Genomic DNA, 51,134 nt, shown 5'->3' on the forward strand with positions numbered 1-51,134 from the left:
GCCTTCGCCATTCCTGCTGTTGTTGCGGGGTCCAACTTCCTAGCTTCGGACGTGCAGGTCGAGAACTTGGTCAGTCTCGACGTTACTACCGGGGGAGGACTTCAATACTTGGAGGGGATGTCAACGGAGGCCGAGTACAAGCTATTCTGTGAGCTTGATGCTCGGACTTCCCTTGTGGCCAAGCATGTGATGATGAGGTCGGCTGTCTTGGCCGAGAGGCTCCAAAGCCGTTTGAAAGATGCTGAGGCGACAGTGAAAGATGCCTTGAGTGCTAATGCCAAGGCCACTGAATCGGCTGAGGAATTGAAGAAAGTCGCCGATGCGTATCGCAGGGAGGCCGATGACTTGAAGCTGACCGTGCAAAAGATGAAGGTCGACGCCGCCGCTGCTGCAAATGAGATCGCTCGGCTTAAGGAGTCGGCTGCGCAGTTCGAGGCCGAGGCCACCGAGCAAATTCTCTCTCAACGTGACGCCGGCTTCCATCATGCTGTTCGGCAGGCTTATCACTTTTGCGACGTCCCGGCTGACTTTCAGTTTGATGTTAGTCGGGACTTCTTGGGTGGCAAGTTTATGAGCTACGCCGAGTTCCCCCAAGGAGCTGAGCCAGATGCCGAGGCCCCGCGCCAGAATGTGTCTAGTCGGGCCCCGGTGCAATCAACTGGGGAAGATGACAAAACAATTGATGTCGTCGGAGACGGGACCCCGGTGGAGCCGGCGGTTGAATAGGATCGGCTTGTATAGCCTGCTAGGTTTAGGGTTTACTTGTAACTTGGCCGGTAGCGCCTTTTGTTAGCTCGGCCTTAGGTGTCGGGGGTGTAGGCTGATTTAATTTTTTGTAAGTAGCCATTTTGATCGGCACTGATTAATAGAAATTTATTTCAAGTTGATGAACTGAATGCGCTTCAACCGAGGGTTTTTTCACAACGCGATGGAAATGAAACCTGTGCGAGCGACCGGCTCAATCTGCCATTATTAATAATGAGAGTGCATTTGAATGCTAAGTTAAAATGAATCGGCCTCGGCTTAACCGAGGGTTTTCCCTTTTTCCCTTTTCCCTTTTTCGAGAGGTCGGCTTAATCGGCCATAATTAATAATGGGGCTTCATTTGGATGGTTAAAATGAATCGGCCTCGGGTTAACCGAGGGTCTTCTTTGTGAGAGGTCGGTTAGGTCGGCCATAAGTGATGCCACCGCCGTGTATGGTGCGTAGCGGGTTCTTGTTCTACTTACGCGAGTAGGAGTTAGCTCGGCCAAATCGTGATGGGCCCGACCCCTTGGGAGTCGGGGCGTTATGTTGGGTTTGAATACTGGTGGTATGCTACTCGGCCTATATGCGTTCTTAAGCGAGGGGGTACTCGGCAGGAAAACCTGTTGGGCTCGGTAGAACGTCGAAGTGGTCGGCCGAGGGATGCTCGGTGTTGGTGCGTGAGTAACGTTTGGCCCAGGTGCATCCTTAGCCGAGGGGGGTACTCGGCAGGGAAACCTGTCGGGCTCGGTAGAACGTCGAAGTGGTCGGCCGAGGGATGCTCGGCGTTGGTGCGTAACGTTTGGCCCAGGTGCATCCTTAGCCGAGGGGGGTACTCGGCAGGGAAACCTGTCGGGCTCGGTAGAACGTCGAAGTGGTTGGCCGAGGGATGCTCGGCGTTGGTGCGTAACGTTTGGCCCAGGTGCATCCTTAGCCGAGGAGGGTACTCGGCAGGGAAACCTGTCGGGCTCGGTAGAACGCCGAAGTGGTCGGCCGAGGGATGCTCGGCGTTGGTGCGTGAGTAACGTTTGGCCCAGGTGCATCCTTAGCCGAGGAGGGTACTCGGCAGGGAAACCTGTCGGGCTCGGTAGAACGCCGAAGTGGTCGGCTGAGGATTGCTCGGCGTTTGTACGTGTCGATCGAGATCGAATTCCGCATCATTGTGGTCTACATATGCATAATATTGGATGAGGAAAGATAATGAAATAAGTTTTATTAATTAAGTGCCTCGTTAAAAATCTTGCCGACCCAAAACCCTCCTTAGGGACAAAAGAGTCGGTCAAGGAAAAGAGTGCACTAGTACATCAACTGTAATACATCTTTAGGTGAGTTGAGTTCCAAGTTCTAGGGATAAGCTTTCCGGACAGGTGCTCCAGCTTGAATGCTCCGTTATTCAGGTTGTGTCGGACTCTGAAGAGCCCATCCCAGTTTGGGGCGAGCTTCCCTTGCTTCGGATCTTTCCTCGCTTCGCCCGTGGCTCTCCAAACGAGATCTCCTTCTCGGAATGCTCGAGGCTTCACCTTACTGTCGAACCTTCTCTTGTATCGTTGTTTGGTGGCCTCGGCCACAACCAGTGCTCGGTCTCGAACCTCCTCTATCGCGTCTAGATTTGTTCGGAGTTCGGCTTCGTTGCTTGCCTCGTCAAAGTGGGTTCGGCGGAATGACGGTTCTCCGATTTCCACTGGGATCATCGCATCGGACCCATAAGCCATGCGAAAAGGGGTCTCCTGCGTAGTCGATTGGGGGGTACATCGGTATGCCCAGAGCACCTCGGGTAGTTGCTCGGCCCATGCTCCCTTTGCCTCCCCTAGCCGTTTCTTCAATTCTGCTAGAATGACCTTGTTAGCCGACTCGGCCTGCCCATTTGTTTGTGGGTGTTCCACCGAGGTAAACTTGTGTTGTACTCCTAGGCCAGCCAGGAACTCGTTGAGTTTTCGATCGGTGAATTGAAGGCCGTTGTCGGTCATTAGCGTGTGAGGGACGCCGAAGCGGGTGATGACGTTTTTCCATAGGAATTTTTGAACCTGGAGGGCGGAGATGCATGCCAGGGGTTCGGTCTCAATCCACTTGGTAAACAAATCCACGGCTACGATGAAGAACTTGCATTGTCCCTTGGCGATCGGAAATGGTCCTAGTATGTCGGCTCCCCAGGTAGCGAATGGCCATGCGGGGGGAATGCAATGTAGTTGCTCGGCCGGCTGGTGGATTAGGTTCCCATGCTTCTCACACGGTAGACACTTCTTGACAAACGCTGCACAGTCGGTGCTCATGGTTGGCCAGTAGTATCCGGCCCGTAAGAGCTTGGAGACAGTTGTCCTTGCTCCTGAGTGCAGGCCGCAGATTCCCTCGTGCACCTCTCTCGTCACATAATCGGCTTCATGGAGGTCGAGACATTTTAGCAGCGGGGTAGAGAAACCACGTTTGTACAGTTGCCCGGCAATGATAGTATATCTACTGGCTTGGGTTCGCAAACGTTTGGCCTCGGCTGGGTCGTCTGGTGTGACCCCGTCAATGATGAAAGCTTTGATTTCGGCTCGCCAATCTGGGGGATCATTAGGTGCGGTGTGGTCGGCATCGACATTTGCTATCAACTCCGTGTCAACACTGGGGTGGTCGATCTCCTGTTGGATGATGGTTCTCAAGTGACCTGGTTTTTTGGTTGTGGCTAGCCTAGCAAACCGGTCGGCTCGAGTGTTGTTCTCTCGTGGGATGTGCTCGACCGACACCTCCTGGAAGTTTGACTTCAGCCCTTGATAAGTGTGGTAGTATTTCATCATCACGTGGTCCTTGACCTGGAAATTACCACCTACTTGTTCGGCCACAACCTTAGAATCGGTCAGACATTTGATTCTTGTCGCGCCCATGTCTTCGGCTAATCTGAGCCCGGCTATCAGGGCTTCGTACTCGGCCTGATTGTTGGAGGCTTTGAATCGAAAACGCAGGGATTGCTCCAAAGTAATGCCCTTCGGCCCCTCTAAGATTACACCTGCTTCGCTCCCCTGGCTGTTTGAGGAGCCGTCCACGTGGAGGGTCCACCATTGTTCTTCGAAGTGGCCGTGGGGGTGTAACTCGTTCACGAAGTCGGCCAGGCATTGCGCTTTGATCGGCCCTCTCGACTTGTATGCAATGTCAAATTGCGAGAGTTCGACAGCCCATGCCATCATCCTCCCAGCGAGTTCGGGTTTTCCTAGGACTTTGGAAACCGGGCAATCGGTGTGCACGACCATTCGGTGGCTCTGAAAGTAGTGTCTCAAACGTCGGGAGGTATGTACCAATCCGAGAGCGACTTTTTCAATAAGTTGGTATCGGGTCTCGGAATCCTGAAGAAGTCGGCTAACGAAATAGACGGGAACCTGAGAGCCTCCCTTTTCTTGTACCAGAACCGAGCTGATTGCTTCGTCTGATACGGCTAAGTATACCAACAGCGGATCCAAACTGTCCGGTCTCGTCAGGGTCGGAGGGGTCGTCAAAGCTGTTTTCAATGCCGCGAAGGCCTCTTCGCATGATTCGTTCCAGGCGAAAGTCGACGCCTTTTTCAAGAGCTTCGTCATCGGACTGATTTTGTCGCCTAGCCGAGGGAGGAATCGGGACAGGGCAACCAGTCTTCCAGAGAGGCGTTGCAATTCCTTCAGGCTGCTCGGGCTCCGCATATCTATTACAGCTTGGCATTTGTCTCGGTTGGCTTCTATGCCTCTCGATGATAGCATAAAGCCGAGAAATTTACCTCCCTTAACCCCGAAAGTGCACTTCTCGGGGTTGAGTCGCATGTTATGTTTACGCAATGCTCCGAATGCTTTGGCGAGGTCGGCCGCGTGATCTTCCATGGAGTTGGATTTCACCACCATATCGTCCACATAAATCTCGATGTTGCGGCCGATTTGATCTCGGAATACCTTGTCCATCAACCTCTGATAGGTTGCCCCAGCGTTCTTCAACCCGAACGGCATTACCTTGTAACAAAAATTGGCGCTTTCGGTGATGAACGTCGTTTTTTTCCTCGTCGGCCGGGTGCATTTTTATTTGGTTATAGCCTGAATATGCATCCAAGAAGCTGAAGATTGCGTGCCCCGACACACCGTCTACGAGCCGATCAATACAAGGGAGCGGGTATGCATCCTTCGGGCAGGCTTTATTGAGGTCGGTGTAGTCGGTACACATTCTCCATTTGCCATTTGACTTCTTGACCAGGACTACATTTGCCAGCCATGTGGTGTAGTTAACTTCTCGGATGAACTTTGCTTGCAATAGTTTTTGCACCTCAACATTTGCAGCCCTTCATTTCTCGTCTCCCATTTTCCTTTTCTTTTGGGCTATCGGTCGGGCGTCTCGGCACACTGCTAATCGGTGACACAAGAAACCAGGGTCTATCCCAGGCATGTCTGACGCCGTCCAAGCAAACAAGTCTTTGTTGTCTCGGACAGTTTGCCTGACTCGGTTTGCATCAGTTTCGCTCAACTGGGATCCTATTTGGGTGATTTGTTCAGGTGATCGGCCGAGCTGAAAAGGGACGAGGTCCTCGGCGGCCTCAATTCGTTCCACTTCCCCTAAACGAGGATCGAGGTTGATGCTCTCGGCTGTCTCCTGTCTAACCACGTTTACCCTTCCTGCTGTCGCGGATGGCTCGGCCAGAGGCTGCACCTTCAGGCTAGAGAGGTAACATTCTCTTGCAGTTTTTTGGTCGGCATGCACGGTGATCACCTCCTGCTTATCCCTCGATGGAAATTTCATGCACAGGTGGGGGGTCGAAACAATGGCCCCCAACGTGTTGATCGAGGGTCAGCCCAGTAGAACATTGTACGACGTGTTGGCGTGTACCACGATGTATCGGATCTTGATCTCTCGGGAAGTCTTTTGGTCGAACCCGAAACGGGTATACAGGTCGATGCACCCTCTCGTCATCACTCTTTCGCCAGAAAAACCGACCAGGGGTTCGTGATATGGCTCTAAGCTCTCCTCGGGAATCCCTAGCTGCACAAAAGTATTCCAGTACAAGATGTCGGCGGAGCTCCCTTGGTCGACCAGGGTTTTCTTCACGATGCAGTTGTGCATCTCGACTGAAATCACCATAGGGTCGTCTTGGATGGGGTCGACACCACGAAAGTCTCGGTCCGAGAATGTTATGGTCGGCATCCTCGGTGCTTTCTGTTGGTTCACGGTATTTACATCTCGGACTGCCCGGAGGTGCCGCTTTCTAGCCGAAGAGGTGGAGCCTCCTCCAGCGAAACCCCCGGCGATCGTGTTTATTATCTTTCTCGGCCGAGTGTTGTCTTCTCTTGAATTTCGTGAATGGTCCTTCCTTTCGGCCGAACGGGACCTGTGACGGCGATCCCTTGGTGGTGACGTTCGCCGACTGTATTCTTCGTCTCTCCCTCTTGGTCGGTGGTCTTGCGGTGAGACAAAGTTCCTCAGGTGACCTTGCTTGATAAGGTCCTCAAGCTTGTCCTTTAACGCCGAGCATTCTTCCGTCGAGTGCCCCCGGTTTCGGTGGAATCGGCATGCTTTCGCCTTGTCCGCCCTTGGGGGCGTGTTCGCTCTTTTCGGAATTATCAAGATTTCCGACGAGAGGGCTTGCTCCAATACCTTAGCCCTGCTAGCGTTGAGGGGAGTGTACGTTGTGTAACGAGGTCCTCTCGGGGGGCGGGAATTTGAGGGGTCGGCATTGATCTTTTTTGTTGGTTCCCGGCTAGGTTCCTTCCGGTTGTAATTCTCCTCGGCCCTAGCTTGATTTCTTGTTTCGGCCAACTCTTCCATTTGCATGTATTTTTCAGCTCGGCGTCGGAGATCATTCATGTCCACAGGTGACTTTTTGCATAAGCTATTGACGAATGGTCCTGGCCTGAGGGCAGTGCTCAACCGGTCCAGCGCCACGGCTGGGTTGAGATCACCGATCTCCATGGCAATCCTGTTGAACCGGTCCATGAAACATCTCAGACTTTCTTTCTTCTCTTGACGCACTCCCGCTAAAGCCAACGAAGTCGTCCTGTACGGCTTGCTCGTCGCAAACTGCAGAGTGAACTGGGATGACAACTCGGCAAACGAGTCGATGGAGGAGTTCGGCAACCTGGTGAACCAGTTTAGAGCTCTTCCTTTCAGTGAGGTAGGAAATATTCGGCACAGGGCCGAGTCGTCTTGGGTGGAGAGAGTTGCCTGCGTCAGGAAAACATTTAGGTGTTCGTCGGGGTCGGAAGTTCCGTCATATTTTTCAATTGGGAGGTTTTTCCAATGATCCATGAGGGTTGTTTCCATTATTCTCCGTGAAAAGGGATGTCTTAGGGAATGGACGGTGGTTTCGGCCCTGTTGGCTATCAATGAGGTGCTCGGCATTCGAGTTACCGGCTCAGTCGGGGCGTGATAGGCAGATTCTTCCACGGCTGTGGGGGTGGACGGCACACAAGTTTGGTTCAGGTTCCGGAGTTCGGCATTCTGCTGCCGTAACTCGGCTAGCTCCCGGGCGTCGGCTTCTCTTTGCCTGCGTATGGTGGCCATTTCTTCCCGCAACGCGCGGAGGTCGTCATGTAAATTTGGTTGGATTTGATCAGTATTCGGCTGGACCTGCTGTATCACGGGTTCTGGTTGAGTTTGGGGCATTCCGTACGGGTAACGCTCTTGGTTAGTCATGGCGGGATTGGCTTCGGTATTAACGTTGTGAGTCGGTTGGGTCGTTGTTGATTGTCCTTTGCGGGTCACTACCATATCTCGGTCTCAGTCGTAGAGTTAAGAAAGGGGCTGAAAACGTCTCTTCGGCCCCACGGTGGGCGCCAAATGTTCCTGTGTTAGGATACACACTCCAGTTATCCTTGTTGTAGTAGGTCGGGTCTTGGGTCTCGGTCTTCTCGTTCAATCCGGACGGTCCGAAGCGAGAGGGGGGGGTGCCTGCAAAGACACTCCAACGCTCAAGTAAGTTCTCGGCGTAATAAATGCGGTAGGTCAAAAGTAGTTGCGTACCTCTCAGGAGTTCTATTTATAGGTGTTCGTGTTGGGCCGTGATTATGGGTTGGGCCCCGGGAAATTAGGGGACTGATCCGAAGTTTATGCTAATTAATTTACTTGTAATTAAGCCTGGTAATGACGTTGACCTTGGCCGACCGCACCGACAAGTTCCGTACGTTCGTGTGGAGTCGGCGGTGTCGGGTACTCGGCGGGTTCGGGTATGCAAAGCGTTCGGATTGCTCGTCCTGTTCGGCACCATACGGTATAAGTAAAATAATTTATTCTTTTTTCAAGAGGAAGACTTGTGAAAAAGATGAAAAAAAGAAACTTGTATGTCAAATGAACTTGAAAATTTTCCCAAGAATCCAAGAATTGAAGAAAATGAGAAACAACTCTCAAAGGTTCCTAGAGTTACATATAATGAATTTGAAAATTCTTTTGAATGTGATCCGGGAAACGACCTCAAATTTGGCAATACCCACCAAATCAAACGAATGAGGTACGAAGGGCTCATTTAAAATGGGTCCATATCAAATGCATTTAGAAAATTATCCTTTGGCTGGAAAAGATGATCATCTAAGGAGATTTCAATACACTTGGTTTAGCATATTTCCTTCATGGTTAGAGTATTCACCTTCAAAAGATGTTGCATATTGCTTGTCTTGCTATCTTTTTAGTAAAAAACCAAACGGACACCTTGGTTCATATGTTTTCATTACTACAGGTGATTGAATTTTAATTCTAATTGCCAATGAGTTAATATTCATCAACAAGTTTTAATTTTATTGATTATTTTTTTTACAGGTTTTAAAAGTTGGAGAAAAGTTAATAATGGAAAGAATTGTGCTTTTCTTAAACACATTGGGAAGGATCTTTGCTCACCACACAATAATGCAATGAGAGCTTGTCAAGACTTGTTGAATCAAAGTTGTCATATTAGGAATGTTTTTCATGTGCAAAGCTTAGATCAAATTACGAAGAATCATTTGTGTCTCAAGACTTCAATTGACACGGTTCGTTATTTATCAATTCAAGCTTGTGTTTTTAGAGGTCATGATGAAACTAGCGAATCAAGGAACCAAGGTAATTTTCTTGAGATGATAAAACTCATAGCATCATACAATGATGAGGTTGCAAAAGTTGTGTTGAAAAATGCTCCATATAATTCCAAATATACTTCCCATAAAATTCAAAAGGAGATATTGAATATTCTTTCTAGTAAAGTGAAAAATCATATTTGTGAGGAAGTTGGGGACTCCAAGTTTTTGCATAATTGTTGATGAGGCTCGTGATGAATCAAAAAAGGAACAAATGGCTCTTATTTTGAGATTTGTTGATAAAAATGATTTTATACAAGAACGGTTTTTTGATATTGTGCATGTTAAAGACACTACGATATTAACTTTGAAGAATGAATTATGTGTTATACTTTCTCGACATAATTTTAATGTTTCTAATATTTGTAGTCTAGGATATGATGGTGCTAGTAATATGAGAGGATAATGGAATGGATTACAGGCATTATTCTTAAATGTTTGTCCTTATGCATATTATGTTCATTGATTTGCTCATCGATTACAACTTGCCTTGGTTGCTGCATCAAGAGAAGTTATTCCAATTCATCAATTCTTTTCAAAATTGACTTTTATTGTGAATATTGTTTACTCTTCTAGTAAGCGTCATGATGAGTTATAAGTTGTCAAGTTAGATGAAATTGCATATTTGTTAGAGATTGATGAGCTTGAAACTGGTAAAGGGGCAAATCAAATTGGTACTTTGAAACGAGTTGGGGATACTCATTGGAGCTCCCATTTCTCTTATATTTGTAGCTTAATAAATATGTATGATGCAACTTGTTATGTTCTAGAAAAAATTATTGTTAATGGATCTACTTATATATTCTCAACGTGGGGATGTTGATGATGCCGATAATGCTTACAAAAGATTGACCTCATTTGAGTTTATATTGATTTTGCATTTGATGAGAGAAATTACGGGGATAACAGATGTTCTTTGTCAAGCTTTACAACAACAATCTCAAGATGTAGTTAATGTTATGCATTTAGTTCGTTCTACAAAAACACTTATTCAAAATTTGAGAGAAGAAGGTTGAGATAAGTTATTAAAAAATGCGACATCTTTTTGTGAAAAACATGATATTGAGGTTCCTCAACTTAGTGCTTATTATGTAGCAAGGCAAGGGCGCTCTTATCACCAAAAAGATCATATCACAGTGGAGCATTATTTGAGAGTTGAAATATTCTTTGTTACAATTGATAAGCAATTACAATTGCTAAATTGTAGATTTAATGACCAAGCAATGGAGTTATTAACTCTAAGTTCGACATTGGTTCCTAAGGATGCTTATAAAGCTTTTAATATTGAAAACATTTGTACTCTTGTAGACAAATATTATCCCATGGATTTCAGTGAGCAAGAGAAGATTAATTTGCATTTCCAACTTCAACATTTCATTGTTGATGCTCGTCAAGATTCAAATTTGAAGAATTTATCAACAATGCAAGAGTTGTGTACATGTTTGGCAATAACAAAAAAGTCAAAAGTTTACTACTTGATTGATAGATTACTTTGTCTTATCATGACTCTTATAATTTCTACAGCTATAACTGAAAGATCTTTTTCTACAATGAAAATAATCAATACCAAGTTGAGAAATAAGATGGAAGTTGACTTTTTAGCAGATAGTATGATTGTCTATATTGAAAGGGATATTGTAACAAGTTTTAGTTCTGACTCAATTATTGAACATTTTAAGTCATTGAAACAACATAGAACAACACTTTAACTAAAGGTAATTTCTACTTATGTTTATATTATTTTAATGATAAACTTTATGTTAGGCTTGTATTTAAAATTTTAGATATATATAATAATGTCAATATTTAATTTATGCAGTCACTCCTGAATTTTGGTCCACCTAAAAATAATTATTGGCTTTTGGGTAGTTCTTTTTGCTTGACTTGCATTGCACAATTTTGGGTATGTCGTGTGTAGTTGATACTATACAATACAAGTAGTTTAGGTTATGTTGGTATATTATTTTGGATCTTATAGGAGAAAAGTGTACAACTTATTTTGGATTTTACTTCAATTACTTTGGCTCGCTTCATTCCAAGCAACCTTTAACATTTAATAATAGTCATTTATGATTATTTTATGAAATAATTAGTGAATGATAATATTTTTCTTGGATTTTATTATTATGCATGTTTATTTTGAGTAGAAAAATGAATAATTATATTATTTTTTTAATTAATAAAAAAAATAATTTATATATAAAAAAATTAATTTGGTACCCTCAAATTTTTTATTCAAGTTCTGCCACTGGTTATTGCATGATATCCATCTCCTTGAAAACCATTATAAAATGTAGTTTGTTCCAAAAAATAAACCCTAAAACTATTTCAATGTTCTTTCTTGTTGGGTGCATAAATGAAATTAGTAAAGGAAAAAAGATATAAGATATTTCTCACTTTATTACAGCATATAAGGAAATATAACTCTTCATTCACCCACCAACATTTATATTTTAAATTCATATAACTCTTCATCCCTATATGTTTCTTCTAAGGCTTTCTCATTATTTGTAAAAAAATATGTTGTAGTAGTTTGGAACAATCGATTTGAATTTTATTGCAAATCATTAAATAGAAGATTGCAAAGATAAAAATAAGAAATAATCACATATTAAAGACACTATATTTCTCAACTCAACTAAACTCCACACATTCCACTCAAACAAAACCCCACATCTCAACAAATAACAATTCATAAATTATAATAAATAAAAATATTATTAGAAAAATTGAAATATTGTCTGCATGTTTCCTATCTTACTTTGAGTAAACACAATATAATAAAAATATATAAACTTGCAATAAAAAATAACCATTATTCTATTTAATTGTTTGTTCCAACACATAAATAATCCCTTGTGCAACATTTCATATGTGTCACCTTTTTATTGTTTGAGGCGACACATAAAGGAAAAAAAATTAAAACATAAGTAAAAAAATTGTTAAAAATAAGCTAAGATAAAAGTTTGTCAAAGAAAAATGGGCTGCTACTTTGTTATAGTCTTATCAAGTTGTTAGGCTCACTTGTGACTATGATAATCAATCAATATACTCACTTTTAATATGGCATCAGAGCGAGATGATCTCATGATCGATACTAAGGTGGTAGACGAGTCAGAGAAAAAAATTCATACCTCTAATAGCTGCAAGTTTGCATCTATTATCACACCAAATTCATCATTTTATCTTGGTCCCTCGAACAATCCAGGAACACCCCTTGTTGTTGTGTTGCTGAATGGGGACAACTATTATACCTAGGCACACTCCATGAGAATGACCTTACGTGTGAAGACAAAGTTGGGCTTCATTGATGGAAGCATCAAGATGCTGACATCACACAAGGCAGATTACTAGAATTGGGAGAAGGCTGACTCGATGGTGATGGCTTGGATCATCAACTCCACCAATCAGAGCCTACATGGGAGTATCTCATATGCTACCACCACAAGAGATGTGTGGCTTGATCTTGAAGAACGTTTCACACAAACCAATGCACCTCGTATTCATTAACTATGGCGTTCATTATGCTTGATGAAATAGGAACTAGATATCAGCGTGACAAAATTTTACACCAAGTTTAAGACTCTTATTGATGAACTAAAGGAACAACAACCATTACCAAAATGTACTTGTGGAGCTTATAAGGAGTTGAATCAGAGGGAAGAGAATCATCGTGTTCACTTATTTATCGGAAGTCTTGACAATGAGTGATTTGCTCATGTTAAAGCCACCATCCTTAACACAGATCATTTACCCTCACTTCGACGTACATTTAATCATATTTTGAGGGAAGAAGCACGATTCACTGTAGAAAAAAAAGGAATAACAAAGTTGAGTCGGGATCAACATTCTATTCATTCAGTACTAACAAGTAGAAAGGGAAAGATGGGTCTAAGCTAAGGTGTGATCATTGCGGCAAGGTTGGGCACATAAAGTCAAAGTGCTTCAAACTAATTGGTTACCCACCCAATTGGAATATTCAGAGGTCGCAGAGAGGTCCTAACATTAGGGGTGAGCAACGGGTGGGTTTGGTCGGGTTCGGGTGAAAAATGTCCAACCCGTTGTAAACCGGCTTTGAAAAAATGTGACCCATATCCGACCGACTAAGCTTTCGATTTGAGGCGGTTCGGGTTGAAACGGATTCGAATTTAAGCGGGTGGGTATAATCGGGTTTGAATTTTTTTGTAGACCAATTTATCTTAACGAAGATGAAGCTTAAAACGATAAAAAATATTTTTAAAATAGTGTATAAAAATAGAATGAAGGTGACAATAGATGGTGTAAATAGATTCGTAGTTGAAACATTTATAAACTAAAGAAGCAAAAATAAAAGATAACAAAATTCATAGTTGTTACATGGAAAAGAAATATAAAGTTAGATTACAAAATCATAAGAAATCACAGTCACGCAAAATGTACTCAAAATGGAGATAAGAAGATGGAAAAGAAAGACAAAGAAAGAAGCAAAAAGATAACTCTAAAAATGGACTAGTGTGTTGAGAAGTTGAATGAGGAAGGAGAAGACAAAATAAATATCTAAGTTATGAGAAAAAGGAAAAAAATAAGTTACAAATTGATGGCTATATTATACTTGAAATAAAGACTTTTAAATTTGGACCATTGTTGTTTAGTTATACAAAAGTAATAAAACTTTAAACTTATCTCATTTTCGGTTGGGTTCGGTTTTTAGCGGGTTTAAAAATTCAAAATCGAACCCGCCCAATATAACCCGTATAAAATTAAAATTTTAACCTGATTTACCCATAAGACCCGCCCGAACCCACCCAAAAGCAATATTTTTTTTTTGTGTTTTTCGGGTTCGGTTCGGGTGTCGGTTTAATGCTCACCCCTACCTAACATGATTGGAGGACAGTCCATTGGAGGACAGCCCACAACACATCTTGCTCATGTGAATAAGAGCCACAAAAGGGCGAACAACACACAAGAAATTACAATAGGACATGCATTATATGGAACTTATGTGAAGAGAAATGCTAAACAACATGAAACCATAGCCGGTAATGACAAAATATTTGGAGATCAGCAATGGGTCTTGGATAGTTATGCCTCAAACCACATGACACCATTGTTTTCACTTCTAAATGGAGTCAAAAATCTTGAAAAAAAAACATTCTATATCACTGTATCCGCAAGGAACACATTGTTGGTTAAAAAAATGGGGTTTATTAATCTCAATAAAGATATCAAGTTGAATAATGTTTTATTTATGCCCAATTTTAGCTATAACTTGATATCCATTCATCAATTGACAAATGATATAGGTTGTACAATGACTTACCATGCTAATTATTGTGTGATACAGGACTGGACGACGAAGAGGACGATTGGATTAGGTGATTTACATGATGGGGTTTATGTACTGAAAAGGGCAACACAAGGAACATCTCTAGCAATAGTTTGAAGGGATACAACTACTCTTTGGCATGTAAGGATAGGACACCCTTCAACTCTAATTCTATAATGCCTTTCTCGTTTACCTAAATGTAATTTTGATTTTAATAAAGTTGATTGTTATGATATTTGTCACAATTCCAAACAATGTAGGCTTCCTTTTAACCAAAGTGATAATAGAGATATGAAATCTTTTACTCTCGTACATTGTGATCTATAGGGGAGGTATTGTACTGCATCACACGTATGTTCACATTATGTTCTCACCATTGTTGATGATTTCATATGTGGGAAATGGGCTTACTTACTAAAAGATAAAACAAAAGTTGTTGGCACCTTAATGAGTTTTTGCAATATGGTGAAAACACAATTTAACACTAAGGTAAAAAGGCTTCGAAGTGATAACAAGACTGAGTTTACTAATGTTATGATCCAACTGTTTTCCTAAGAAGATGGAATTATGCATGAAACATCTTGTGTAGGGACACCACAACAAAATGAACTTTTTGAGAGGAAACATAGACACATTTTCAATGTTGCAAGGGCACTAAGATTTCAGGCCAATCTCCTTGTATCTTTTTGGGAATAGTGTGTGTTGACAGTCACCTACATCATCAATAGAACGCCTACTATGGCTAATGAAGGACTTACTCCCTATGAGTTGTTATTTAAAAGATCACCATCTTATGACCTTTTAAAGGTTTTTGGATGTCTATGTTATGTAAAGTGTTCCTCCAAATAACAAGACAAGTTTGATCCGAGATTTGGTGAGTCATGACCGTGATCTCCTCGGCCTTCAACGCATTCCTGAGACAAAATGAATCGTGGGCGTGACTGGTGAGTCACGACCGTGATTGACACATTTCAAAAATTTTTAGTTTTTGCGCGTGAATCACAGATGTGACTCGCCAGTCACGGTCGTGATTCTCCTTGCTTGTAGTCTTCATGATATCCTTCACTACTTATGATCCTTTACTTGGCTTAAACTCTGTAGAAACAACTAAAACATACCAAAAGTGCATTAAAGTAGAAAAGGAAAAACAATAAGCTATCCTAACCATATTTAAATACTAAAATGCATGGAAATGTTTGCTTTCTAGGGCTAAAATGTAGATAAAATTACAAGCGATCAATAAGATATTTCCCTAAAAATATTTTGAAGAGGACATGTTTGAATAAATATATTGAACATGACTAGGATACTTAGTAAGTCTATACGATATTGTAATTAATGAAGGGTTAACCTTTAGAATCCTTTATCTTTGCCAATGTCAACAACAAAACAACTAGTCCAAATTCATGCTTACCTAAATAAGTTTTCAATCTAGTGGTAAATATTTTCTAAAATGTACATGAAATTATATTGCTCTTACAATGAAGCCATGATTAAAAAAATATTTTAATTTCACAGTGCGAATATTTACAACAATCCAAATTTAGAGTATTTAATGTCATGTCAATTATTTACCCTTGATCTCATGATCAAGACCACTTTCTTTAGGTTATTATCCATTTGCCATTGAACTACACGAAGTAACTCACCAATAACATCTGGTAATAGGAAAATTTTGTCAAAATATATAATTCACTTTAGAAAAGCAATTTCTTGTAATTTTCAATAGCAATATGAGATTATCTATCAATACATTTGCATGCCGATTTCCATTAATAATAACACAAAAGGGTGTGGAATAATACACATATGGAGGAATGTTAACCAAATCGTATTCCTTGACTATGGTTCATTTAACAAAATTCAACTTGTATCCATGTTTTGATGCTCTATAACCTCCACAATTTTTTTCAACTTCAAAATTTTATACTATGTAAGAAGCACCTTCTTTGAGTTGAGCTTTCCATTTTTTAATGTCCAGATGTTTTACAATAACTTGTATTTTGTTCCCTAAATTGAGTAATAAGAAGAGATTAACCATGCAATAAATTATGCATATGTTATATTTTGATTCATAATAAGAGATAATTATATTTCTATCCATGAATAACATCTTAATTGTTGTTGACCTTTGAACTCTTAGAATAGTCCAAATATTTATAATTCTGGCCACTAATTTCCAAGTTCTTTTAGAGTCATTAATGTCCTTGATTAAATTTAATAATAAAAAATAAATGTTACAAATGATATATATATATATATTATAGGAGTAAGTTTACCTAGACTTACTCTGTTCAATAACTCATGTTCTACATCAAATTTCAACGATCCAACTGTTCAATTTAAAATTCTTAATGCATAGATCAAATATGCAAATTTTTAGAAAATTTGAAAATCATTTGATACTTCATTTCATTAATTCAAATTGAGGAATAATCATAAAATCATTTTATTCATTGATTCGAATATTAATGAAATGAAGTATCAAATGATTTTCAAATTTTCTAAAAATTTGCATATTTAATCTATGCATTAAGAACTTTAAATTGAACAGTTGGATCATTGAAATTTGATGTAGAACATGAGTTATTGAATAGAGTAAGTTTATATAGACTCTCCTAAAGTAAAATGATCTATCATCTCTATATATATATTATAAGAAAAAGAAACTTATGCGTGATAATGATGAGAAAATAAAAGATTTATGCAAAAGAAAAGATGAAGAGTAAAGTAATGAAGAGAAATATAAAAAAAGTGAATTCCATTTAAATTGCAAAAAGAGGGTAATTTGGATTTGAAAAATGATCTTCTGTCTATGTAACTTCTTATTCATATAAGGCTATATCCCGTTTATTGCTAATTGTTGGTTGCAAATCTCCATCTGATTTATTTTGGTTGCAAAATTCCCTTTTATTACTAAGGATTGATTTCCCTTCTAATTATCAAGCATTATACATTTTAATTTTGTATATTAAAATAAAATAATACCCTCACTAAAAGAATAGGAGAGATGAGCTTTCAATTTTACTGAAAGCTGTTTTAATTTGAAAAGACGATTTTAATGTTAAAAGCTATTTTCATATTTATTGTTTGTTCTATTTTTCTTTTAAAAAAATAAAAGCATTTTAATATAATAGGTTAAATACCTCTTTTGGTCCCTTATAATGATTTTTTGTTTCAATTTAGTCTCACTTTAATTTTTAGTCTCAATTTGGTCCCCAATAACTTAAATTAGTGCAATTTGGGACTTCCGTCCAAATGATTTAGACGAAGTTAACTGTTGGCCACGTGACATTTACGTGGATGCCACGTGGATACGTGGACGCCAAAATTCTTGAAAAAACCTGGAACCAGAACGGCCCGTTCTGAAACCAGAACGACCCGTTCTGAAACCAACACGGGCCGTTCTGATATTAGAATGGGCCGTTCTGGTTTTAGAATGGGCCGTTCTGCTTTTAGAACGGGTCATTCTGAATTTAGAACGGCCCGTTCAGAACGTCATGCTTTTTATTATTATTTTATTATATCTATATTAATAAATATATAATAAATATAAAATACAATAAATTAATATTCATTTATGAATAAAACTAAAAAAAATCAAATAAGATAAGACCTTCCAAAATATTTCTTTGATTTGAATTTATCCAGCTCAAAATCTTGACTAAAATGCCGCAATGTATTTCAAAAATTGAAAATAAAATTCAGGGTTTAGGGGTACCTCCTCAAGAACAGGTTGTTATTGTTGGAGTACATCGTCAATGACTTTAAGGAAAAACACTATTTCGTTTTATCTTTGACTGTATAATGTCAATTTGGTAGGAAGTGGTTCACTCCAGTTTGACTAACAATGAAATAAAACTTGTTAACATTGTCCTTAGTGATACACTGCATCATCCTTAATGATATACTGTATAGCCAAAATGTTTAGCGATTGAAGTTATTAATCCTCATTAACAATATTACTATAAAAAAAAATGCTTTGTATTTTGGTTTTTTTTGCACGAAATTCTGGACCAGAACGGCCCGTTCTGGGTATACTGTTGATGTGTCAATTTTGGATCTGGAACGGCCCGTTCCAGGTGCAAATTTTGCACACCAAAAATGTAACCAGAACGGGCCGTTCTGGTTTCAGAACTGGCCGTTCTGGTTCCAGGTGTATTTCAATATTTTTGGATCCACCTACGTGGCATCTACGTGGCATCCACTTGACATCCACGTAACCACCAGTTAACTCCGTTTAAATCATTTAGACGGAGGTCCCAAATTGGAACGATTTAAATTATTGGGGACCAAATTGAAATCAAAAATTAAAGTGGGACTAAATTGAAACAAAAAAATATTGTAAGGAACCAAAAGAGGTATTTAACCAATATAATACTTCCATATATTTACATGAAGTTGTTTTCAGTTGCATAAAACTATTTTGATATTATAAAAAATTGTCTTCATATTTTGTATTTTATTTAAAAAAAAATAATATTAAATAAAATAAAAATAATAAAAATTAATATAAATATAAAAATTTAAGTTTAATTCTTTCGTATTTAAAAAAAATAAATGAGATAGATAATATGAGTCCGATGCAGATACACATGAAGGAGACACGTAGACAAGCAGAATAACACAGCGAGTCAGACTCAGACATCTCTAGAAAGAAGGAGGAAAAAAAAATAGAAAAAGAAAAGCACAAATGGCATTGCGTCACTTACGATTCTTCCCTCACACGCTTCCTCTCACTCTCACTCCCAAACCCAACAATAACCGCTTCACTCCCTCACACTCTCTCTCTTCCTCAATCATGGCCAACGCTCACAAGGTCCTCGTTCCGATCGCCGACGGCACCGAGCCTATGGAGGCCGTCATCACCATCGACGTCATCCGTCGTGCTGGCGCCGACGTCACCGTCGCTTCCGCCTCCTCCAACCTCGCCGTCCAAGCCCTCCACGGCGTCAAGATCCTCGCCGATGCCTCCGTCTCCGACGTCGCCGCCACCGCCTTTGACCTCGTCGCTCTCCCTGTACCTCTCTCATCTATGCTTCATGGATTGTGTTTACCTTGTTAATCATCGAATTATAGATGTTTACGATAAATTGATTAGTCATAACTCATTATTGTAATTTAACATCATGAGTTGATTCGGTGTTAGTTTTTCTTTGTTACTGGATTTAACCTCAAATTAGTCCACGGAGTTGTATTTTAAACCCTCGTCGAGTTTATGAATAGTGCCGTGTTTAGAAGAATATATAATATATGCATCGACATTTGTAAGGATTTTTTTACCTAATTATATAAACTATATATATTTTTAATTTAATAATTTAGTTAAAAAATTGTGAAAAACTCATGAAGAGTGCAGTTGAATTCAATTTGTATTTGTTTGGAAATGATTTCTGATTGTCATAAAACCATCACTATTAAACTCTTTTTTAGAAAGTCAGAGACTAAAATACTGACATTTTAAATCGTTGTTATTATTATTATTATTATTATTATTATTATTATTATAATAATAATTATTATTATCTGTGTGTGTAGGGAGGGTTACAGGGTGTTGAGAATCTGAGAGACAGTAAAGTTCTGGAAGGGTTGGTGAAGAAGCATGTCGAGGATGGACGGCTTTATGCTGCGGTGTGTGCTGCTCCTGCGGCAGTGCTTGGGCCTTGGGGTCTGCTCAATGGGTTGAAGGTAATGTTTGCTTGCAATTCACTTTGTGATGTTGTGTTGTTGATGGTGGTGGCTTTGGTGACTCTGTGCGTGTGTGTGACTGTGTGGTTGTTGGACAGGCGACTTGTTATCCTTCATTGATGGAGAAATTGGCCTCTTACGCAGCCTCTACTGTTGAGTCTAGGGTGCAGGTGGATGGCAGAGTTGTGACCAGTCGTGGCCCGGGAACTACCATGGAGTTTGCTGTTGCATTGATTGAGCAGTTGATTGGAAAAGAGAAAGCGGATGAAGTTGCAGGTCCACTGGTGAGGTCTTTATTCGTGCCTTGATATGTAGCATATAAGGTGACTAGTGCGAGGGAAATTGACCTTCATCATCCATGTAAAATTAAATGATCAAAATTAGTTCATCTCTCCTCTCACGCCATGACCTGATAGTCTGATACCCTCTTTATATTCATAACCGTGGTGCCTATTTATAACCATTAATATGCTTAATCTGTCAGTATCCAGAAATAGTATGGGAATTAATATGGTTGGTAATAGGTAATTTGGTTTTTTGTGAGTGGTTGCTAGATTATTTCAATAGACTTCTTTATGACAAACCCTCACTGTCATGTTCTGTGATACCTGGAAATAAAAATGGGCATGCGTTATGCTTTGGGAATTGGGATTTGAACAATTTTGAGGCTTTGTGAGTATCTGGAAGATGAATTTGTTGCTGAAACGAGGCAGAAAAAAGATATTCTCAAAACAGCAGCTGTTTGTGGTTTATGATTAAGGTACTGTTTGGATAAACTTTGTAGCAAGCACTAGGAGAAGAAGCAAATAAGAAGGTGAACTGATTTGAGCTTCTCCCAAAAGTTAAAATCAATTCATGCACTTCAGCTTCTGGAGAAATTAAATGAGAGACCTTTTTTAGAAGTTAAGTGTTTAGCTTATGGGAGAAGATCAATTTATTTTACCTTCTATAAAGTGCTTATGAAGATGTTTATTCAAACTCTGTTAGTTAGAAGCGCTTTTGAGAGCTTCTTTGTCAAAAATAAAAGAGTATTTTTAAGTAGAAAAACTCTAAAAAATACTTATAAGTTTGTATCTAAACAAGCTTTTAATACTATATCTTTTTTGAGTTATTGTGGTATAATTGCAAAAGGACACAACTGTGAGATTGTGTCATTGACTGTTTATACTTGAAAGAAGCTAGATGTGCTTTCTGCTCTACGATGGTCAACATGAAATCATGTATATCCACAGAAATGGGAGAGGGAACTGAGTGATTGACAGCTGAAAATTTCATGTTTCATGCAAGTCATGTTTGTGCTACGAAGTTGAACTCTAACAATTAAGATGTTGTAGAAGAGTTTGCCCGGTGTTTTTAGACCCTTGAGATACCCCCATAAATATATATAAAAAAAACAAATTTAGTTTAATTCACACTTCTTAGGATAAGCTTATTGGTAATGTATGAGTTGGCTGGTGCATGAGTGCATTGAGTATTCTACTGCTGAATTTTCTACATACAATACACGTGCTATTTTTTGTACACTTTATGATATCAAATCCTTGCTATGATGTAAAATACTTTCCTTTTCCTCATCAGATTCTCGTGTAATTCAACGTTCAGGTCATGCGTTCCAATCATGATGATGAACATACTTTTAAGGAGCTTAACCCAGTGCAGTGGACAGTTGACAATCCACCCAAGGTGAGGTTTTGACATTTTTGCAGTAATTTTTCGTGTATTGACAACAATATCTCAGAAAGGAAGCACAACTATTATTATTTGAACATCTTTGGTAGGAATATGTCTACACCCTACAAAGATAAATTTTGTCACTGGATTTGTAACTTTGACATCTATTGTTATGCTTACCTGTTTTTCAGATTCTTGTACCAATTGCTAATGGTTCAGAGGAAATGGAAGCTGTGATTATCATTGATATTCTGCGAAGAGCAAAGGCAAAGGTTGTGGTTGCTTCTGTTGAGGATAAACTAGAGATTGTGGCTTCACGCAAAGTTAAACTAGAGGCAGACATGCTCCTTGATGAAGCAGCCAAACTTTCATATGACCTTATTGTGTTGCCTGTAAGGTGGCTTCTTATTTTCTTCATAGTAATGAATCAGTACATAGTATTTAGTTTGTGTATATATTTCAATTTTCTACAGGGCGGACTTGGTGGTGCCCAAGCTTTTGCCAACTCAGAAACCTTGGTGAGTTTGCTGAAAAAGCAAAGAGAATCAAACAAATATTATGGAGCAATTTGTGCATCCCCGGCTTTAGTCTTGGAGCCCCATGGCTTGCTGAAGGTATCTATTTTCTGGGTCAATCTGTAATCCTTTCAAAGTAAACTTTCAGTAAAACAGCAATAATGTACATTCAATTCTCTTAGTTGTACGGAACACGATCTAAAGCTCATTTGGTTTGGTTTTCTGTAATCAACCCCGTCTCATGGTCACTAATTAGCAGGATTTAGAAAAGCATGCATGGCAAACTGTAAAGTAGTGTTCAAGTTCATTATTATCGAAGACACTTTCTGCTGATGCTAAATCCTCAGTGAAGTCTTCATTCTAATCATTATATGGTATTATAAAATGCTTGCAACTTGCAAGGCCTAAATATTTGTTTGAGCTTGAGTTCCGGTATGTACTTCGTTTTATGGCTTTATTCTTCACCATGTTTGTTAATCTGAGACGTGATTTTATATTTTCTTTAATACAGGGTAAAAAGGCCACTGCCTTTCCTGCAATGTGCAGCAAGTTATCAGATCAGAGCGAAGTAGAAAACAGGGTGATAGTTGATGGTAACCTTGTTACCAGCAGAGGCCCTGGAACCACCTTCGAGTTTGCATTTGCTATTGTGGAAAAGCTGTTTGGACGCGAATTAGCATTAGAACTTGCGAAGACAATGGTGTTCGCACGTTCGTAGGATTTTTGAATGCGAAGCTTTTTGTACGGATGCTTATAGATTTGTGTATGAATAATTTATCTGAATCTTGAGTTGTAAAGAACACGAAGATAAGTGGTTGCTTATAACTTGGGCATCTCATTTGTAGTTTTGCTTCCATTATGCCACGGAGTCTAAATTACTTAAATGGAAGGAGAGTTCCTTTGGAATTATGCTGGGGTTATAATACAGCCTAAGATTTATTATTATTTTTTTCTTTTGCGGTGGAAATATCTGCTTTACACTATGAATTAAAATGGTGAAACTCTCATTTTTCTCTATTTTTTAATTTAATATTTTTTTTCTCTTCTCTCTGATGTATTTCATACGCTATTCTACAACTTCATATACGTGGGTTTTAGCTTTGCCAAAAATAATACAAAGGTGTGCCTTTTCGGATAGATTCATTGGATGCCTTCTAATAAATTTTGCATATGGCTGCGATAGAATTAGGCCTAGAAATTTCATTAGATTTCATTAAATTGTTGGACAACCTTGGCTAATGTATGAAGATCTTTGGGATCTTCTTTCTCAACAATTAAGCATCGATAAAACGCTGTAGAAGGGACATCTCAACCGTGGAGGATCGACCTTTGGGGGAAAGACCAGGAATCAGTCAAGAGCTTTCATCCTCCAGGTTCTCTGAAAAGTTCTGTAGACTATTGCGTTTAGAATAACAATAAATAACATTTCATTGAGGACGAATTTTAAGTGCATAATGGGGCTTTTCTCTCATATGCATGGCTTGATAAAAAAAGGGAGATCAGTATCTATCTGTTATTTCAACAAAAGCAATATGTTCAGCAAAAAGATGCAGAAGCACATTCTAATCTATCATGTGTGATATGGTTCACCACAGTGACCAGACCACCTGGAGCTCAATAAATGAACTCGTTTCTGCAATGAGGAAAAGAAACGGAATAGTCCTTTCTATTTTCCACCATTCTCGTTCTTGACTTAATAATGTATACACTATTTGTCTTGGAATAAAAAGCACTGTAGGTATTACGTGCAAATAGTTGCACATGATGAAGCCGTGAAGGAGATCATGGCAGCATGGAAAATTCAGAAGAATCAGAACAATAGTTGATAGCCTTTTTTTATTGATACAAATAATGATAGATTTTTGCTGCCTGTAAGTATGAACTATGCATTGTCATTGATGAAAAAAATAGATTAAAATCCGCGTAAGGACTGTAACGAGTACCTAAAACTAAAACTGTTGTAAATCTGATCTAGTTTCTGGTCCTGTAACATCGGAACCAAAGAATAAAAAAGCTAAGCACTCTATACCCCACTATGAAGCTCAACATTACAGCCAAATTGGTCCATTTTTGTGAATCTTTCAGACCCTGTTGTCTCAAGAATTCAACTCCATAAAGTATGCATTTTCCATTTCTAACTTCTAAGCATCTTGTTTTCCCTTGCTCTCCCCCGTACTCATTTATCATAAGACACTCAAATGGATACTTGAATAGGCTCAAATAGTGCATAAAAATCCAGTAACATGGTATTTTTTCCTTGGATATGAAATACCCTGAGAATAGAAAGAAAGACCCCATTAGACCTGCAATCACTGAGGTTCCCAGGATGAAATTTGGCACTATAGCACTGAAACAAGCCACAAGAGAATTCGACATGAGTAGGACCAACCAAACCACTAAGGAGAAGTAAAGGAAACCATCAATGCCTTTCCTTAATCCTACCAGCCAATAAACTGGTGTAGAGAACAGAAGACCAACCAATAGAAGGAAAGGAACGAACACAAGGGTGTTTGATAAAACATAGGAAGAAACTCTATAAGCTCCTCTTGAAGTCTCTCTGATAAAAGTTCTTCTCTCCTCCAAGAAAATGGGCAGGCCTTCTGTTGTTGATGATAACAAAAAGGTAAGGCTGAAAGCAAAGAAGCCACTTCTTGTTTGCAATGCTACATGACTTCGTTGATTGCCAACATCAAAAAATATGCTCCCCAGTACAAAACCAGCTACTAAAGCCTGTATGACCCTGGTGACAAAGAGTTGCTTGGTTCTGAATATGTTGCAGCAAAATCTTTGTCCCAGGATTGAAATCTCCTCCATTGGAGAATTCGAGTACTTAAGTGCCCTCTCTTTGACAACCTTAGAGTACTGCGTCATTGTTTTGTGACCTTGGTTCTCTTTGTATTTGAGCAGAAACTGGTTGTCCCCAGATTCTGGAGTATGTATAACCAAGCTTTGCATGACATCAAGAGCAAACTCAAGGACATTGACATGATCCGGAATGTGGTGCCCTGCTAACTTGAGGCCAGTCTTAAGAAGACTCAATGATCCATTATGCATCACAAATCCATCAGACAGCAAAATGAGGCCATCAAAAAGCTCCAAGATTCTGAAACCAGGTTGGTGGATAGTTAAAACAATTGTCTTACCTTGGTTAAATGCCACAAGTCTAAGCAATGAGACAACACTAAGAGCTGACGCTGAATCCAACCCTGAAGTTGGTTCATCAATCAAAATAACTGCAGGGTCATGAACCAAGTCCACACCTATGGAAACTCGTCGCCTTTCGCCACCGGATATGCCGTGATCTGATCCACCTCCAATTCTTGAATCTGCAACGTGGTCCAACCCAAGCTCCTTCATCAACTCTGACACTCTTGCGGCAGCAACTTTTCTCCCCACAGGAAGCCTCAGCATGGCACTATACATGAGTGTCTCTCTAACTGTCAGTGATGGGAACAAAGCATCTTCTTGTGTGACATACCCTGATGTTCTTCTAAACCGGTTCACATCCATAGGCCTATGATTCACAAGCACTTGGCCTGACACTTTACATGGGGGGATCCTCCCAGCAAGGATCTCAAGCAGTGTGGTTTTTCCAGCTCCACTAGGGCCAGCAATAGCAGTTATCTCCCCCGGCCTTGCCTCACAATTCACATCCTTCAAAATGAACTTGCCACCTCTCCCTGGATTGGAACCAAAACAAAGACTTCTATATTCATCAAGCTGGCTGCACAACTTGTATGACAAATTCTTGGTTTCTATTCTGTATGGAGCTTTTTTGGTGCATGAGACGGGCTTGAATGTTGACCCCATTGTGTGGTTTTTCGTGTGCATGCAAAGTGAGAGAAGAAAGGCATGTATTGGCTAAGTTATGTGAAGAATTGGAGATAGAGTGCAAGGTAGGGAGATGAGCTAACACACCAAACTGTACGCTAGTTATCAAGCTAAAGAAGCCAACGTTGATTTTGTAATGCAAATGGACTTTGAGTCTTTGACAAACAAGGGACTTGACTTGATATACTCTTGTATTTTTTACTTTTTTTATATAATTATAATATTGGTAAGAAGTATTCATCGACTTTGTTGATGACTAATCTTTGTGTGAGGAAATCTGATCACTTTGAGTATGGTCTCTCTTCCCAATTATGATATTTAATTTTTAAGATTCAAATTTGAGATCTTGCTTCTAGTACTACTCAAATCAATTACTTGTTTCGTACACTTTTATTTCTATGTGTGTGGGATTTGGAAAGAGTTTGGCAAGTGAAAGTACTTCAAGAAAACCAAAGAAAGAAGAGAAGTTTACTAAGAAAGTTTCTTTTTGGTGAGCTGATAATTGACTGTGCAGTGTTGGTGGTTGGTTGCCCCACCATCTTACCCACATGCTGATGCAACTCGGAGTTTGGTTGGTGTAAGATTAATATTATCAAATTCAGTTTTGCAAGTTAAGTGAAATAATCCTTTTCAACTGTGATTTAGCATTTTCTGTCTGGATTTTATTCAACTGTTGGTAACGTTGCTTATTTCTTAATTTAATGGATTGATAATTCTGCTTGGTTAAGAATGGGTAAACTCCTAATGAAATTTGTTTAATCAATGTGTCTTTTTTGTGCCTGTAATAAACAACGTTTGTTTGTTAGCTCAAACCCTTAATTTTAAAATGGTTCGGTCTGAACAAAGTATATTTTAAGATCTTTCAATCTTAAAACAGAAAGACACTCATTACTAATAAGGGCTTATTATGTAATAGAACTTTTTGATAATTAAGGTTCGATTTAATGAAAATCAGTCTGTTTTACTTTTACTTTTCGTAGTTAAGAAAATCCTTAACTCTAAATCCAAAAACCTAAACTTTTCGATCTCCTAATTTAATATTAGCACTGTACTATCTTGAAAATACAATTTATTATTTATAATATATTAAAAATAAGTTATATTAAATCAATCAAAATCAATGAATTTTTGAAATATAAAAATGAAAGTTATATACTAAAAAATACCTTAAAATGTTTAAGTAAATTATATTATTTGAGGTCTAAACTAATGTCCTTTTATCTTTTGGTTGCTTCTTAAAACCTGAGTACTGTAAAAAGCGCCGCTTGTGAAGGAATAAAGATCTGAAGGAGAGGATCATCTTATTGCAACTTTACTTTTGCAAGAGTTTTTATCTAGTGTTCTAAAATTGAGAAGATAATGGGAGAGAGGTTTTGGGGAATGCCGATGGGGAGTCAACCACTGTCGGAGCCGCCGGACGGGGGCGTTGGAGGCCTCCAGATGGGCCAGTCGATGACATTCAAGGAGAAGGTTCTGGGCGCCCCGGCCGAGCGGCCGGCTGTTCGAGATCTCCTTAAGGAGGGGGCTATGACTTTGGAATTTGAGGGTGGAGATCGGTTGCTACCCAAGTTTAGCATCACAGCACCCACCTTTAAGCAGTTGTGTGAACCATAGGAACAGTGCCTAGTGATCAAACTGCTAGGACGACATGTGGGGTTCTTAACCTTGCGGGACAGGTTGCCTGCCCTGTGGAAGGTTCAAGGAGGTATCGAGTTGCTGGACGTGTCACATGGTTACTTCATGGTGAAGTTTGATTTGGAAGCGGATAGAGAACGGGTCATGCACGGGGGACCTTGGATGCTCTTTGATCACTATCTGATTGTTCGACCATGGTCCCCGGAGTTCGTCGCCTCAGCAACAAAGGTTGACAGTACTCTCGTCTGGATTAGGTTCCCAGGGCTTGGCGTTATGTTCTATGATGAGAGTGTTCTCCTAACAATTGCATCTGCCATAGGGAAGCCAATCAAGGTGGACCTTAATACTCTAAACATGACACGGGGTAGGTTTGCATGGGTCTGTGTGGAGATAAACCTCAATGAACCAGTCGTAGGGAGGTTCTTCCTCAATGGTGTTTGGTATAACGTGGAGTATGAGGGTTTACACTTGCTGTGCTCGTCGTGTGGATGTTATGGACATGTTCTGCGAGATTGTCTCAAGGTAGCTAGGTCTAAGACAATGGCACACGTAGTGGGAGGGAAGGAGGCGGTGGAGTAGCCGTCAGGGGATACACCGTAGAATGAAGATTCTGCTGTCCAACCAAGAGAGCAATTAATTCCGCAGGATCAAGGGGATATCACGCCAGTTACGCATGGAGACTGGTTGATTGTGAAACGCAGAAATCAGAAGCAGATTATGGGGAAATCGTGGAACAAGGGTAAATATTATGGTCATAATGGGCTTGCGGATAGCAAGGAGAAGAATCAGGCTATTCCAATTTATCCTACGAGGGGCATTCCAGTTCAGGGTGAATCACGTGAGGATTTTAATAAACCACGTGAGGTGCTTGTGAACAATAATTCACGTGAACAGAGACATGCACGAGACGCATGCAACACCGACGTGGGCCACGGGAAGACCAGGATTGAAGCTGCAATGGGACCCATTAAGGACAATAAAAAATGCAGCAGAGTGGAGACAGTAGGTGGTCGCTCACGGCCCATGGCAGCTGGTGGGAATATGTTGTCCACGCATGCAAGTTTCCCTCTCGAAGAACCACGTGTTACGCAGGATGCAGTGACCCTTGGTGCTCGTCCACGGCCCATGCTAGCTGGAGGGAATATGCTGGTTGCGCCTGCTTGCTCCTCTCTCGGTGATCCACGTGATGGGCAAGATGGAATGATTGGGGGCGTGGAGAGGAGGTTAAATGCCAACGTGACCCAAACCGGGTGCACGACCCAAGTAGCTCAAGAGTTAGAAGATAGTGGACTAGCAACACCGGGGACAGAGGATTTTATGCAGTTTAACCAGCCATTGGAGGAGGCCATGTTGGCGTGAGTTCTTTCGTGTCTTGTTTATTAAATGATGACAGATTTTAATATTTTGTGTTGGAACATTCGAGGGGCTGTTAATGCCAAAGGTAAGAGGAGGGTCTCAGAGATAATAAGGCTTCACCACCCGTCTATTTTTATTGTCTTGGAAACCCATTGCCAGTTTTCTTCGGTAGAAGCCTTTTGGAGGAAGATGGGCTATCAGTTGTGTTATAGCAGCGAGGCTACGGGGCATTCCGGGGGTATTTGGGTTTTGATGGAGATGTCTTGCTCTGCTACGACCTCTGAATTTGCCTCTCACCCCCAGGCTATTTCGTTCACGGTCGTTGAAGGAAACAGGAGTTGGTTTTGTACTGCCGTTTATGCTAGTCCTAGGGTGGACCTCAGACAACAGGGCTGGGCTCATCTTCGGGAGTTGGGGGACCGAGTCACAATGCCATGGCTAGTGCTTGGGGACTTCAACGAAGTTATGTTGTCGACGGAGTGTAGGGGTGGTTGATTCTCGATGGCTAGGGCATCGCAGTTCCTAGAGGTTTTGAATGATTGCAATCTCCTCGACATGGGGGCTAAGGGCCTTTGCTTTACGTGGTACCGAAATCACCGTGGGTCCGTGCTGGCAAAGCGTTTAGACAGAGCGGTGTGCAACGTTGCGTGGCAAGCAATGTTTCCGGAAGCCTACGTTGAGAACCTGTGTAGGGTCTATTCTGATCATTGCCCTCTTTTACTGTGTCGTGACGGCTCAAGGGACAAGGCTCAAGATCAACCCTTCCGGTTTCAAGCCGCGTGGGCCACCCATCGAGATTTTGAGCGAATTGTTAGAGAGGCATGGAGTCGAAGTACGCCGACCTTCGCTAATGGGTTACGGGCTATCCGAGAAGATGCTACCAAGTTCAACAGGGAAGTGTTTGGGAATATACTTACCAGGAAGAAGGCGCTCCAACGTCGTCTTAAAGGGGTACAGTCACAACTCAAGTTAGAAGATTCAGAGAGCCTATCGCGCTTAGAGAAGGCTTTGCAAGCCGAGTTGGATGAAACTTGTCTTTAGGAGGAGTACTTATGGTTCCAGAAATCTAGAGAGAAGTGGGTGAAGTTTGGGGACCGTAACACATCCTTCTTCCATGCGCAAACTCTCGCGAGAAGACAGAGGAATAAGATACATGGATTGTTTTTACCAGATGGGTCTTGGCATACGGATCCTGCGGTCATGAAAACAGAGGCAATCAGATTCTATAAGGAGCTTTTCTCGGGTGATGACGAGCAAGGGCCTCTGGATATGCTTACTGGAGTTCTGCCTGGCTTGGGAGTTGAGGCCCAGTCTGCTCTAACTGCCTCAGTCACGAAGGAGGAGGTTCGCCGGGCAGTGATGAGCATGAAGTCGTTCAAGGCACCAGGGCCGGATGGGTTTCAACCGTTCTTTTTCAAACATTATTGGTCTGTAGTGGGGGATGAACTATGGAGTACTGTGAAGGACGCCTTTCGGTTGGGGTTCTCGGACTCATCGCTTTTGGAGACACAAATGGTGTTAATTCCGAAGGTCAATCATCCAGTTCGCCTCAAAGATTTTCGTCCTATAAGCTTATGCAACGTCGCCTGGAAGGTTATTTCCAAGGTCATTGTGGCTCGCCTTCGACCTTTCTTGCAGGATGTCATTGGCCCTTTCCAGGGTAGCTTTATCCCTGGGAGGGGAACTCGTGACCACAGTATTATTGCTCAGGAGGCCTTCCATTTTGTTCGAAAAGACGGCTCAGGTGGGGGTTCTTTGGCCTTGAAAATTGACCTAGAAAAAGCATATGACAGGGTCAGGTGGGAGTTTTTGGAGTCTACGATGGTGAAATTTGGTTTCCCTACGATCACAATTCAACTCATCATGTGGGGGCTGAGGAACTCGTCAATCTCACTACTTTGGAATGGAAGTGCATTACCATCCTTTGTTCCGTCCCGTGGCCTTCGGTAGGGAGACCCATTGTCTCCATACCTGTTTGTTTTCTGCATGGAGCGTCTAGCCCTTAGGATATCTGAGTCGCTCCAGGAGGGTCATTGGAAATCGATTCAGCTATCTCCTGGGGGGCTACCGCTTTCACATCTTCTCTTTGCGGATGATATTTTGTTGTTCGGTCAAGCTTCCGAAGACCAAGCTTGTTTGGTGGCGTCAATCCTGGAGGAGTTTTCGCGCGCATCAGGTTTGAGAGTTAATCTGACTAAGTCTAAGTTTGTGAGCTCTAGAAGGGTTTCTCAAAGGAGGATCGATACGTTGGAGGGACTGCTAGGGATTAGTCATACGGCTCGGATCGGGAGGTATTTGGGTGTCCCCATGACGCATGGTCAGCCAAGATGCGCAGATTTTTATGATGTGATGGATAAGATCCAGGGTAGACTCGCGGCTTGAAAGTCCAAGCTTCTTAATAAGGCAGGGAAGTTGTGCCTGGTGAAGTCTACTATCTCCTCTATCCCTGTTTATAGTATGCAATCACTATGGCTTCCCCAAGCAGTGTGTAGTAAAATTGACCAAGCGTGTCGACGTATGCTCTGGGCGAAGCCTGACAATACAAGGTTTTGGTCTCCAGTGAGTTGGGAGGTTGTTACTCAACCCAAAGAGTTAGGTGGCCTTGGGGTTAGGGAGGCGCATAGGGTGAATGTATCCCTTCTTGGGAAGTTAGTTTGGGATATGCTATCGGCTCCACAGAAGCCTTGGGTGCATCTCCTCAGTAATCTATACCTTCATGGTGACTCTATCCTGTGTGCTCAAACCAGGCGGGGTGCTTCTCCAATCTGGTCGAGTATTATTAAGGCCCTACCTTCACTTCGTGAGGGATTCCAGCCTCACCTAAGGTCGGGTGCCTCATCCCTCTGGTACATGGACTGGACAGGTACTGGGCTTTGGTGCGGAAAAGTCCCTTTTGTTCACATTGCGAACACCAACAAGACGGTCGCAGACTGCTGGGAGAGTGGAGAATGGAACTTCAACATCTTGCACACTGTCCTCCCTACTGAATTGGTTCACTCGGTCCGTCAGTTGAGTGTCGTAAGTTCCTCCTTGGGGTTGGACCACTTTGCATGGAGGGGTGACATCTCGGGTTGCTACTCAGCGGCATCTGGGTATCGCTTTCTAACCCCGGTACGGTCATCGGAGGGGGATGAAGTTTGGAAGAAGCTTTGGAAGGTAATGGTCCCTGAGAAAGTGAAGTTTTTTTTTTGTGGCAATGCCTTCATTTAGCCCTCCCAACGAATCAAGTTCGGGATGATAGGAGGTTGGCCGAGTCTGGTGCATGCTTGCGCTGTTCTTGCCCGCGTGAGACCATTTTACATGCTCTTCGGGACTGCCCGTACTCGCGGGAGGTGTGGATGTCTGGCGGGGTCAGCATGGGGTGGCCTTTCTCAGTAATGGACTGTTTTCAGTGGCTGAAGGGAATTATTCTGCACAAGGATGTTATTGAACTATCCATCACCTTGTGGTGGGTTTGGCGGTTTAGGAATCACATGTTGTTTAATGGCGAGCTGTGGCGGGTTTTGATGATCTGTCGGAAAGTGTTGCTGTCTACGGTGGAGAACAATGTGTATAATACTAAGAGGCGTTTAGGGGTGGAGCAAGCACTATGGAGGCCCCCAGAGCACCCGTGGGTCAAGTTAAACACGGACGAGAGTTGGTTGAGTGGGTCTGCTGCTATGGGGATGGGTGGCGTAATTCGTGATTGGGCCGGTATGTGGCGGGGGACTTTTCGCGTGGGGCTTCACAGGGAGATGCGTTACGTGCGGAGTTGTTGGCCTTGGAGGAGGGCTTATTGCTTTGTTGGGAAGGAGGATTTCGGAAAGTGAGCTGCGAATGTGATTGCCTGGGAGCTGTTACGATGCTGCAAGATCAGTCACCGGATAGGGACTACCTACATAAACACTATGATGTCATTCGTCGTGTTAAGCGAATGTTAGCTCGGGACTGGGTAGTGTACGTAACCTAGAGAGATAAATTCAGTAGCCCATACACTTGCTAGTTGGGGTGTACGTAACCTAGGTTCCACTGTATTTTGGAGAAGTCCTTCAGATTTTATCCTGCTACCATTAGGGAAAGACTCTATGTCTTGAGCTTCTTTGTTGTTTTTAGTTTCATACTTTACAAAAAAAAAAGTAAATTATATTATTTTAAAATGATACAATGTTAAAAGCAAATTAATGAATAAAAAAGTAAAAAACAATATTAAATTAATGAAATTATTGTCGATAATATATTAAAATAAATAATTATATAATTATCTTATTTATATAAAACAATAAATATATCACTAATTAAATTATGTACTTAAAAATAATATAATTTTATCTATTAAAATATTCTTTACTATTTTAATTAATTTTTTTTATTTTGTTTGTTATATTCACCCTAATATAATTAGAGTTAATAATGAGGATTAAGAAAAATTAAAAAGAATATCATATCAAAGATTTAAACAATATAGAATTATATTTAGAGAAACTTAAAATATATGTAAGACTATATATATTTTCTTCTTATATTTGATATGAGCCAAGTACTTAACAAGTGGCAACTATACAAATAAAATAAAATATGTAAGCATTCATATTATGTTATTAATTATTAACTTTAAAACACTACAAATATGTCAATTAAAAAAAAACTACACAAACAAAACACCAACTAAAGGTTTGAATTACATCCCGTGACCAACGATTATCCAACAAAAAGGGTTGAAAGTTGAAAGCTTAAAATTTAAATGACAAGAATTATTATAAATCTTATGTATTTTTTTTTTCACATTCATAAGACCAATCTTTTATTTTTCTTTTAAAACAACTGGGGAATCAAATAATTCCCAAACTTCTGCTAGAATATCATATTAGTATTTTTCTAGATACATAAATAGCACCATTAGTCTTTTTTCTATCCATCCAAATTGAACTTAATAATTCACCCATTTTCTTAATGTTAAATTCATTCGCAGTTAGTAAAGTACTTTTTTCATTATTAAGAAGTATTGTCTATTAAATACAAAAAATAATCTCTTTTTGAGATTTTAACTGATTTTTACTGTAAAATCTTATTAACTTTTTAAATTATAAATTAAAAGAATGATATTTTTTAATATGTTTTATTCCACTATATTAGTTCGTATTAAGATAAAGTGATGAACTTTAATTTTTAATGAAGAAGAACAATTTTGATAAAAAAAAATAAGGTTTAGTTATCTTTTTTATTTTATAATTTCACAAAGCTTTATCTTTTAGTCTTTATAATTATATATTTTTTTAATTTAGTTTGTATACATACAATTCCTTTACTCTTTATAATCACATAAACTTTATTTAATATTTATAATTAAATAAAATTTTCATCTTAATTCCCATATAAATATATAACAAAGACTAAAAATGAGAAAAAAAGTTATATATAGGAAAATTCAAATGAAATAATTAAAAAAAATATACAAAAACCCATTTATAAGATTTTTATAGAGACAAATCACAAAGCATAAACAATTCCACTTAATTACAACTAATAAATGAATCCCTAAACATTGAGAGATCTCTGAGGAGAGAGTTAGCTATCAAATATAAAAATTAAATTTTTTTTATATAAAACTATAAGAAAAATAAAATAATCATGGATGAAGTATAAGAGATAAGTTAATAAAAATGAAAAATAAAATGTAGAAAAGATAAAGATATTTTACACACTTTGTTTTTTGGTTGTGGTAAGGAAGCAAGTATTTCTAGAAGCAAGAGTGTATTATAAGTGAAAGGTGAAAGAAAACCCTAAACCCTTTGCATTTGAATTTGCATTTCCATTTCCATTATCCAACGATGGCGACTCAGATCCTCTCTCGCGTCTTCCCCAAAACCCTAACCCTAACCCCCTTCCTCTCCCGCTCCCTCTCCCTCTCCGCCACCGCCCCTCCCTCCCTCTCCGCCCTCTCCTTCCTCCGCCGCATCTCCCTCGCGGCCTCCCCCTCCCTCCGCTGCCTCCTCCTCCCCGCCACCCCCTCCCTCCGCGCCCTCTCCACACGCGCCACCACCTCCTCCCTCAACGACCCCAACCCCAACTGGTCCAACCGCCCCCCCAAGGAAACCATCCTCCTCGACGGCTGCGACTTCGAACACTGGCTCGTCGTCATGGAGAAGCCCGAAGGCGACCCCACCCGCGACGAAATCATCGATTCCTACATCAAAACTTTGGCCAAGGTTATCGGAAGGTAACAAAATAACATTAAAAAAAACCCTCTTTTTTTTTTATCCATCATACCTAGCCTCTTCAGGACAATAAATTAACAAGTAAAAATGAAATAATTTGCCTTGTGTATAAGCTAATTCTCCTATTAGTTTTTTCAAGAATTTTTATTTTTAACATAAATTAGTTTTAGCTCTTTATTTTTATTTGCCCTAGTGGCTTAATTAAAATTAAGCTCTTATTGTATGATAAGGTGAACCTAAATGGGCTATGTAGAAGCTATTGGAGGTGCATCCCTTAGGTGGTTGTGTGTTTTGGATTTTGATTATTTAGTGTGGTTGGTTTGGTTTTTGCAGTGAAGAGGAAGCCCGGATGAAGATATATTCTGTTTCGACTAGGCACTACTTTGCGTTTGGTGCGCTTGTGTCTGAAGAGCTTTCTTACAAGATTAAAGGTATATGTTGTTTTTGAGCTTTAAGTGTTTTGCATGTGTTTTGTGCTAGTGAGGGTTTATTCAGTTTGTGGTTTTTTTGGGAAATGCAGAATTGCCGGGAGTTCGGTGGGTGCTTCCTGATTCTTATTTGAATGTCAAGGAGAAGGATTATGGAGGTACAATTTCTTGTTATGTCACCGTGCTTTATTGTAGAATTAATGTTTGAGGTATGGCTGTTCTTGACTGTGCGTGCTTTTAGCTGTTTGTAAAGGGAATATCATGTTCGGGGCTCATTGAATGTTTTTGGATAGCATAAGCATAGCATGGCATGTTGTGATTCTTGGGTTCTGTTTTATAATTGGGTTTAGAATATAAACTTGATGGGGTATTATTAATGTGACCTTGTGTTTTGTGAACTTTTATGTGTCCCTGAGCAGGTGAGCCCTTTATTAATGGGCAAGCGGTTCCTTATGATCCCAAATATCATGAGGAGTGGGTTAGAAACAATGCTCGGGCAAATGAAAGAAACAGGCGCAATGACAGGCCTCGAAATGCTGACAGGTCAAGGAACTTTGACAGGAGGAGGGAGAATGTGGTGAACAGAGACATGCAGGGTAGACCTCCTATGCCTGGCGGTCCTCCAAGCAATGCAGGTGGTTTCCCTCCAAATAATGCAGGTGGATATGGACCTCCAGGCAACATGGGTGGGCCCCCTCCCAGCAACCCGGGTGGATATCCTCCTAACAATGCCGGTGGGTATGCCCCTCCCAATGCAGGTGGATATGCCCCTCCCAATGCAGGTGGGTATGCCCCTCCCAATGCAGGTGGATATGCTCCACCCAATGCAGGTGGATATGCTCCTAACACGAGTGGTGGCTATGGTCCAGGGGGTGGTGTGCCACAGAATAACTACCCTGGCAGCATGGGAGGGGTGCCACCAAACCAGAACACGGGAGGGTATCCGAATGGAGGATGGTCAAATAATGCTCCCAATAGAGACGTGCAAAACAGGGATATGGGAGGAGCACCTGGTGGGAACCCGTATACTGCGTGAGATCTCTGCAGATTTTTCAAGCTGTTGTAGATAACGAAGAATTGTGTCCTAAGAAAACATAGAGTTTATGCCATGTTTCTCAAGGAATTAGAATTTGTTAGTCTTACGTGGTTGTTACTTCTTATTTCTAATGAACCTGCGTATTGTGTATCTGAAGTTCACAATTTTTGAAGGCTAGATACGATGGTTATATTTGTGGGGTTGACTGTCTAGTTTGTTATATGATTGAGGTTGCCTTGCAGACCTATATAACTGTTGGACTGCTGGTAATAATACATGTTTAGGGTTGTAGTTTATTTAAAAAAGGTTTCCCTCGTAATTAAATCGACTCTTCATATTTTCATGTTATTATAAGCACCAACAGGTAAGGATATTGGTGGAGAGAAGCTCTGCGGTAGCTTTTGACCCCTCTATCTTTTGCTATCTTTTGCTTTTGATTTTATTTACTTACGATGGAAATCAAGGTTCCGTGGGGGATGATATGATGGTGGGTGAACGAACTTGTAGAACTGGCAGCAGGAATGTTTTGTTCTTGAGTGACAGCATTTCACAGGTGGGTATGAAAGATTGTAGGATTAACTTGAGGTGTGCAGATTAAATTTTCTTTTTATTTAAAATCCTTGATCAACTAATGAACATGTTACCATTAATTGAATTCATTTTTATCATGTTACTTTGGATGTAAAATCACTACTTCATTAGAGAAAAGTCAATAAAAGTGTCTTTTCATATTATATATTATAGCTGAAATTTATTAAAACTAGTGGAATTTTCTTAAATGTCTTATTTTAAGTAAGTTTTAACCACAAATAAAAAACGCATTTAAAAAATACGATAAAAATAATGTTTCTGGTGATCATCTTCTAAACCATTTTCCGGGGAAGGCAGGGTTTGGTGGTCTGTTTGGGAATGCTTTATACAAGGTTTCTGTCAGTATCGAAAACTATACTGTTCTTCACGCTGAGATTATGGTCTTGTACTGTATCAGAGGGTAATCTGGTGAAAAAGAGGAGTTTCTGTTTTTCACAAGTATGCGAATGAATTCATTGACAGGGACTGATACTAGGTAAGACTCAATTATTTCTGTTTATCTTTTCAAAGTAAAACAATGACATTGTGATGTGATAATTGCCAACCAAGACTCAAACAGTGATATTAAAGTTGCAACACTTGCTTTAAATTCTAAGGCGGAAGTATTTATAAGAAAAGAAATGAAAATTAGGTGATAGGAGTGAACTGAAAAAGAAACAGTTAAAAATTAGAAATAAAAAAGATATATGATCAAATTTAAACTTACATATACTGGGTCATTTTCTTAATTGCTTATGTATAAAATTAAAATGTACAAAAGGTCCCTTAATCGATTGTACACAAATTTTGATAAATAGTTAACATCAAGTAAAAGGACAAAAGAATTTTTGTACCAAAGAAAAAAAAAAAAACAAAAAGAGGACAGAATAATTCTATATATTTCTTAATATTTAAAATGTTAAAGAAATAAAAGTATTTTTTTTAAAAAAGTGTTATAAATGCCTTACATTATGACTTTGTTAATATATTCTTATTGTAACTTTTAATAATTGTTTTTCATTTACTAAGGCTAAATTTATTTATTTTTCTCCCTGGTAACATTTCTTTTTCACGATAAATAAAATCATATAGTTTATTGTCTTCAACAATAATTTGTAAATCTAAAAATTAAAAAATGTAAAGTATTTTTACGGTTATGCATCACAAATCCGTATGTTAATTGTATTACTTTTTACAACAACTAATAAACTATTTTAAAAATTACATTAACGAAAACTATCATTAATATAAATATCCCAATATTTATTTATATATTTCAGCTTGAAGTTGAAGTTGGAACGCTTATCGTGCAGTTTCGCCTCACTCACACTGCAACTCCGAACATGCTTAACAATGGCGTGTGCAGTCTCCGCACGTGCCTCCGTTTCCCGGAGAGTCCCCTATTCCTAGCTCCGCCGCGCTCGTTCTGTTGCCGGCGGCGGTTTTTGGTTGCTGCATCCGAGGCCAAGAAGAAAGAGAAGGTGATTGTGATTTCTGGACCCACCGGTTCCGGCAAGAGCCGCCTCGCATTGGAACTCGCGAAGCGCCTCAACGGAGAAATCGTCAGTGCCGATTCCGTTCAGGTAATATGCAGATTAAAACCAACAAACGAACTCACATTTTCCTCGCCTTCTTCTCGTGTTTTTGCGTTGCGAATGAGGTGGTAGTGATTCTCGTAGGGTTTTAGGGTTTGTGATTTTAGTTTCCGGGGTTCGCACTCTCCATGAAACTTGTTGTCTAGCCAAATTGTGGATAATTAAGGTTCTATGATAATAGACTTTACTTGATGAAGAATAAAATAGGAAAATAAATTAGCTTATCCATGAATTAACATTTGGTTATGTTATCCAGTTCCGAATGAGCAGCTGTATTAAATATTTGATGAGAGGACTTTGCCGCGATACTATGAACATGGTTGGATATAAGTCTATTATCACTTTTAAGTGTTTTTCTACCGAAAAATATTCTTAATTTGCAATAGAGAAGCCCTTAGAAGTTCTTATAGATTATATCCAAATAGGCTTTATATACGACTCGAACAGGATAGCTTCCTGTGGATGATATTTATTGTCTATAAAAGAATCTGCTAGCTCATTCATAAGTTAATTTGTAGAAACTCTTTATATTAGTTTTTGCAAAAACTTATCTTTTAACTTATTTCAAGTTAATTTTAGCTTACGAAAAAATTATTTTATTTTATTTTTCAATAAGTGATTTTAGAAGTTTATTTAAACCGAGATTAAGTTTGTTTAGCTGCTGATAAATTATTATTATTATTATTATTATTATTATTATTATTATTATTTATTATTATTATTTCACGAGGAAAGGTATTTTTGTTTTTATTTGTTGCTGGGCAGTATTTTGCAAAGTGAGAAATCAGTTATGTATATGGTACAGGGTCGATTTTTCATGAAAATACTATGAAAGTTGAAGCGATTCTTCTCTTTGAATCAGAAATTGTATATCTTGTAATTGAACGAGTTTTGTTGTTTTCTTTATGAATTTAATTGGAATACATCAACGGTGTAAGATTTTTTTACACCGTTATCCTATTATAAATTGTCATGTAATTGGAAATTGTTGATTTATGTAATAATTACTTTAAAAGTTACATATAAGGTGATTTTTAATCGATTGAGCCATACAAATTTCTGTACTAATAGTGCATTAAAATTAAACTTTCTTTAATTAAAATGGCTTCTATTGTACCACAGGTGTATCGGGGTCTTGATGTTGGATCTGCAAAGCCTTCCCCAAACGAAAGAAAGGTGTGTGATTGTGATTTAATGCATTGGTTTACTTAGTCTCTGTTATAGGTTTTTGGATTTCCTATTTTGCTTGATTAATCATGTTTGGAACCTTTAATTTTAGTTTATTTACTTCCGTTTTGTATGCTTTTCTTGTTAGGAGGTACCGCATCATCTGGTTGATATCCTGCACCCATCTGAAGGTGTGTTATGTTGGACTGAGCTATATTTGTTTACAATAAGTAAATTGATAATACACGATTATCTACGCATCTTTGAAGCATGAACTTTAACATGGAAAACAAACACTCCGATATGGCTAATATCCAAAATATTAAGATACCCCATAACAAATGAAATGAAATGTGAGCAATATAAATACATTATAAAAAAGATCAAAATTGATAAACAATATTTTTATATTCTTTATATTCACCTCTTGTCTATGATGGGCCTCTCAAGAAAATATTAAGAGACATTAATTTATTTTACAATGTAAGCACTTACAAAAAAAAAAAAAAAACTCAAAATAAGAAGATGAAATTATATCTTTCAAGAAAGGTGTATTCAACTTCTTAAACCAACATGCTAAGTTTTTCAATTTTTCTATGACGTATCGGGTCTCAAAAAAAAAATAAAAATGAGAGACATTATTTTTTAATAATATATATTGTATTTCAAGCTGACTTTTCTAAAAGTTAAAAAAAAAAAGATTTTTATAGTAATCCTAGTGTGTCTCCATCCTTTTGAAGGACTTGACTCAAGTGTCTAAGCCATATAGAGGTTTCAACTCAAACACTTGAGCTGACAAAAATAATAAATTAATTGGACAGCTAATCCAGCACATGTCAGAGATGTGTTCATGTCGAAAATGTGTTCAACAATGTGAATTTGTGACACTTCAAATAGGAGGGTGTTTGTGCTTCGTAGTTCCTTATTGATTTTTCTGTTGGAACTTTGAAGAACTTTTTTTCACCAATTAAAACTAATTATTATTTATCAGATTATTCTGTTGGGCAGTTTTTTGAGGATGGGAGGCAAGCTACAAGAGGTATTCTTGACAAAGGCCGTGTTCCCATAGTTGTCGGGGGCACTGGATTGTATTTAAGATGGTATGTCTTTTGCAGTTACTTATTCTTTCCAATGGAATTATGGAACTCCTTAATTGTGGCATAGTGGTTGTATCATGTATCTATAACAAGTTAACAAAACATAAATAGGAAATGAAATCCATTTTCTTGTTTCCACAAGCTGCTAATCAAGTTATTCATTATCATTAGTAATCTCACAGCTATTTATATCCTTAATAAAAGAGAAAATAAACAGCGGTAGAAGTAGCATGGTTGGTCATTAAGATTTTGGAAAAATAATCTAATATCAGGAAAAAGTGATGCAGACTTGGTTTTCTGAGTGTTTCACTGTTGCATAATTTTTTAAAGGATGTGAATATACTTGCATTATGTTGCGGTAAACAGGTAATTTACTAATTATTGTTAATGTTCAGTTTGCATTAGGGTAAGCAACTAAAGGTCCTAGTCCTACTAGTTAGGCAGAATATAATAAACTTCTGTCAAATATAGGAAGGTGTATGGGCATCCACTGTATTAGTGAATTATCAGGGTTTTATTTACACCATTATTGAATTTATTTTCTTTAAGTTGTTGATCAGCTTATGCGGGACACTAGCTATGAGTTCTGTTTGAATTTTGAAATACAAGGTTCATATATGGAAAGCCAGATGTACCTAAAGCCTCTCCAGAGATTACATCTGAAGCACATCATGAGTTAGCTGAACTACAGAGGAAGGAAGACTGGGATACAGCTGTGCAATTGGTGGTTAAAGCTGGTGATCCAAAAGCCCAATTTCTAACAGTGAATGATTGGTACCGATTACGGCGTAGCCTAGAGATTATTAAGGTATGCTTGCAATTTTTCAAGTCACCATATGCAACTCTAAATTCTATCCTGGCTACTAACCTTATTGAAAGATCAAAGAAAACTCTTAATGTTGACATTTTAATATCCTTTCTTGATCTGTCTTTTTTCTCTTTCATTTGTTGCTCATTGGTGCAAGTATGAATTCCAACCACTATGCAAAATATCCGAAGTTTAGTTTTTTCACCTGCAATGTGGTTGTGGTGTTATTATCTCTTTTATATGTGCTTAATTGTAACCAATCGATTACTATAACTGTATATACCTATATTTTTCTGTGAATGTATATCTGAAATGCATGATTTCCATGGTTTACTAAATTGTCTGAAATATATTTATAATTCACCATTTATTTATACTTTTTTGGAATGGCAGTCTAGTGGATCACCTCCTTCTGCTTTTCGGGTACCATATGATTCTTTCAGGGAACAGGGTGAATATAGTGTTGGTGATGGTTCTGAGTCATCTGATAAGAACACTTATGGTGATGCAGTGGAAGAAACCAATTCATCAGAGTTAGACTACGAGTTTATATGTTTTTTCCTTTCTAGCCAAAGACTTGACCTCTATAAATCAATTGATTTTCGATGTGAAGATATGCTATTAGGTATATCCTGAAATGGAAACACTCAATTTGTATATGAATTATATACATTTTATTGAACATTATTCTGTTTGTGTTTGCATGGGCACTGCACAGACCCATTCGTTTTTTTCTGTTATAACAATACATGCCATGCTCTCGTCAATAGGTCATGAATATTTGATTACAATAAATCTCTTGGTTTTCATTTGAATGCAGGAAGGGATGGGATTTTGTCCGAGGCTCAATGGCTTCTTGATATGGGTCTTCATCCAAACTCCAATTCTGCAACAAAAGCAATTGGTTACAGACAAGTATACCTTTTTATTTTCTATATTTATATTTCACTGTTACTATCTGAAAATTTCAAATGAGGAAATAGGTCTGGTTGAACGATCTGTATATTGTGTAGCGCTATAAGTTCTTTATGCTTTAAGAAATATGTTTGGTCGAACATTCTCCCCATTTTTAATGTTCTCTGTATATAGTTGAAAACTGGGTCTATATTTTAATTATATATTAGGCATTAGCAATGTAAAATAGTTGATGGCCTATAGGATTCGTGTGTATTGAGTTGGTCATTGTATTTTCTATATAAATAGTTGGAATGATTTTACTTTATTTTGTGTATGTGATTCACAAATATCAGGCAATGGAGTACTTACTAAACTGCAGAGAGCAAGGGGGTGAAAGTTCTGTCCGAGAATTTTACAAATTCTTGTCTGAGTTTCAAAAAGCATCACGGTAATGCATTTTTTTTTCTTCATAAAATAAAGGTAGTAGAGAATTTGTAATTTTCATTGGTTATTCACTTAAAATCTTTTTTATATATCAAAAGTTAATCTTTTTCTTTCTATTTTTTTTAAATGAATTTTGTAGTAAATCTTTGTTACCTTTATGTTTCTACTGGTAAAGAATTATTCTATAAAGCAGATGTTTCCTTTTTCTTATTTCCCCCGGAGACTGTTGTCCGGTATGGTTTGTTTTGAGTTGCGACTTATTTGTTTTATAGTTTAAAAATTGGATTAAATGAGAATTCTAGATTGTGAAGCATGTTCTTTCATCGAGTTTGAGAACTTTTATGACCATGCGAGGAGAGGATCCTCTCTCTCTCTCTCATGTCTAACAACCTATTGAGCTGACTTGGACCAACAATTGAAATATAGCCGGAGGAAGCACTGTTTCAATTCTCAATGCTGCCTCTTCTAGGAAGTTTTCCATGCTGTTTTGATGCAAATTTTGTAATTTTGATCAAATTCTCCAAAACATTGATTGGAATTTTTGGTTTATGTTCTGAATATTGTTGTTGTATTTATTCTTTTCTTAAATGGCATCAGTAATTATAGAGATTTCCTTCTGTATTTTCAAACCTGCTTGACTCTAAGCTTGCAATTGATTCCCCCCCCCCCCCCTCCTCATAAATAAATAATAAAAAAATGAATTACACAGAAAAGGGGAAAAGTACAGCTATGATAAGTTATCCTGCAACACAGAAAGGGCAAGATATATTTATGTGAGCTTGACCTTATGTTTTCCCTAGTCAACGAATGGTAATGTTTAAAGTGTACTGATAAGGTGCTTAATTGGACATTGAATATATCCTTATCCCAGCTTGATGTCTTTAAGTTTTAATTAAAAAAGAGAATTATTTAAATTGAAGGTTTATATAATTAAATGCCAAGCTTGACAACATGTACAGTGGAAGTTGTCCGCATGATATTACATAAAAATTATGTTCAGCTTAAAATATGTTCTGCAAGAAAATACAACTATGATTCATGACCTTCCAAAATACAGTCCTGTATTCTGATAACAATTTTTAGGCAAGTTGATTAATTTCTTGTTTAGATCGCTTGTTCTGTTTTAAAAACTGGTATAACGTATTAATTAGTATTCTGTATTTGTTGTTGTTTAAAAGCTTTCCTTGATCAGCTTCAATCTATCTTAGGTCAAGGATGGAAGCTTGTGCCTCGCCATTTTGTGTTTGGAACATGTATCTGATTATTGGACTACTATTTTGACGTAGTTAAGTTAGATTATTACCATCCTTAATACCTAGAAAATGATGCTAGTACGTTGAACATAATTTTTAGGAAACAATCTGTAGTACCGGAAGTACTATCCCACCAAATGCATCACAATGTTAGCTCTGCTGTTGTTTGGTATTTTGTTTTTCGTGGACTTTGTATTTTTTTTTTGTCTCCGATGCTTGCCATGTTTTGTTGGTAACGAACACAAGTGTAATTGGGTTATTTAGCAATGTTCTTTTTGATACTTCTGTGCAGGAATTTTGCAAAAAGGCAGTTGACATGGTTTCGCAATGAACATATATACCACTGGCTTGATGCTTCTAAATCTATGGTACAATTGAATCTTTTGTCAGTGACTGTTACCTTTTACACATCCAACCATCTCTTGTAATTTCTTTATTATATTAATACCAAACTAAATCCGACAACCATCTCTTGTAATTTCTTTATTATATTAATACCAAACTAAATCCGACAAGCTTGTGATCTCTTGCCAATTTTAGAAAGGGTAAAATATGTTTTTGGACCTTCGTTTTTCAAATTTAGTTATAGTCCTCCCCAAATTTTTGTTTTATTTTCGTTCCTCTAATTTGAAAATACTTCATTTTTTATCTCTAAGTTGTTGTTATTAAAACATTTAATGGTAGTTATAAACTGCCACAAAATACACATTGAGGATCAAAAGTGACATTTTTCCATATTAGAGGGACAAAGGACAACTCATTTGAAGGACTAAAATCGAATTTGAAAAATTTTAGAGGGACTAAAAATATATTTTATCCTTTTAGAAATAATAAAAACCACAATTTTTTTTTAAGATAAAAAAAACCACTAAAAACTAATGTCTCAGATTCTCCTTCCTCCTATATAGTATATACTGTCTCTGAACTTATACATAATTATTGCTTATATTTCAGTTTAAGAAATTTAAGTATTTTTTTTTTCCTTATATATAGGTTCAATGGGAGTACTAACAACTCTACCTGCTTTTTACTTGTAAGAATGTTTTAAAAAAAATTGGTTCACTGTCACACTAGCAATGTGGATTTCATTGCTAGTACCTTTTATTTTAAAGGGTTTCAAGAAGCTGTTTATTATAGTCCTTTTATTAAACTTAAGAAATGGTTTTCTTCTGTATTTATTTTTTTATTTTTTAACTTTTTTAAGGAAAATGTTTATTGTTCAGTTTCTCAATTCATTCTTTGGTTTATTTATCTTATGTATGCTGATTCTGAAATGAACTACTCGTGCCAGGAAACCATTCTCAACTTCATCCATGGTGCATACCATGATTGGAATGGAAGTCTTCTTGTGCCTGAACACCTAAGAATGTCTAGAGATATTTCTAATCGCAAAGAAGCCACACAAATTAAGTCTTACCGCACCAAAAATAGGTACTTTTTTTAGGGCTACAGAATGTAGGGACATATTTATTAAGTCATAATCATATTTATTGATTATATTCCTTGCTGTTCAGAGATTAAGCTGTTGTTTTCTTATGAAGGCATTTTGTGAACGGGGAAGATTGTTCTCCTATTCTGAACTGGATAAAGAAGACTCAGAGGTGAAGGGATGAATTTATTATTATTTTTTTTCATTCCCTTGTACTGGCCTTAAATTTGAAATTACAGAGGAATCTAACTAAAATTTTCAGGTTATAGAGAAAGTTTTGTTTTTATTGCCGTTTTTTTTGTTACATCCTTTGGTCAGCTATAATGTGATATCTTAATCTTATTGATAGAATGCTGTAACAACAGCTGAACTTGTAAGCTAGTAATTTCGTTCTTCCCTTTAACTTGCAAGCCAGGAACTTTGCTGATTTTACTTTTTATTGAAGTTTAATGAATTTTTAAGCATTCATTGAACTCAATTTTTTCTTTTTGGTACCCATGCATGAAGTATCTATCGGTTTCATTGATGACTAATTTTCGTTAGAGAATTTAGCTGGTCACCTTTTTGTAACGGGTTCTCCCCTTCTAACTATTTTTTTATACACAAAATTCGAATTTGAGACCTTACTCAAAGGAATCCTTAAGGAAATTGGGATTAATGTCACTCGAATCAACTTGTTGGTATATTCATTGAACTTGATTTATGTTGGGAAGTATTCTTTTATTTTTTTTAATTTTTCTTTTATTGCATTACCTTCTATTTCTTTTAAATATAGACACAATGTGGTTTGGCTATATTTAAATATTTAATTTTGGGGATGTTACAAATTTTTGTAGTGGATTAAGTGTATTGATTTGAATCATTTGTATAAAAAAAAATTTAGAATTTGATATATCAAATAAATAGAACTTGATATACAAAATATATTGTTATTTTATATTTATTCATTTGTAACATTGCTGGTCCACTTTACTGTTGCTTTTCAATCCCATTTATTTTAACCTTGTTGAACGACATTGAAATGCCTGATGACCCATTGCTGTACGATAAGACAAAAGAAACAAATGGTTGAAAATTTTGTGACCCACTTAAAAGTTAAAAGTGAAGAGCACCAGAAACTCTTATTAGCATCACGTACTATATGGTATTATAACATTAGTTGCTCTCCAACGATACGAATATGCTATTTGTGTCGTTTTTTCGGTTACTTTTCAACAGCAACCGCTTATGGACTCACTCTAAGTGCATCACTAATTCTATTGATTCCATACATATAAACAAGTAGGTGATGTTGGTCAAACGTTTCCATGATAATGTCAATGTGAAAAGAAACATATTGTAAATGAATCTCCGTCGAATAAAAATAATTACTCTCTTCCTTTCATATATGAGGTCTTAAGTGTTAATCTTGGTTTAACTATTATATTAAAAAAATTGACATTTGCTCTAGTAAAAACAAACTGAAAATTTCATTATTGTAATAAAATTTTGTGCTTGCTTACAGATGCAAGAAAAACAAGTCAAGAAAATTAATCAACAATATTCTTATTCTGAAATAAACTAGTGATAAAGAGTAATATAAAGATTAGTCACTTGGGCCAAAGTTTCCATGGCAAGCAATAGTGTGGTAGCACTAGTGGTGTTGAGGATCTGGTCCAGCAGGTGATAATCTCTGCAATCTCCCTTCAAACATTGACCTTTTGTTGTGAAGCTCTCTAATTCTCACATTGATAACCATGTCACGTAAAAGTTGTTCACTGTTAATCTTTTTAGTCGTCATGGTGGAGAACTTAGGTAAAATTCTTGCCTCAGAACTCACAACAACAAATGGAGTAATAATTAGAAAGAGAACAAACACTCTTGACATGGTTGAAGTAGCCATGGTCTTACAAGAACTCAAATTATAGCAAGAAAACAAGTAGCTCTCAAAAGCCTATTTGTATGTATAATAGTGTGAGTGAAGTAGCTAAGAAGATAGCAAGAGAAGCCTATTTATACACATCTTAATTCCAATTTCATGAGTTCTATCGGAAGTTAGATAATTTAATCAAAGTAATAGAGGTGGTACACTTGTCTTTGTCTCTCTGGGTTCCTTCTGCATGCTTATCAAGTGCAATTTGTTGCTCTAAATCACAAATGTATAATTAATGTTAAAACCTATGGGATGAGCTTAATCTGGTCGGTTCATTCTCTCTTTAGACGTAAATGATAGTCTATGCCGACCAAACCGATTCATCTTGTGTTGTCCTCTTCATCTAAAACCTTATATTATTGGTTAAATTGATAAGAAGTAAAGGACAAAATTCCCTCTACACCAAATGAAAATCCTTTGATGAAAATGCTTATGCTCCAGTCACATGGCCACAACTATTTCCAAAAACAAAAGAAAACCACATGGCCACGTTAGAAATGGTTTAATCCAACAAACTGCTTACAGGGCTTAATGGCTTATATGTGGTCTTTGCCTTGCTAGAATTCATCATATGTCATAGGATTCGTCTAAGACATAATCCAATCCATGGTGTATAAAAAAAATAGTCCATAAAAGAAATTCCTTCTGTCATTAGCGAGTCGTCCCTTGAGTTTCCGAACGAAAAATGGGATGCGGCCAATGACAAAAAGCTTGAAAATTGACCTTTTCAAGATGTCCCCAGTCAGCTTTCAACAAAGTCATAATAGAATATTTCCTTTGTTTGGATCTTTTGTTGACTTACATTACACGAGTTATTTAATAATTTCATGCATAAGTATTTTCATTTAATAAACATATTTAATGCATATTTAAATTAATTTATACTTCCCACCAAAGGTGTAGATTAATTTTTATCTTGTTCTTTCTAAAATTTGCAAATACTCCTAAGATGATGATGATGTCTTGGTTATTCCAATATCCATGGTGGTGGAGAACATCTGCAAAAAACACTTCAACACTTAAGTTAAAGGAGAATTTAGGTTAAAAATGAGGTTAAGGTTAGAGTGATACTTGACACTCCATATATAGGTGATTGATTTTGCCTCTAGGCTTAAAGATAATGTTACACGATTTTAAAGGATATTCTTGTTGATAAACATAGATATTGTTCTTGATAATGTGATTTCTGATTCTAGGATATATGATATATTGAGATAATGTATAATATTTTAAAGATATATTCTAGTGATTGTATGAAGATACTATCTATGATAAGTAAAGATATTTTTGTAGCCATTGGGGATGATCCATCTAAGGTTTTACTTTGTGGTATTGATGGGTTGGTGGACCTAGAATGAGTGAGCTTGTGCCCGAGGTCAACTCGACTTGATAGAGTTGAATAGTACATAAGTCCCCCAAACGCAAAACTTGTTAGAGTGAAGGGGTTATGGGTGAGGTCATACTGAGCTCTTTCATTTAAGTTGGGTGTGATGTCAACTCAGTTTGTTCAAGCTGAGCGATACACAACCCTCAAGCTTTTGGTCCTTTAGGGTGTAGGAGTTAGGACTATCTGTCTTTCTTTTTCTATTGACTATGTTGGCGGTGTATGGTTAACTAATGCCTTTTTGTTGACAATTTTCTATGTGCCTTAATGGGTAATAAATGCTTTATTGTGCCAAAAATATATGGGTCATTGACTAGGAATTGATTATGAGTGTCGACCATTAATTTGTAAGAGGCAAGTAGTGATTATCTATGTTCCCATTAATAAGGGTGACTATTATTTCTTCATTTTTTCCTACATCTTCTAACATTTGATTTTTTTTTGTCTTGCCTTCTACTTTGTCTTCAAGATGTGGGAGATTTTAGGTATTTCTCTTCTCCTTTACCACTCTTTTTGAAAATAAAACAAGGCAAAATGCTTTATCGTTTGCTATTTTTAACATTGTCTATGTAGAGTGACTCTACCAAGACTGCTTTGAACTTTTCTAGTGAGGGTTAAAGGTGTCAAAATGAGCCAAACTTGGTAGGTTAGCTCAACTTGTCATAGGTCTAGTTTGGGCTAGGTTACAAAAAAATATATATATACCAAATTCCAAGCTAGCTCAATTAATCCGTGAGCTGACCAGGTTTGAGTCTAAGTGAGTTGAGTTGACCCGTTTAACCCACTATTAAAAAAATATATGTTTATGTTTTATGTAGTTTTTATTTGAAATTTTGAGTGATATTTTCTTATGTATTTGCATTTGAATCAATAATAGAATTAATTTTTTGATATAAAAAAATTATAACCCTAAGCCCTAAACATGTAATAAGATTTTTTGTTTTTTAATTTTTTTTATAAAAAATTTGGTGAGTCAACCCACTTAACCCACCAACCTATGGTGGGTTAAATCGGGTTGGAATTTTTCTGGCTTACTAGGAAATGAGTTGGGTTAGGTTGACCCATTTAAAACATCAATCCGTGTAAACCGAGTTGGCTCACTTTGATACCTTTGATGAGGGTGTTGTTGATGGTATGTGTTTGCAGACTATCCTTGTCTTGAGGGTGACCACATGTATTTGAATCTTTGGATCTTGATGATATAATTCATTATTTGTGTAGATCAGTTAGAGGAACAAGATGTGGAAATAAGGGGAGTCTTAACCCAAGGTTGATGACGACAAGCAAGGGCCAATTGTCATGTCGCTTACAACAATGTCAAGGGGTGTCAGTTTAGCTCAAGGGGAGGAAAGTGCGTTGATGGCAGAAATTAGGCTGTTGTGGGCTAAGTTGAATGCTAGTTTGTCGGAAAGGGCTACATTGGCGGTTACGTGTGCTCGTCTTGACAATGTAAAGGAAAGGTTGGTTGGCAAGAGGTGATTCGTAAGGAAGAGGACAAATGCCTTTACTACTAGGGTGTCTAAGTTTACTATCGAGAAGGATGCGATGTGGCTAGAGTATGACAAGTTTGCCAGTAAAGTGGGTAATATATCTTTGGAGTGAGCTTTGATTTTGGTGCAATTGAGGGACTACAAGGCAAACTTAGCAGCATTGGAAAAGTCTGTGTTTAAAGAGCATATGCGTGGTTTCTAAAGGGCTATTTGTCCAATGGCATTTTTTGCCCCAAATTTCCTTGTAGCAAGCTAAATGTTGATTTCGACATTATTGATGGGAAGCTTGTGAATGAAGCTAACATCCCTGATGCATAAGAAGATATGTTCATGGCTTTTGAGGATGTTTGGGTTGTTGAGGACCATTTGGGAAGGCTCCTAGGGTTTTTTCTTCTACTGAGGAAGGTGCTATCACTATCAGTGTGACTTTTGAGGAGAAAGAAAATTGTGGTAATGTTGCTACTGAGGGTACCAAGGGAGTTTAGGGGTAGATGGTGAGCTCTTTGCTTTAAGGATGTCATTTCATATTTTCTTTTATTTTTGTAATTGAACAAGGGTTTCGTATTTTCTTTAAATGCCTTGATGATTGTTTATTTTCTTGATATTCCTTATTGTATGATGTTTTAGTGATGTCATGTAATTTATGTTTGTTATGTTG

The 51,134-nt window shown here is 38.3% G+C and overlaps 6 protein-coding genes across 9 annotated transcripts; 4 read left to right on the forward strand and 2 right to left on the reverse strand.

Moving 5' to 3' along the window:
• Positions 1 to 5,520: 5,520 nt before the first annotated feature.
• Positions 5,521 to 7,437, reverse strand: LOC145952477 (uncharacterized). Its single transcript, XM_083064836.1, has one exon. It carries the CDS (start codon positions 7,435 to 7,437, stop codon positions 5,521 to 5,523), a length of 1,917 nt encoding a protein of 638 aa, XP_082920962.1.
• Positions 7,438 to 18,709: 11,272 nt separating this feature from the next.
• On the forward strand, positions 18,710 to 22,859 carry DJ1B (Class I glutamine amidotransferase-like superfamily protein). Of its 3 annotated transcripts, XR_014429995.1 has the most exons (8): positions 18,710 to 19,096; positions 19,615 to 19,764; positions 19,863 to 20,048; positions 21,367 to 21,447; positions 21,627 to 21,827; positions 21,909 to 22,049; positions 22,210 to 22,324; positions 22,462 to 22,601. XR_014429995.1 is itself a non-coding variant. In XM_083065055.1 (7 exons), exons 1-7 carry the CDS (start codon positions 18,770 to 18,772, stop codon positions 22,243 to 22,245), a joined length of 1,122 nt encoding a protein of 373 aa, XP_082921181.1. In that variant the 5' UTR covers positions 18,710 to 18,769; the 3' UTR covers positions 22,246 to 22,344. The 3 variants fall into 3 exon arrangements, 2 of the variants coding, with proteins under 2 accessions (XP_082921181.1, XP_020231405.1); XM_083065055.1 differs by lacking the exon at positions 22,462 to 22,601 and having other exon boundaries at positions 22,210 to 22,344; XM_020375816.2 differs by lacking the exon at positions 22,210 to 22,324 and having other exon boundaries at positions 18,712 to 19,096; positions 22,462 to 22,859.
• Positions 22,860 to 23,760: 901 nt separating this feature from the next.
• Positions 23,761 to 25,902, reverse strand: ABCG10 (ABC-2 type transporter family protein). The gene has a single exon (XM_020375762.3). The coding sequence runs from the start codon at positions 25,779 to 25,781 to the stop codon at positions 23,922 to 23,924; it is 1,860 nt and encodes a 619-aa protein (XP_020231351.2). The 5' UTR covers positions 25,782 to 25,902; the 3' UTR covers positions 23,761 to 23,921.
• A 3,371-nt stretch (positions 25,903 to 29,273) lies between these two features.
• LOC109811919 (uncharacterized) lies at positions 29,274 to 29,813 on the forward strand. Its single transcript, XM_020375763.2, has one exon. The coding sequence runs from the start codon at positions 29,274 to 29,276 to the stop codon at positions 29,811 to 29,813; it is 540 nt and encodes a 179-aa protein (XP_020231352.2).
• Positions 29,814 to 34,509: 4,696 nt separating this feature from the next.
• On the forward strand, positions 34,510 to 36,778 carry LOC109811940 (uncharacterized). The gene is made up of 4 exons (XM_020375790.3): positions 34,510 to 34,968; positions 35,300 to 35,397; positions 35,487 to 35,552; positions 35,814 to 36,778. Exons 1-4 carry the CDS (start codon positions 34,580 to 34,582, stop codon positions 36,428 to 36,430), a joined length of 1,170 nt encoding a protein of 389 aa, XP_020231379.2. The 5' UTR covers positions 34,510 to 34,579; the 3' UTR covers positions 36,431 to 36,778.
• Positions 36,779 to 38,277: 1,499 nt separating this feature from the next.
• Positions 38,278 to 46,168, forward strand: IPT9 (isopentenyltransferase 9). Of its 2 annotated transcripts, none has more exons than XM_020375796.3 (11): positions 38,278 to 38,583; positions 39,718 to 39,771; positions 39,911 to 39,953; positions 40,754 to 40,862; positions 41,469 to 41,667; positions 42,061 to 42,292; positions 42,488 to 42,582; positions 42,918 to 43,012; positions 44,554 to 44,629; positions 45,553 to 45,692; positions 45,776 to 46,168. In XM_020375796.3, exons 1-11 carry the CDS (start codon positions 38,344 to 38,346, stop codon positions 45,780 to 45,782), a joined length of 1,290 nt encoding a protein of 429 aa, XP_020231385.1. In that variant the 5' UTR covers positions 38,278 to 38,343; the 3' UTR covers positions 45,783 to 46,168. The 2 variants fall into 2 exon arrangements, with proteins under 2 accessions (XP_020231385.1, XP_020231384.1); XM_020375795.3 differs by having other exon boundaries at positions 38,279 to 38,583; positions 45,803 to 46,168.
• Positions 46,169 to 51,134: the final 4,966 nt, after the last annotated feature.

This window comes from Cajanus cajan, chromosome 10 (assembly GCF_000230855.2).
Source record: "Cajanus cajan strain Asha chromosome 10, NIPB_CcT2T_4, whole genome shotgun sequence".
In the NCBI taxonomy this organism is placed as follows: domain Eukaryota; kingdom Viridiplantae; phylum Streptophyta; class Magnoliopsida; order Fabales; family Fabaceae; genus Cajanus; species Cajanus cajan.

Bases quoted from the DNA above. Each gene is read 5' to 3' on its own strand.
- ABCG10 (XM_020375762.3), bottom strand. From the start codon at position 25,781: ATGCACACGAAAAACCACACAATGGGGTCAACATTCAAGCCCGTCTCA.
- IPT9 (XM_020375795.3), top strand. From the start codon at position 38,344: ATGCTTAACAATGGCGTGTGCAGTCTCCGCACGTGCCTCCGTTTCCCG. The intron at 39,772-39,910 runs GTGTGTGATTGT...TTTTCTTGTTAG, and splicing joins CTTCCCCAAACGAAAGAAAG to GAGGTACCGCATCATCTGGT. The intron at 45,693-45,802 runs GTACTTTTTTTA...TTTCTTATGAAG, and splicing joins TCTTACCGCACCAAAAATAG to GCATTTTGTGAACGGGGAAG.
- LOC145952477 (XM_083064836.1), bottom strand. From the start codon at position 7,437: ATGGTAGTGACCCGCAAAGGACAATCAACAACGACCCAACCGACTCAC.
- LOC109811919 (XM_020375763.2), top strand. From the start codon at position 29,274: ATGGCTAGGGCATCGCAGTTCCTAGAGGTTTTGAATGATTGCAATCTC.
- LOC109811940 (XM_020375790.3), top strand. From the start codon at position 34,580: ATGGCGACTCAGATCCTCTCTCGCGTCTTCCCCAAAACCCTAACCCTA. The intron at 34,969-35,299 runs GTAACAAAATAA...TGGTTTTTGCAG, and splicing joins TTGGCCAAGGTTATCGGAAG to TGAAGAGGAAGCCCGGATGA. The intron at 35,398-35,486 runs GTATATGTTGTT...TGGGAAATGCAG, and splicing joins GCTTTCTTACAAGATTAAAG to AATTGCCGGGAGTTCGGTGG.
- DJ1B (XM_020375816.2), top strand. From the start codon at position 18,770: ATGGCATTGCGTCACTTACGATTCTTCCCTCACACGCTTCCTCTCACT. The intron at 21,448-21,626 runs GTGAGGTTTTGA...CCTGTTTTTCAG, and splicing joins CAGTTGACAATCCACCCAAG to ATTCTTGTACCAATTGCTAA. The intron at 22,050-22,461 runs GTATCTATTTTC...TCTTTAATACAG, and splicing joins AGCCCCATGGCTTGCTGAAG to GGTAAAAAGGCCACTGCCTT.